The 72,089-nt window shown below is 40.9% G+C and overlaps 1 protein-coding gene across 2 annotated transcripts; it reads left to right on the top strand.

Moving 5' to 3' along the window:
* The first annotated feature begins 25,745 nt into the window (after positions 1-25,745).
* Positions 25,746-61,123, top strand: LOC145878600 (neuronal acetylcholine receptor subunit alpha-3-like). Of its 2 annotated transcripts, XM_082974080.1 has the most exons (11): positions 25,746-25,934; positions 26,530-26,624; positions 41,128-41,267; positions 44,258-44,302; positions 52,267-52,376; positions 53,014-53,221; positions 53,532-53,762; positions 55,102-55,328; positions 56,600-56,747; positions 57,992-58,255; positions 59,874-61,123. In XM_082974080.1, exons 2-11 carry the CDS (start codon positions 26,567-26,569, stop codon positions 59,997-59,999), a joined length of 1,557 nt encoding a protein of 518 aa, XP_082830206.1. In that variant the 5' UTR covers positions 25,746-25,934; positions 26,530-26,566; the 3' UTR covers positions 60,000-61,123. The 2 variants fall into 2 exon arrangements, with proteins under 2 accessions (XP_082830206.1, XP_082830205.1); XM_082974079.1 differs by lacking the exon at positions 25,746-25,934 and having other exon boundaries at positions 26,345-26,624.
* The last annotated feature ends 10,966 nt before the right edge of the window (positions 61,124-72,089 follow it).

Raw genomic sequence — 72,089 nt, 5'->3', positions numbered from 1 at the left:
CAGACTGTATGGTTATATTATATCACTACCTATAACAGACTGTATGGTTATATTATATCACTACCTATAACAGACTGTATGGTTATATTATATCACTACCTATAACAGACTGTATGGTTATATTATATCTCTACCTATAACAGACTGTATGGTTATATTATATCTCTACCTATAACAGACTGTATGGTTATATTATATCACTACCTATAACAGACTGTATGGTTATATTATATCACTACCTATAACAGACTGTATGGTTATATTATATCACTACCTATAACAGACTGTATGGTTATATTATATCACTACCTATAACAGTCAGACTGTATGGTTATATTATATCACTACCTATAACAGTCAGACTGTATGGTTATATTATATCACTACCTATAACAGTCAGACTGTATGGTTATATTATATCACTACCTATAACAGACTGTATGGTTATATTATATCTCTACCTATAACAGTCAGACTGTATGGTTATATTGTATCACTACCTATAACAGACTGTATGGTTATATTATATCACTACCTATAACAGACTGTATGGTTATATTATATCACTACCTATAACAGACTGTATGGTTATATTATATCACTACCTATAACAGACTGTATGGTTATATTATATCTCTACCTATAACAGACTGTATGGTTATATTATATCACTACCTATAACAGTCAGACTGTATGGTTATATTATATCACTACCTATAACAGACTGTATGGTTATATTATATCTCTACCTATAACAGACTGTATGGTTATATTATATCACTACCTATAACAGACTGTATGGTTATATTATATCACTACCTGTAACAGACTGTATGGTTATATTATATCACTACCTATAACAGACTGTATGGTTATATTATATCACTACCTATAACAGTCAGACTGTATGGTTATATTATATCTCTACCTATAACAGTCAGACTGTATGGTTATATTATATCACTACCTATAACAGACTGTATGGTTATATTATATCACTACCTATAACAGACTGTATGGTTATATTATATCACTACCTATAACAGACTGTTTGGTTATATTATATCTCTACCTATAACAGACTGTATGGTTATATTATATCACTACCTATAACAGACTGTATGGTTATATTATATCACTACCTATAACAGTCAGACTGTATGGTTATATTATATCTCTACCTATAACAGTCAGACTGTATGGTTATATTATATCTCTACCTATAACAGTCAGACTGTATGGTTATATTATATCTCTACCTATAACAGTCAGACTGTATGGTTATATTATATCACTACCTATAACAGACTGTATGGTTATATTATATCACTACCTATAACAGACTGTATGGTTATATTATATCACTACCTATAACAGACTGTATGGTTATATTATATCTCTACCTATAACAGACTGTATGGTTATATTATATCACTACCTATAACAGACTGTATGGTTATATTATATCTCTACCTATAACAGTCAGACTGTATGGTTATATTGTATCACTACCTATAACAGACTGTATGGTTATATTATATCACTACCTATAACAGACTGTATGGTTATATTATATCACTACCTATAACAGACTGTATGGTTATATTATATCACTACCTATAACAGACTGTATGGTTATATTATATCTCTACCTATAACAGACTGTATGGTTATATTATATCACTACCTATAACAGTCAGACTGTATGGTTATATTATATCACTACCTATAACAGACTGTATGGTTATATTATATCTCTACCTATAACAGTCAGACTGTATGGTTATATTGTATCACTACCTATAACAGTCAGACTGTATGGTTATATTATATCACTACCTATAACAGACTGTATGGTTATATTATATCACTACCTATAACAGACTGTATGGTTATATTATATCACTACCTATAACAGACTGTATGGTTATATTATATCACTACCTATAACAGACTGTATGGTTATATTATATCACTACCTATAACAGACTGTATGGTTATATTATATCACTACCTATAACAGACTGTATGGTTATATTATATCTCTACCTATAACAGACTGTATGGTTATATTATATCACTACCTATAACAGACTGTATGGTTATATTATATCACTACCTATAACAGACTGTATGGTTATATTATATCTCTACCTATAACAGACTGTATGGTTATATTATATCACTACCTATAACAGACTGTATGGTTATATTATATCACTACCTATAACAGTCAGACTGTATGGTTATATTATATCACTACCTATAACAGACTGTATGGTTATATTATATCTCTACCTATAACAGACTGTATGGTTATATTATATCACTACCTATAACAGACTGTATGGTTATATTATATCACTACCTGTAACAGACTGTATGGTTATATTATATCACTACCTATAACAGACTGTATGGTTATATTATATCACTACCTATAACAGTCAGACTGTATGGTTATATTATATCTCTACCTATAACAGTCAGACTGTATGGTTATATTATATCACTACCTATAACAGACTGTATGGTTATATTATATCACTACCTATAACAGACTGTATGGTTATATTATATCTCTACCTACAACAGTCAGACTGTATGGTTATATTATATCACTACCTATAACAGTCAGACTGTATGGTTATATTATATCACTACCTATAACAGACTGTATGGTTATATTATATCACTACCTATAACAGACTGTATGGTTATATTATATCACTACCTATAACAGACTGTATGGTTATATTATATCACTACCTATAACAGACTGTATGGTTATATTATATCACTACCTATAACAGACTGTTTGGTTATATTATATCTCTACCTATAACAGACTGTATGGTTATATTATATCACTACCTATAACAGACTGTATGGTTATATTATATCACTACCTATAACAGACTGTATGGTTATATTATATCACTACCTATAACAGACTGTATGGTTATATTATATCACTACCTATAACAGACTGTATGGTTATATTATATCTCTACCTATAACAGACTGTATGGTTATATTATATAACTACCTATAACAGACTGTATGGTTATATTATATCACTACCTATAACAGACTGTATGGTTATATTATATCACTACCTGTAACAGACTGTATGGTTATATTATATCACTACCTATAACAGACTGTATGGTTATATTATATCACTACCTATAACAGTCAGACTGTATGGTTATATTATATCTCTACCTATAACAGTCAGACTGTATGGTTATATTATATCACTACCTATAACAGACTGTATGGTTATATTATATCACTACCTATAACAGACTGTATGGTTATATTATATCTCTACCTACAACAGTCAGACTGTATGGTTATATTATATCACTACCTATAACAGTCAGACTGTATGGTTATATTATATCACTACCTATAACAGACTGTATGGTTATATTATATCACTACCTATAACAGACTGTATGGTTATATTATATCACTACCTATAACAGACTGTATGGTTATATTATATCACTACCTATAACAGACTGTATGGTTATATTATATCACTACCTATAACAGACTGTTTGGTTATATTATATCTCTACCTATAACAGACTGTATGGTTATATTATATCACTACCTATAACAGACTGTATGGTTATATTATATCACTACCTATAACAGACTGTATGGTTATATTATATCACTACCTATAACAGACTGTATGGTTATATTATATCACTACCTATAACAGACTGTATGGTTATATTATATCTCTACCTATAACAGACTGTATGGTTATATTATATAACTACCTATAACAGACTGTATGGTTATATTATATCACTACATATAACCGACTGTATGGTTATATTATATCACTACATATAACAGACTGTATGGTTATATTATATCACTACCTATAACAGACTGTATGGTTATATTATATCACTACCTATAACAGACTGTATGGTTATATTATATCACTACCTATAACAGACTGTATGGTTATATTATATCACTACATATAACAGACTGTATGGTTATATTATATCACTACCTATAACAGACTGTATGGTTATATTATATCACTACCTATAACAGACTGTATGGTTATATTATATCACTACCTATAACAGACTGTATGGTTATATTATATCACTACCTATAACAGACTGTATGGTTATATTATATCTCTACCTATAACAGACTGTATGGTTATATTATATCACTACCTATAACAGACTGTATGGTTATATTATATCACTACCTATAACAGACTGTATGGTTATATTATATCACTACCTATAACAGACTGTATGGTTATATTATATCACTACCTATAACAGACTGTATGGTTATATTATATCACTACCTATAACAGACTGTATGGTTATATTATATCACTACCTATAACAGACTGTATGGTTATATTATATCACTACCTATAACAGACTGTATGGTTATATTATATCACTACCTATAACAGACTGTATGGTTATATTATATCTCTACCTATAACAGTCAGACTGTATGGTTATATTATATCACTACCTATAACAGACTGTATGGTTATATTATATCACTACCTATAACAGACTGTATGGTTATATTATATCACTACCTATAACAGACTGTATGGTTATATTATATCTCTACCTATAACAGTCACACTGTATGGTTATATTATATCACTACCTATAACAGACTGTATGGTTATATTATATCACTACCTATAACAGACTGTATGGTTATATTATATCACTACCTATAACAGACTGTATGGTTATATTATATCTCTACCTATAACAGACTGTATGGTTATATTATATCACTACCTATAACAGACTGTATGGTTATATTATATCACTACCTATAACAGACTGTATGGTTATATTATATCACTACCTATAACAGACTGTATGGTTATATTATATCACTACCTATAACAGTCAGACTGTATGGTTATATTATATCACTACCTATAACAGTCAGACTGTATGGTTATATTATATCACTACCTATAACAGTCAGACTGTATGGTTATATTATATCACTACCTATAACAGACTGTATGGTTATATTATATCTCTACCTATAACAGTCAGACTGTATGGTTATATTGTATCACTACCTATAACAGACTGTATGGTTATATTATATCACTACCTATAACAGACTGTATGGTTATATTATATCACTACCTATAACAGTCAGACTGTATGGTTATATTATATCACTACCTATAACAGACTGTATGGTTATATTATATCTCTACCTATAACAGACTGTATGGTTATATTATATCACTACCTATAACAGACTGTATGGTTATATTATATCACTACCTATAACAGTCAGACTGTATGGTTATATTATATCACTACCTATAACAGTCAGACTGTATGGTTATATTATATCACTACCTATAACAGTCAGACTGTATGGTTATATTATATCTCTACCTATAACAGTCAGACTGTATGGTTATATTATATCACTACCTATAACAGACTGTATGGTTATATTATATCTCTACCTACAACAGTCAGACTGTATGGTTATATTATATCACTACCTATAACAGTCAGACTGTATGGTTATATTATATCACTACCTATAACAGACTGTATGGTTATATTATATCACTACCTATAACAGACTGTATGGTTATATTATATCACTACCTATAACAGACTGTATGGTTATATTATATCACTACCTATAACAGACTGTATGGTTATATTATATCACTACCTATAACAGACTGTATGGTTATATTATATCTCTACCTATAACAGACTGTATGGTTATATTATATCACTACCTATAACAGACTGTATGGTTATATTATATCACTACCTATAACAGACTGTATGGTTATATTATATCACTACCTATAACAGACTGTATGGTTATATTATATCACTACCTATAACAGACTGTATGGTTATATTATATCTCTACCTATAACAGACTGTATGGTTATATTATATAACTACCTATAACAGACTGTATGGTTATATTATATCACTACCTATAACAGACTGTATGGTTATATTATATCACTACATATAACAGACTGTATGGTTATATTATATCACTACCTATAACAGACTGTATGGTTATATTATATCACTACCTATAACAGACTGTATGGTTATATTATATCACTACCTATAACAGACTGTATGGTTATATTATATCACTACATATAACAGACTGTATGGTTATATTATATCACTACCTATAACAGACTGTATGGTTATATTATATCACTACCTATAACAGACTGTATGGTTATATTATATCACTACCTATAACAGACTGTATGGTTATATTATATCACTACCTATAACAGACTGTATGGTTATATTATATCACTACCTATAACAGACTGTATGGTTATATTATATCTCTACCTATAACAGACTGTATGGTTATATTATATCACTACCTATAACAGACTGTATGGTTATATTATATCACTACCTATAACAGACTGTATGGTTATATTATATCACTACCTATAACAGACTGTATGGTTATATTATATCACTACCTATAACAGACTGTATGGTTATATTATATCACTACCTATAACAGTCAGACTGTATGGTTATATTATATCACTACCTATAACAGTCAGACTGTATGGTTATATTATATCACTACCTATAACAGACTGTATGGTTATATTATATCTCTACCTATAACAGTCAGACTGTATGGTTATATTGTATCACTACCTATAACAGACTGTATGGTTATATTATATCACTACCTATAACAGACTGTATGGTTATATTATATCACTACCTATAACAGACTGTATGGTTATATTATATCACTACCTATAACAGACTGTATGGTTATATTATATCTCTACCTATAACAGACTGTATGGTTATATTATATCACTACCTATAACAGTCAGACTGTATGGTTATATTATATCACTACCTATAACAGACTGTATGGTTATATTATATCTCTACCTATAACAGACTGTATGGTTATATTATATCACTACCTATAACAGACTGTATGGTTATATTATATCACTACCTGTAACAGACTGTATGGTTATATTATATCACTACCTATAACAGTCAGACTGTATGGTTATATTATATCACTACCTATAACAGTCAGACTGTATGGTTATATTATATCTCTACCTATAACAGTCAGACTGTATGGTTATATTATATCACTACCTATAACAGACTGTATGGTTATATTATATCACTACCTATAACAGACTGTATGGTTATATTATATCACTACCTATAACAGACTGTTTGGTTATATTATATCTCTACCTATAACAGACTGTATGGTTATATTATATCACTACCTATAACAGACTGTATGGTTATATTATATCACTACCTATAACAGTCAGACTGTATGGTTATATTATATCTCTACCTATAACAGTCAGACTGTATGGTTATATTATATCTCTACCTATAACAGTCAGACTGTATGGTTATATTATATCTCTACCTATAACAGTCAGACTGTATGGTTATATTATATCACTACCTATAACAGACTGTATGGTTATATTATATCACTACCTATAACAGACTGTATGGTTATATTATATCACTACCTATAACAGACTGTATGGTTATATTATATCTCTACCTATAACAGACTGTATGGTTATATTATATCACTACCTATAACAGACTGTATGGTTATATTATATCTCTACCTATAACAGTCAGACTGTATGGTTATATTGTATCACTACCTATAACAGACTGTATGGTTATATTATATCACTACCTATAACAGACTGTATGGTTATATTATATCACTACCTATAACAGACTGTATGGTTATATTATATCACTACCTATAACAGACTGTATGGTTATATTATATCTCTACCTATAACAGACTGTATGGTTATATTATATCACTACCTATAACAGTCAGACTGTATGGTTATATTATATCACTACCTATAACAGACTGTATGGTTATATTATATCTCTACCTATAACAGTCAGACTGTATGGTTATATTGTATCACTACCTATAACAGTCAGACTGTATGGTTATATTATATCACTACCTATAACAGACTGTATGGTTATATTATATCACTACCTATAACAGACTGTATGGTTATATTATATCACTACCTATAACAGACTGTATGGTTATATTATATCACTACCTATAACAGACTGTATGGTTATATTATATCACTACCTATAACAGACTGTATGGTTATATTATATCACTACCTATAACAGACTGTATGGTTATATTATATCTCTACCTATAACAGACTGTATGGTTATATTATATCACTACCTATAACAGACTGTATGGTTATATTATATCACTACCTATAACAGACTGTATGGTTATATTATATCTCTACCTATAACAGACTGTATGGTTATATTATATCACTACCTATAACAGACTGTATGGTTATATTATATCACTACCTATAACAGTCAGACTGTATGGTTATATTATATCACTACCTATAACAGACTGTATGGTTATATTATATCACTACCTATAACAGACTGTATGGTTATATTATATCACTACCTGTAACAGACTGTATGGTTATATTATATCACTACCTGTAACAGACTGTATGGTTATATTATATCACTACCTATAACAGACTGTATGGTTATATTATATCACTACCTATAACAGTCAGACTGTATGGTTATATTATATCTCTACCTATAACAGTCAGACTGTATGGTTATATTATATCACTACCTATAACAGACTGTATGGTTATATTATATCACTACCTATAACAGACTGTATGGTTATATTATATCTCTACCTACAACAGTCAGACTGTATGGTTATATTATATCACTACCTATAACAGTCAGACTGTATGGTTATATTATATCACTACCTATAACAGACTGTATGGTTATATTATATCACTACCTATAACAGACTGTATGGTTATATTATATCACTACCTATAACAGACTGTATGGTTATATTATATCACTACCTATAACAGACTGTATGGTTATATTATATCACTACCTATAACAGACTGTTTGGTTATATTATATCTCTACCTATAACAGACTGTATGGTTATATTATATCACTACCTATAACAGACTGTATGGTTATATTATATCACTACCTATAACAGACTGTATGGTTATATTATATCACTACCTATAACAGACTGTATGGTTATATTATATCACTACCTATAACAGACTGTATGGTTATATTATATCTCTACCTATAACAGACTGTATGGTTATATTATATAACTACCTATAACAGACTGTATGGTTATATTATATCACTACATATAACCGACTGTATGGTTATATTATATCACTACATATAACAGACTGTATGGTTATATTATATCACTACCTATAACAGACTGTATGGTTATATTATATCACTACCTATAACAGACTGTATGGTTATATTATATCACTACCTATAACAGACTGTATGGTTATATTATATCACTACATATAACAGACTGTATGGTTATATTATATCACTACCTATAACAGACTGTATGGTTATATTATATCACTACCTATAACAGACTGTATGGTTATATTATATCACTACCTATAACAGACTGTATGGTTATATTATATCACTACCTATAACAGACTGTATGGTTATATTATATCTCTACCTATAACAGACTGTATGGTTATATTATATCACTACCTATAACAGACTGTATGGTTATATTATATCACTACCTATAACAGACTGTATGGTTATATTATATCACTACCTATAACAGACTGTATGGTTATATTATATCACTACCTATAACAGACTGTATGGTTATATTATATCACTACATATAACAGACTGTATGGTTATATTATATCACTACCTATAACAGACTGTATGGTTATATTATATCACTAACTATAACAGACTGTATGGTTATATTATATCACTACCTATAACAGACTGTATGGTTATATTATATCTCTACCTATAACAGTCAGACTGTATGGTTATATTATATCACTACCTATAACAGACTGTATGGTTATATTATATCACTACCTATAACAGACTGTATGGTTATATTATATCACTACCTATAACAGACTGTATGGTTATATTATATCTCTACCTATAACAGTCACACTGTATGGTTATATTATATCACTACCTATAACAGACTGTATGGTTATATTATATCACTACCTATAACAGACTGTATGGTTATATTATATCACTACCTATAACAGACTGTATGGTTATATTATATCTCTACCTATAACAGACTGTATGGTTATATTATATCACTACCTATAACAGACTGTATGGTTATATTATATCACTACCTATAACAGACTGTATGGTTATATTATATCACTACCTATAACAGACTGTATGGTTATGTTATATCACTACCTATAACAGACTGTATGGTTATATTATATCACTACCTATAACAGTCAGACTGTATGGTTATATTATATCACTACCTATAACAGTCAGACTGTATGGTTATATTATATCACTACCTATAACAGACTGTATGGTTATATTATATCTCTACCTATAACAGTCAGACTGTATGGTTATATTGTATCACTACCTATAACAGACTGTATGGTTATATTATATCACTACCTATAACAGACTGTATGGTTATATTATATCACTACCTATAACAGACTGTATGGTTATATTATATCTCTACCTATAACAGTCACACTGTATGGTTATATTATATCACTACCTATAACAGACTGTATGGTTATATTATATCACTACCTATAACAGACTGTATGGTTATATTATATCACTACCTATAACAGACTGTATGGTTATATTATATCTCTACCTATAACAGACTGTATGGTTATATTATATCACTACCTATAACAGACTGTATGGTTATATTATATCACTACCTATAACAGACTGTATGGTTATATTATATCACTACCTATAACAGACTGTATGGTTATATTATATCACTACCTATAACAGACTGTATGGTTATATTATATCACTACCTATAACAGTCAGACTGTATGGTTATATTATATCACTACCTATAACAGTCAGACTGTATGGTTATATTATATCACTACCTATAACAGTCAGACTGTATGGTTATATTATATCACTACCTATAACAGACTGTATGGTTATATTATATCTCTACCTATAACAGTCAGACTGTATGGTTATATTGTATCACTACCTATAACAGACTGTATGGTTATATTATATCACTACCTATAACAGACTGTATGGTTATATTATATCACTACCTATAACAGACTGTATGGTTATATTATATCTCTACCTATAACAGTCACACTGTATGGTTATATTATATCACTACCTATAACAGACTGTATGGTTATATTATATCACTACCTATAACAGACTGTATGGTTATATTATATCACTACCTATAACAGACTGTATGGTTATATTATATCTCTACCTATAACAGACTGTATGGTTATATTATATCACTACCTATAACAGACTGTATGGTTATATTATATCACTACCTATAACAGACTGTATGGTTATATTATATCACTACCTATAACAGACTGTATGGTTATATTATATCACTACCTATAACAGTCAGACTGTATGGTTATATTATATCACTACCTATAACAGTCAGACTGTATGGTTATATTATATCACTACCTATAACAGACTGTATGGTTATATTATATCTCTACCTATAACAGTCAGACTGTATGGTTATATTGTATCACTACCTATAACAGACTGTATGGTTATATTATATCACTACCTATAACAGACTGTATGGTTATATTATATCACTACCTATAACAGACTGTATGGTTATATTATATCACTACCTATAACAGACTGTATGGTTATATTATATCTCTACCTATAACAGACTGTATGGTTATATTATATCACTACCTATAACAGTCAGACTGTATGGTTATATTATATCACTACCTATAACAGACTGTATGGTTATATTATATCTCTACCTATAACAGACTGTATGGTTATATTATATCACTACCTATAACAGACTGTATGGTTATATTATATCACTACCTGTAACAGACTGTATGGTTATATTATATCACTACCTATAACAGACTGTATGGTTATATTATATCACTACCTATAACAGTCAGACTGTATGGTTATATTATATCTCTACCTATAACAGTCAGACTGTATGGTTATATTATATCACTACCTATAACAGACTGTATGGTTATATTATATCACTACCTATAACAGACTGTATGGTTATATTATATCACTACCTATAACAGACTGTTTGGTTATATTATATCTCTACCTATAACAGACTGTATGGTTATATTATATCACTACCTATAACAGACTGTATGGTTATATTATATCACTACCTATAACAGACTGTATGGTTATATTATATCTCTACCTATAACAGTCAGACTGTATGGTTATATTATATCTCTACCTATAACAGTCAGACTGTATGGTTATATTATATCACTACCTATAACAGACTGTATGGTTATATTATATCACTACCTATAACAGACTGTATGGTTATATTATATCACTACCTATAACAGACTGTATGGTTATATTATATCTCTACCTATAACAGACTGTATGGTTATATTATATCACTACCTATAACAGACTGTATGGTTATATTATATCTCTACCTATAACAATCAGACTGTATGGTTATATTGTATCACTACCTATAACAGACTGTATGGTTATATTATATCACTACCTATAACAGACTGTATGGTTATATTATATCACTACCTATAACAGACTGTATGGTTATATTATATCACTACCTATAACAGACTGTATGGTTATATTATATCTCTACCTATAACAGACTGTATGGTTATATTATATCACTACCTATAACAGACTGTATGGTTATATTATATCACTACCTATAACAGACTGTATGGTTATATTATATCACTACCTATAACAGACTGTATGGTTATATTATATCACTACCTATAACAGACTGTATGGTTATATTATATCACTACATATAACAGACTGTATGGTTATATTATATCACTACCTATAACAGACTGTATGGTTATATTATATCACTACCTATAACAGACTGTATGGTTATATTATATCTCTACCTATAACAGTCACACTGTATGGTTATATTATATCACTACCTATAACAGACTGTATGGTTATATTATATCACTACCTATAACAGACTGTATGGTTATATTATATCACTACCTATAACAGACTGTATGGTTATATTATATCTCTACCTATAACAGACTGTATGGTTATATTATATCACTACCTATAACAGACTGTATGGTTATATTATATCACTACCTATAACAGACTGTATGGTTATATTATATCACTACCTATAACAGACTGTATGGTTATATTATATCACTACCTATAACAGACTGTATGGTTATATTATATCACTACCTATAACAGTCAGACTGTATGGTTATATTATATCACTACCTATAACAGTCAGACTGTATGGTTATATTATATCACTACCTATAACAGACTGTATGGTTATATTATATCTCTACCTATAACAGTCAGACTGTATGGTTATATTGTATCACTACCTATAACAGACTGTATGGTTATATTATATCACTACCTATAACAGACTGTATGGTTATATTATATCACTACCTATAACAGACTGTATGGTTATATTATATCACTACCTATAACAGACTGTATGGTTATATTATATCTCTACCTATAACAGACTGTATGGTTATATTATATCACTACCTATAACAGTCAGACTGTATGGTTATATTATATCACTACCTATAACAGACTGTATGGTTATATTATATCTCTACCTATAACAGACTGTATGGTTATATTATATCACTACCTATAACAGACTGTATGGTTATATTATATCACTACCTGTAACAGACTGTATGGTTATATTATATCACTACCTATAACAGACTGTATGGTTATATTATATCACTACCTATAACAGTCAGACTGTATGGTTATATTATATCACTACCTGTAACAGACTGTATGGTTATATTATATCACTACCTATAACAGACTGTATGGTTATATTATATCACTACCTATAACAGTCAGACTGTATGGTTATATTATATCACTACCTATAACAGACTGTATGGTTATATTATATCACTACCTATAACAGACTGTATGGTTATATTATATCACTACCTATAACAGACTGTTTGGTTATATTATATCTCTACCTATAACAGACTGTATGGTTATATTATATCACTACCTATAACAGACTGTATGGTTATATTATATCACTACCTATAACAGACTGTATGGTTATATTATATCTCTACCTATAACAGTCAGACTGTATGGTTATATTATATCTCTACCTATAACAGTCAGACTGTATGGTTATATTATATCACTACCTATAACAGACTGTATGGTTATATTATATCACTACCTATAACAGACTGTATGGTTATATTATATCACTACCTATAACAGACTGTATGGTTATATTATATCTCTACCTATAACAGACTGTATGGTTATATTATATCACTACCTATAACAGACTGTATGGTTATATTATATCTCTACCTATAACAGTCAGACTGTATGGTTATATTGTATCACTACCTATAACAGACTGTATGGTTATATTATATCACTACCTATAACAGACTGTATTGTTATATTATATCACTACCTATAACAGACTGTATGGTTATATTATATCACTACCTATAACAGACTGTATGGTTATATTATATCACTACCTATAACAGACTGTATGGTTATATTATATCACTACCTATAACAGACTGTATGGTTATATTATATCTCTACCTATAACAGTCAGACTGTATGGTTATATTATATCACTACCTATAACAGTCAGACTGTATGGTTATATTATATCACTACCTATAACAGACTGTATGGTTATATTATATCACTACCTATAACAGACTGTATGGTTATATTATATCTCTACCTATAACAGACTGTATGGTTATATTATATCTCTACCTATAACAGTCAGACTGTATGGTTATATTATATCTCTACCTATAACAGTCAGACTGTATGGTTATATTATATCACTACCTATAACAGACTGTATGGTTATATTATATCACTACCTGTAACAGACTGTATGGTTATATTATATCACTACCTATAACAGACTGTATGGTTATATTATATCACTACCTATAACAGACTGTATGGTTATATTATATCACTACCTATAACAGTCAGACTGTATGGATATATTATATCACTACCTATAACAGACTGTATGGTTATATTATATCTCTACCTATAACAGACTGTATGGTTATATTATATCACTACCTATAACAGTCAGACTGTATGGTTATATTATATCACTACCTATAACAGACAGACTGTATGGTTATATTATATCACTACCTATAACAGACTGTATGGTTATATTATATCACTACATATAACAGACTGTATGGTTATATTATATCACTACCTATAACAGACTGTATGGTTATATTATATCACTACCTATAACAGACTGTATGGTTATATTATATCACTACCTATAACAGACTGTATGGTTATATTATATCACTACCTATAACAGACTGTATGGTTATATTATATCTCTACCTATAACAGACTGTATGGTTATATTATATCACTACCTATAACAGACTGTATGGTTATATTATATCACTACCTATAACAGACTGTATGGTTATATTATATCTCTACCTATAACAGACTGTATGGTTATATTATATCACTACCTATAACAGACTGTTTGGTTATATTATATCACTACCTATAACAGACTGTATGGTTATATTCAATTCATGACCTGTCTTTGTTAGAGTGGGTTCAATTGGCTTGTGAATGGAGTAATGTGTGAATGTATGTTATGATAAGGGGATATTTGTCCCATAAGCTTTAAAAGTTTTTTTTTATGACTCCTGAGTGTTGACATGCCCCTGTGTGTGTGTTTGTGTGTCGTTGGCTCGGGGTTTGTGTGTGTGTGTGTGTGTGTGTGTGTGTGTGTGTGTGGTGTGTGTGTGTATGTGTGTGTGTCCTTCAGCGTCATACACTGTGTGTTTACTCTGTGTAAACAGAGTCTCCGAAAAGTTTGAAAGTAAGACAAGTGTGTAAGATGATTATCCCTAGCCTTAGGGACAGATATGCTCCACTTCACTTAAATACCTACATACTTATATATACACAGTTAGACTCTGCTTTTTTGGATACAGTTGTGATAAAGTCTACAGTAAAATGTGTTGGATTCTTCTGTCTGTGTTCGTTGTATTTTTGTCCTTCTAGTCCTTTCCAGCCATTATCCTCCTGTCTTCAAAATGGCTGCCATTTTCTTCTTCTTTTCTTTTTCCATTCTTTATAGAGAACATTATATCATTCTCATGTCTTCTAGAATCCATCCCCAAGGTTCCGAACCCCGAAGCTCCAGTTACTCAATGTTTTCTAATAAAAAGCAGAAAAGCATTTTCTCAGGGTCGTGTGCGAATGGCTGAGAAGCTGGGGATGAATAATTCAGGGAGGTCTAAAAGTTCCAGCGGAGAAGGTATTCTTATCGTCTGTTTTGGAAGAGACAGAGAGACGGCCCTCCTGGCCTGAGCATGAAAAAGCTTTAGAGGAGTGGAGTGGGTGAGAACGCATTTGATAGATAGAGAGGTGAAGCGAGAGAGGGGGATAAGGAGGATGGATGAGTTGAGGGTGGAGGAGGGACGGGGGTGAAGAGAGAAGAGAGAAGGGAGGGGTAATAAAAAGGAAGGTTGACGAGAGGTAAAGGGAGATGAGAAGATGATGGAGGAGAGGTGAAGAAAGGACAATAGGTGAGAGGAGAAGAGGCAGAAAAAGAAAGAGAAGAAGAAGATGGAGATGGAGGAGAAGAAGAAGATGAAGAAGAAGAAGATGATGATGAAGATGAGCGAAAAGAGGGAGGAAAGGGTGGACAGTAATGGGCATCATGACTCGTTGCCCCGGGATTTATGGAAAACATGAATAAAAGATGTGTGCAGACACACATGGACACAGACACAGAGACCCAGCATTAGCTAACCAGGATGTGCTCTGGCACGTCACACTAATCAGTCCTGACGGAAACACTAATTCCCATCCAGTTCTCCCCCCACACCATCCGCACTAATAGAAGGGGTAGGAACAGGTATATTGTGACTACTCTCTGTGAGGCCACGACAGGAAAAATACATTACCCAGCCTTTTTAGGACATTTCTTTTAACACAGCATGTTTAAGGCATTCGGGCTTAGTCCTTTTAGCATCTGAAGATAGGGGAGAGAGGAGGAAATGTACATTTGGTGTGATGGGTCCTTTTGTCCAGACGGGGGGGACAAGTATTAGCGCGACACGGCCTGTCAGATGGAGGTGCCTGGATGTGGAAGCTTATTGTATTTGTCCTGGGTGAAATAGCCCAGGGGAAGGACTTTGTGCTCGCACCAGGGCACTCTGATTTTGAAAACAACATCCTGTCAGAACTTGGAAATAGACACTCTTAACCAGGATTTGAAACATAAATAAGTTGAACATAAAAGGACCAAATGAAATGTCTATATGTATCTCGTTTATAGAGAATTTAAAAATACATCGTTTTTGTTTTAGTCTAAAGACTGACATATACATTTTCATATAGAATATGGTTGCCGATAGGATACGGATAAATAAAGATAACAATTGGAAAAAGCTTATATTTCCCAGATTTCTGCTTATCATTGATTGACTTATGAAATGTACAAAAAAATATTACCCATGGCAGTGTTTCCTTTAACTCAAATTGTCTTGCAATGTATTCGTTTGTAAGTTAATTGAGGCTCAATCATTTATATTCAGTTGGTGTATTGTTTTGCAGTAGTAAATTGTGAAGTGAACATCCAGGTGGAGATTGAAATCATAACGTTGCAAAATGAACTCCACCTCAAAGCCTACCAGGCTGCACCAAACTTTTGGTGCCTTGTTGACGCAGAGAAGTACAGTGGAGTATGCACAGCAGCTATGAAGGTTGCTAGCCTGTTTGGTTCAACCTATCTCTGTGAATCAGCGTTTTCTGACATGAACTTCATCAAGAACAAACACAGAACACGCCTCACTGATGCACATCTGAAAGACTCACTCACAATTGCAGTGTCAAGTTACACACCAGATTACAATACACTGGTGAACAGCATGCAATGCCAGTCTTCCCACTAACAAAGAAACAGATACCAGATGTTGTCAGTGGCAAGATGGCAGTGCCATGGCGAAGTTGAATTAAAATATTGAAGAATTGTGTTCAATTTAAAAGTCTGTTAAAAAATGCAGCAGATTTGGTCATTAGTTCAAAATGTGACAAGATTTATTTAAAAATAAGTAGATTTTTCTAACATTACATAATTGATAACTTTTTGAGACATAGTGCAACATAGTTCATGATTTGTTAAAAGGGTTTGTCAGTGGCTAGTGAAAATGGGACATTTCTCCTATGAAATGTAGTGATGTAAGTGATCATCTGAAAATGTAACAATTACTGAGATTAAAGTGCTGAATATTGATCTGTTTCCCACCTTATTGGTATTGTTGATAATTATTGTGAGAAATTATTAACATGATCAGTGTCTTCACATAGATGAGTATCATTAATCATTATAATAACGTATAACTAAAGGCAAACTGAGCAAATGTGTTATTTCAGAAGAGCGTATCAAACTGGTAGCCCTTCGTATGACTCGGCACCCATGAAGTAGCTCTCAGTTTCAAAAAGGTTGGTGACCCCTGCTATAGAATCTACATATGCATTGCTTTCTGTTTGGGGTTATAGGCTGGGTTTCTGTATAAGCACTTTGTGACATCTGCTGATGTAAAAAGGGCTTTGTAAATACATTTGATTTGATAGGCCCTGGTCAAAAGTAGTCCACTAAATAGAAAATCAGATGCCATTTGGGATGTAGCATCCAAGTTGAACGTTGCACTTAGTTGCTCAGCAAAGAATGTTGTGTCCACATTCATGAAAGGATTGGAAATGAATGACACACATGGCTCAAGCTGATGAAGGTCACAAAACCTATTCTCAAACTCTTGCCCAAGTCTGTTTATGACTTCACAGTACTTTTCTGAAACTTTGTCAAATGTCTCAGATGCAGAAGCATTGTCTTTCAGCACCGACTGCACAGAGGGAAAGTGCAGCACCTTTCTTTTCTGTAAATCCACAGAGAAAATGTTCATCTTGGCTTTTAATGAATTTAAAGCACTTATCTGATCAACAACAGTCTTACCTTTGCCTTGCAGCTTGCAGTTCAAGTCATTTAGTTTCCCAGTAATGTCTGTCAAAAATGCAAGGTCAAATGTCCACTCTGTGTCCTCTAGTAGTGAGACGTCTTCGCCTTTGGACTGCTTGAACTCTTTGATTTCACCCAAAAGTGACAAAAAACGAAGTAAAACTCGTCCTCTGCTGAGCCATCGGATTTCTGTGTGTAGCAGCAGGTCACCATATTCAGCTGAAATCTCCTCCAATAGCACCTTGAAAATCCTGTACTGTTTTGCTTTGGAGCGGATGTTGTTTATGATTTTTACAACGGGAATCATCACCTGCTCAAAGCCGATCACTTTTGTTTTCTTCGCTGCGCCCGCTAGCTTACTCTCCACGAGCACTGGTTTTTTCACGTGCACAATACTGACCTTTGAACTAGAGTAGGTCAGAGTTCACCTAAACTTATCTAAACTCATGTATAATGAAAATATTTTTAAGATATTGTCATTTTTAAATATATATATAAATGCAAGTGTGATTAAAAAGAATACCAACAGAATACAATTACATTTCAGACGCAGCTCACTAGTGAGTTGTGCTATTTTTAGACCAGGCCTGCTGGCGACTCATGTGGTCCCTGGGGGCGACCTGGTGCCCACGGGCACCGTGTTGGTGACTCCTGTTCTATAGATTATATGAGCATAGAACAGTGATCACCAACCCTGGTCCTGGACATCTAGAGGTTCTGGACACCTGACTCAGTTCTTCAATATTCACGATCTTGGTGGTTGTTAGTTGATTATTTTAACCAACTGTGATTTTAGAAGAGCTTCAACACCACCTCTAGTCTACAGGACCAAGGTTTGTGACTGACTACTTCAACAACACCTCTAGTCGACAGGACCAAGGTTTGTGACTGACTACTTCAACAACACCTCTAGTCTACAGGACCAAGGTTTGTGACTGACTACTTCAACAACACCTCTAGTCTACAGGACCAAGGTTTGTGACTGACTACTTCAACAACACCTCTAGTCTACAGGACCAAGGTTTGTGACTGACTACTTCAACAACACCTCTAGTCTACAGGACCAAGGTTTGTGACTGACTACTTCAACAACACCTCTAGTCTACAGGACCACGGTTTGTGACTGACTACTTCAACAACACCTCTAGTCTACAGGACCAAGGTTTGTGACTGACTACTTCAACAACACCTCTAGTCTACAGGACCAAGGTTTGTGACTGACTACTTCAACAACACCTCTAGTCTACAGGACCACGGTTTGTGACTGACTACTTCAACAACACCTCTAGTCTACAGGACCAAGGTTTGTGACTGACTACTTCAACAACACCTCTAGTCTACAGGACCACGGTTTGTGACTGACTACTTCAACAACACCTCTAGTCTACAGGACCAAGGTTTGTGACTGACTACTTCAACAACACCTCTAGTCTACAGGACCACGGTTTGTGACTGACTACTTCAACAACACCTCTAGTCTACAGGACCAAGGTTTGTGACTGACTACTTCAACACCTCTAGTCTACAGGACCACGGTTTGTGACTGACTACTTCAACAACACCTCTAGTCGACAGGACCACGGTTTGTGACTGACTACTTCAACAACACCTCTATTCTACAGGACCAAGGTTTGTGACTGACCAATTCAACAGCAATTCGCAAATCCACACCTAGTGTCATGGCTGTTAGAAGGAGCGGACCAAGATGCAGCGTTTTCGGAGTTCCACATATTTATATGACCAGTGAAACCGAATGCAACAATTAAACACTTCAAAATATACACAAAACAACGAACCGTGACGCAGGAGGATTAAATACACTCACAACGAATAATCACCCACAAACACATGTGAAGCAAACATCAACTTAATTAGGACTTCCAATTAGAGACAATGACAACCTGCTGCCTCTAATTGGAGGTCATGCCAAACAACACCAACATAGAAATGCAAAACTAGAAACTGAACATAGACATACAAAAACAGACACACACCCCCTGTCACGCCCTGACCTACTCCACCATAGAAAATAACCACTCACTATGGTCAGGATGTGACACCTAGGTTAAGTCTGAAATGGCAGCCTATTCCCTATAGCCCATGGGCTCTGGTCCAAAGTCGTGCACTATGTAGTGAATAGAGTGTCATTTGGGATTCACATAGTGTGAGGATGAGATGTCTCTTTCTAATATGTTAATTTGTAAATGATTTGCCTGACAGTGTGTGTCATTATAACTATAGATGTCCTAGCCCTGGACAGAGATGTAGTCAATCATATGTTTGGGAAGCCTGGTGGAATGTTTGCTGGGATTCTAGACCTGCAGTTTGGAATTTGGAATTGTCATGGTGCAGAGAGGTAGGAAACGCATTGTACTACTGATGAATTCATGGATTGTACTATCACAGATTACAAAGGGAAACCCAATAACGCGAGCTTACCAGATGGACTAAATGCCTTCTATGCTCGCTTCGAGGCAAGCAACACTGAACCATGCAATGAGCACCAGCTGTTCTGGACAACTGTGTGATCTCACTCTCCATAGCCGATGTGAATAAGATCTTAATTTATTTCTATTTTTTATTTAACCTTTATTTAACTAGGCAAGTCAGCTAAGAACAAATTCTTATTTACAATGACGGCCTAGGAATAGTGGGTTAACTGCCTTGTTCAGGGGCAGACCAACAGAGTTTTACCTTGTCAGCTCGGGGATTGGATTTAGCAACCTTTCGGTTACTGGCCCAACGCTCTAACCACTAGGCTACCTGCCGCCCCCTTTAAACAGGTTAACATTCACAGATTACCAGGATGCATAAGCAACACTAAACCATGCATAAGAGCACCAGCTGTTCTGGATGACTGTGTGATCACACTCTCAGTAGCCAAGCATGCGCTGACCAGCTGAGAAATATCTTCACTGACCCAGTCTGTAATACCTATATGTTTAAAGCAGACTACCATAGTCCCTGTGCTCAAGAACTCCAAGACAACCTGTCTAAATGACTTTCACCCCGTAGCACTCACATCTGTAGCCATGAAATGCTTTGAAAGGCTGGTCATGGCTCATATCAACATCATCATCCCAGACACATTGGAGACACTCCAATTTTCATACTGCCCAAACAGATCACACAGATGACACAATTTCTATTGCACTCCACACTGCCCTCTCCCACCTGGACAAGAGGAACACCTACGTGAGAATGCGGTTCATTGACTACAGCTCAGTGTTCAACACTGTAGTGCCCTCCAAGCTCATCACTAAGCTAAGGACCCTGGGACTAAACACTTCCCTCTGCAACTGGATCCTGGACTTCCTGACGGGCCACCCCCAGGTGGTGAGGGTAGGCAACAATCATCCGCCACGCTGACCCTCAACACAGGGACCCCTCAGGGATGCGTGCTCAGTCCCCTCCTGTACTACCCCTTGTTCACCCATGACTGTGCACGACTCCAACACCATCATTAAGTTTGCTGACAACACAATGGTGGTAGGCCTGATCACAGACGACAATGAGACAGCCTATAGGGAGGAGGTCAGAGACTTGGCAGTGTGGTGCCAGGACAACAACCTCTTCCTCAACATCCCCAAGACAAAATTGCTGATCGTGGACTACAGGAAACATACGGCCGAGCACGTCCCCATTCACATCGACGGGGCTGTAGTGGGTCAAGAGCTTCAAGTTCTTCGGTGTCCACATCACTAAGGATCTATCATGGTCCACACACACCAGCACAGTCGTGAAGAGGGTACGACAGCACCTCTTCCCCGTCAGGAGGCTGAAAAGATGTGGCATGGGCCCTCACATCCTCAATAAGTTCTACAGCTGCATCATCCAGAGTATCTTGATTGGCTAGTGGGCGGTTTTGACTGCATCTCCCGACGTCCTGCAAAAAATGTCACTTCAGATTCAATTTTGAGTTGAATCTGTAGTCATCTCTCTAGTGTTGGTGCGCTGGTCGTGCAAGTCTTTCTCTCTCTCTCTATGTGTGTGTGTGTGGGGGGCGGGGGGGGGGGGCTGCTGTCTCCTTCAGAGTGTGTGATTGACAAGAGTCTCTCCGGGACCAATTCCTGCCAGTCCACACCTGCTCACTGCTTGCCCACACACATACACAGACACACACACATGCACACAGAGAGAGAAAGACTTGAAATGAAATTAGCCCACATGGTTTCAATGTGTTTGTGCGTGTGTGTATTCCAGTGTATGTGTATATGTGTGTGTGTGTGTGTGTGTGTTGTGTGTGTGTGTGTGTGCGTGTGTGTGTGTGTGTGTGTGTGTCTGTCTGTGCATTCCTGAGTGAATGTGTGTGTGTGTGTTTATTTGTGCATGTCTGTGCATGTGGCTTGTGCGGATTCTTGTGTTTGTGTCTGTTTGTAAATGTACTGTCTGAACAACCTCATTAGGACATATCAATATCATGCATGCAAACCAGTAACGGTAACATACTGGACCTCACAGAAATACCATATTCATCATATATACAAGATACAGTATAAGTGAAGCTATATACAGAGGTCTATACTCTTCTATCATACAGATTGAGGATACAGGTTTGACCCCTGAGGTTACCAGACTGAGGATCCAGGTCTCTCTCTTTCTCTCTGTCTCTCTCTCTCTCTCTCTCTCTCTCTCTCTCTCTCTCTCTCTCTCTCTCACTCACTCACTCAATTGAATTTTCAATTTCAATTCAAGGGCTTTATTGGCTTAGGAAACACATGCTTACATTGCCAGAGCAAGTGAAATAGATAATAAACAAAATCGAAATAAACAATACACAAATGTTTACAGCAAACATTACACCCACAAAGGTTCCAAAAGAGTAAAGACATTTCAAATGTCATATTATGTGCAAATAGTTCAAGTCCAAAAGGGAGAATAAATAAACATAAATATGGGTTGTATTTACAATGGTGTTTGTTCTTCACTGGTTGCCTTTTTCCTTGTGGCAACAGGTCACACATCTTGCTGCTGTGATGGAACACTGTGGTATTTCAATAGATATGCGAGTTTATCAAAATTGGGTTTGATTTTGAATTCTTCGTGGGTCTGTGTAATCTGAGGAAAATATGTGTCTCTAATATGGTCATATATTTGGCAGGAGGTTAGGAAGTCCACCTCATTTTGTGGGCAGTGTGCACATAGCCTGTCTTCTCTTGAGAGCCAGGTCTGCCTACGGTGGCCTTTCTCAATTGCAAGGCTATGCTCACTGAGTCTGTACATACAGTAGTCAAATATTTCCTTACATTTGGGTCAGTCACAGTGGTCAGGTATTCTGCCACTGTGTACTCTCTGTTTAGGGCCAAATAGCATTCTAGTTTGCTCTGTTTTTTTGTTAATTCTTTCCAATGTATCAAGTAATTATCTTTTTGTTTTCTCATGATTTGGTGGGTCTTATTGTGTTGCTGTCCTGGGGCCCTGTTGGGTGTGTTTGTGTTTGTGAACAGAGCCCCAGGACCAGCTTGCTTAGTGGACTCTTCTCCAGGTTCATCTCTCTGTAGGTGATGGCTTTGTTATGGAAGGTTTGGGAATTACTTCCTTTTATGTGGTTGTAGAATTAAATGGCTCTTTTCTGGATTTTGATAACTTGCGGTTATCGGCCTAATTCTGCTCTGCATGCATTATTTGGTGTTGTACATTGTACATGGACGATGCTTTTGCAGAATTCTGCATGCAAGTCTCAATTTGGTGTTTGTCCCATTTCGTGAATTATCTCTCTCTCTCTTTTTTAATTGATCATGTATATGTTTTTGCTGTTTTATAGAGCCAAAAAGATTGGTCAAATGGTTTATCCATACATCTCTGTTCTCTCTCTCTCTCCCTCTTTCGCGCTCCCTTTCTCTCTCACACACACACACCCAGGGGGCCTCACATAGCGGCACAGATGTTGTTTGCTCCATAATTCATTGTCTCATTAAACTATTGAGTTAACTGTCTCATATTAGAGCTGTGTGATTAAGTATGTGCACACATACACACACACTTTCGAACTCACTCACACACACACTCTCTCTCTTTATCTCTCTCTCTCTCTCTCTCTCTCTCTCCACACACACACACACACACACACACACACACACACACACACACACACACACACTTTCTCACTCACACACACACTCTCTCTCTTTATCTCTCTTTATCTCTCTCTCTCTCTCTCTCTCTCTCTCTCTCTCTCTCTCTCTCTCACACACACACACACACACACACACACACACTCTTATAGTGGCATGTATGTTTAATCCGTTACCCATAGTTGAATTACACCGTACGCTACGACCGACAAAATGAAACCTCTCCCGTGATCCTGGTCACGCTGTCCCTTTGATGAAAGATTTGTGTTGACTCGTCCGCCTCGCGCTACACTAGGTACCATATTCCTAATGACACTTTTTGATGACGTCAAGCCAAGCGTTACAAATGGAGGCGAAAATGAATCAGCGTCTCACGGGGAGCCCGTGGTGGCGTGACGTTTACACCTAAAAGCAATCTCAATCTTCTCCAGGGTGGAAAGTTGTTTTGGAGAGAGGCAATAACTTTTATTTCCAAACCATGGGAGTTCAGATAAGTTAACTCAACTGCCTAGTCAACAAATTGATTGAGTACTATATTTGAACTGAGAGGTAAACTTTCAACGCGACAATTTGAGCGATATCATTGTTATGTCGAAGCCTACGCATAGGCTATAGGTAATGTTGGTTAAATCCTCTCCAAATGTGTTATTATTAACTTCCTCGATATAAAATGAATATTTCACCCGGCCAACCGTTTGTAACATAGTCTGTCAAGTTCTTATCCAACGCCAGCAGCGCGAATTGAATAGATAGATTTCAACAGTTTGAGGCTAGGCTACAAACGGTTTATGATGCGCTGTCCATGGTGCTAAAATCGTTTCCTCCGGTTCAGGACTTCAGTCGGAAACTGAGAATACATAAATCCAGTTAAAATGTCTTCTTCGGCTTATTAAACTCGTCTATTACACCGACTTCTTTGATGTGTTTGTGCAATTACCTATCTTCCTGTGTTGGGTTTGGAGTGGTGCGCGTGAGGTAGCGCCCAAAGGGGTGGAACGAAGCGAAGTTCCGTATCTCTCTCGTGAGCCAAGCTGCGTACGGGCAGTCTCACAACGCAATACGCTTACCGGAGAGAGCCATACATTTCGTGTTGTTTGTAGCCTGCTGTTTTCTGTTAACGGACTAAATCGCCGTTGTTTCACAGGGTAGGGACAGTTCCCCAGTAGACTACCGGACGAGAGATGAATCAAGCTGCGCGAGGGACTTTGCTGCTCCTGGTCTTGGTGTTGATAATGCAAGGTAAGCTACTTTAATAACTAAACGACAATGTTGTGGAATTCAATTGTTTGTTGTATTTTGGTTTGTTTTTATAATTAGCAATATGCATTTCAAACGTTCCTTGTTTTTGAAGAGGAACTGTTAGAGGCATAAGGCAATACATGCTGTTATGTTTGCGTCGCAGAGTCGGCTGTACTTCACTTGGAAACTGTGAACTGTCATAGTGACATACAGTATCTAAAGGCGAATTTCGTTATGAATTATAGTCCTGTCTTACAACATTGTGTGAAACTGTGTGAAAATTGCATGTTTTGACGAATGTATACTTATTTAGACGACTGAGTGATACTGGGTGTGTCTATGGACACATTGAAGAGGAATAGAGAAAGTGACGTGCAATATTTAGGATTCACTTTTGCGGACACATTCTATTAGCCAAAACAGATTGACATCATATATAGGTTCTCTGTTTACAAGGTACGTACAGAAAGTTAGACTACACATCATCATAACGCCTATAGGCCCATCATTTAACATGTTGAACGTTCTTCTTCGGGACATCATCCATGGGAAAATGAAGCGTTGTCGTGCGAAGTAAACCAACATGATTGAATATCGGGAAACACTGTCATCATAGCCTATCCAGGCTCGTTTAAGCGGGGGAGTTTGATGTAGGCCTGTATGCAAAATGTGTTTTGAGTCGAAATAATTTATAACCGGAATTTGTGATGCTGTTTAAGTTATTGTTAACAAATAGAGAGAGACAGAGAGAGGGAGCGAGAGAGAGTAAACAAAAACAGAATCTGATTATGGAACTGCAGGGCTAATAAACATTTCTAACATAATTTACTCTCTCCCTCCATATATCTCTCGCTCTCCATATCATTATCTCTCTATCTATCTCCCACACTCTCTCTCTCCATCTCTCTCTATTGTGCAACGCACATATTTTACATTGACGGCACAGATTTTACATTGACAGTATGCATTTTTTATATGTAAAATATTTTCCCAACAGGTCATGCTCAGTTTGGCCTAGGTTTTGTGGATGTTTCTAAGTGATGATCTATGAATTGATGTTAAGGGGAGAAAACCAGACTTCCACATTTTTAAATTGATATTAATCGTCTTGGACTTCAAAATGTCTTCCTACTGTCCTCTCATTCCCCGTAGACAGGAAGCAACAGGTTTTCACCACCTATTGTTTTAGTGCAGAAGAAGGAAAGGAGATAAGGAAACAAAGGAATCCACATTAGACTATAACGATGCACCCATTTTCTTATAATTGGCGAGGAAGGAATCAACTTTAGACCTCTGTATGGAGATGCACCCATCGCCTAAGACAAGTAGAGGGAGGATGCCTCTTTAGACTATCAAGATGCACCCATTTTCTTAAAAGCGGACAGTAAAGGAGACCTCTTTTTTTGGCCATTGAGATGCACCATTTGAACTACACAAGGTGAGGAAGGACTCCACTTTTACGAAAATTGCTATTTTTTTACTATTGAGACGTACCCATTGAACTTGACAAGGTCTATGAAGGAATCCACTGTAGATTATTGAGATGCAGCCAGCTGATTTAGCTGACCACTTATAGAGAGCCAGTGGCCAAAAACTACTCAGAGAAAACTCTGCCTGACATTATCCAGAACAACTTACAGTAGTGAATGCATACATTTCATGCATTTTAAATTTCTTTATGTACTAACCCCCCGTGGGAATCGAACCCACAACCCTGGCGGAGCACACATCATGCTGGCGTTGCAAACACCATGCTCTACCAACTGAGCCACAGGGAAGACCCACGTCTCATTAGGAGAATAACTGGCAACACACTATGTCCTCATCATGCCTTTTACCACACTAACGTAAACATTGATAAATACTTGCTTGATAAAAAGGGAAGTGTGTGTGTACCACTGTGTCTGATGGATTGGAGGTGTTAGGTTTTGACAGGCTTTTAGCTATTCTTTTTGTCTCTCTGTCTTCACCTTCTCTCTCTTTCTGTGTCTTGGTCAAACATGGACTAACAAACAAACACATTCATGTATGCACATTCGTAAACAGGCACACACCCACACGCATGCTTCCAAACATACACACGCACACACAAACTTTTATGCACACTCCTCCTGTTCTCTCTCTCTCTCTCTCTCTCTCTCTCTCTCTCTCTCTCTCTCTCTCTCTCTCTCTCTCTCTCTCTCTCTCTCTCTCTCTCTCTCTCTCTCTCTCCCTCTCTCTCTCTCTCTCAATTAAAAGGGCTATATTGGCTGGGAAACACACTATATATGCTGGAAGCCCCATCAAATGGAAGCCCCTATAAATGGAAGCCCCTTCAAATTAGTGGATTCAGCTATTTCAGCCACACCTGTTGCTGACAGGTGTATAAAATCCAGCACACAGCCATGCAATCTCCATACCGAGTTCCAAACTGCCTCTGGAAGCAACGTCATCCACAATAACTGTTAATTGGGAGCTTCATGAAATGGATTTCCATGGGCGAGCAGCCACACAAAAGCCTAAGATCACCTTGCGCAATGCCAAGCGTCGTCTGGAGTGGTGTAAATCTCGCCGCCATTGGACTCTGGAGAAGTGGAAACGCGTTGTCTGGAGTGACGAATCACGCTTCACCATCTGGCAATCTGACGGACGAATCTGGGTTTGATGGAAGCTAGGAGAATGCTACCTTCCCCAATGCATAGTGCAAACTGTAAAGTTTGGTGGAGGAAGAATAATGGTCTGGGGCAGTTTTTCATGGTTCAGTCTAGGCCACTTAGTTCCAGTGAAGGGACATCTTAAACCTGCAGCATACAATGACATTCAGATCAAATCAAATCAAATTGTATTACTCACATGCGCAGAATAAAACAGGTGCAGACCTTACAGTGAAATGCTGACTTACAAGCCCTTAATAACCTCTTTGGGCTAGGGGGCAGTATTTTCACGTCCGGATGAAAAGCGTGCCCAAAGTAAACTGCCTGTTACTCAGGCCCAGAAGCTAGGATATGCATATGCATGGTAGTATTGGATAGAAAATACTCTAACGTTTCTAAAACTGTTAAAATAATGTCTGTGAGTATAAAATAAATGATTTGGCAGGCGAAACCCCGAGCACAATCCATCCAGGGGTAATTTTTTGTTGTTGAGGTCATTGTGTTATCCAATTATTTCCATGGGAAACCTGATTTATTAGGGCCCAGATTGCAGTTCCTATGGCTTCCACTAGACGTCAACAATCTTTAAAAATTGTTCGATGTTTTTCTTTTGAGAAATGAAGAAGTAGTCCAATTATTTCCATGTATCACTCAGATGGACTTTCAGGAGCGCGCTCCTCGTTATTTTTCTCCGGTATTGGAAACAGTTTATTCCGTATTAAATTTTATCGATTATTTACATTTTAGCGTACCTGAGGTTGGATTAGAAACGTTGTTTGAAATGTTTGGACCAAGTTTACAGGTAACTTATTAGATACTTTGTAGTCATGTTGGGCGAGTTGGAACCGGTGTATTTCTGAATCAAACGCGCCAAATAAATGGACATTTTGGGGATATAAACAAGGAATTTATCGAACAAAACGACCATTCATTGTGTCACTGAGACAGTTGGGATTGCAGAAAGATTAAGATCTTCAAAGGTAAGGCATTTATTATATCGCTATTTCTGACTTTCGTGTCGCACCTGCCTGGTTGAAAAATGGTTTTCATGTTTTTGTATGCGGGGCGCTGTCCTCAGATAATCGCATGGTGTGTGACACAGCGGCTAGATTAACAAGAAGTTAAGCTTCATTTTGATGTATTACACTTGTATTTATATGAATGTTAAAGATTTATATTTCTGTAGTTTGAATTTGGCGCGCTGCAATTTCACCGGATGTTGTCAAATCTATCCCGCTAACGAGATTCGAGCATTAAGGGATCCCTAATGCAGTTTAAAAAATAAATAATTAAGAGCAGCAGTAAATAACAATAGCAGGGCTATATACAGGGGGTACCAGTACAGAGTCAATGTGTCAAGGTGCGGGGGCACCGGTGTCGAGGTAATTGAGGTAATTATGTACATGCAGGTAAGGTTATTAAAGTGGCTATGCATAGATAATAACAGAGAGTAGCAGCAGCATAATGGGGGGGTAGCTATTTGTCTGGGTAGCTATTTGTCTGGGTAGCTATTGTCTGGGTAGCTATTTGATTAGCTGTTCAGGAGTCTTATTGCTAGGGGGTAGCAGCTCTTTAGAAGCCTCTTGGACCTAGACTTGGCGCTCCGGTACCGCTTACCGTGCGGTAGCAGAGAGAACAGTCTATGACTAGGGTGGCTGAAGTCTTTGACAATTCTTAGGGCCTTCCTCTGACACCGCCTGGTACAGAGGTCCTGGATGGCAGGAAGCTTGGCCCCAGTGATGTACTGGGCCGTACGCACTACTCTGTAGTGCTTTGCGGTCAGAGGCCGAGCAATTGCCATACCAGGCTGTGATGCAACCCGTCAGGATGCTCTCGATGGTGCAGCAGTAAAACCTTTTGAAGATTTGAGGACCCATGCCAAATCTTTTCAGTCTCCTGAGGGGGAATAGGTTTTTTTGGGCCCTCTTCAGGACTGTCTTGGTGTGCTTGGACCATGTTAGTTTGTTGGTGATGTGGACGCTAAGGAACTTGAAGCTCTCAACCTGCTTCACTACAGCCCCGTCAATGAGACATTCTATACGATTCTGTGATTCCAACTTTGTGGCAACGGTTTGGGGAAGGCCCTTTCCTGTTTCAGCATGACAATGCACCTGTTTACAGAGAGAGGTTCATGTAGAAATGCTTTGTTGAGATCGGTGTGGAAGAACTTGACTGGCCTGCACAGAGCCCTGACCTCAACCCCATCAAACAACTTTGGGATTAATTGTTACGCCGACTGCAAGCCAGGCCTAATCACCCAACATCAGTGCCCAACCTCACTAATGCTATTTGTGGCTGAATGGAAGCAAGTCCCCGCAGCAATGTTACAATATCTAATGGAAAGCCTTCCCAGAAGAGTGGAGGCTGTTATAGCAGCAAAGGGGGGACCAAATCCATATTAATGCACATGATTTTGAAATGAGATGTTTAACAAGCATGTGCCTACGTACTTTTGGTCATGAAGTGTATGTTTACATTGCCAAAGCAAATGGAATATACAATAAACAAAAGGGAAATAAACAATCAGTAAACATTAGACTCACAAAAGTTTTAAAAGAATATAGACATTTCAAATGTTGTATTATGTATTATGACTATATACAGTGTTGTAACAATGTCAAATAGTTGAAGTGTGAAAGGGAAGATAAATAAACAGATAAATATAGGTTGTATTTACAATGTTGGTTGTTCTCCACTGCTCTCTCTCTCTCTCTCTCTCTCTCTCTCTCTCTCTCTCTCTCTCTCACACCCTCTCTCTCTCTCTCTCACACACCCTCTCACTCTCTCTCTCTCTCTCTCTCTCACACACCCTCTCACTCTCTCTCTCTCTCTCTCTCTCACACACCCTCTCACTCTCTCTCTCTTTCTCTCTCTCTCTCTCTCTCTCTCTCTCTCTCTCTCTCTCCCTCTCTCACACCCTCTTTCTCTCTCTTTCTCTCTCTCACACCCTCTTTCTCTCTCTTTCTCTCTCTTTCTCTCTCTCTCTTTCTTTCTCTCTCTTTCTCTCACTCTCTCTTTCTTTCTCTCTCTCTCTCTCACACCCTCTTTCTCTCTCTCTCTCTCTCACACACCCTCTTTCTCTCTCTTTCTCTCTCTCTCTCACACCCTCTTTCTTTCTCTCTCTCTCTCTCTCACACCCTCTTTCTGTCTCTCTCTCTCGCTCTGTGTCTCTCCCTGTCTTTCTCTCTCTCGCTGTCTCTCTCTCTCTCGCACCCTCTCTCTCTCTCTCTCTCTCTCTCTCTCTCTCTCTCTCTCTCTCTCGCACCCTCTTCCTTTCTCTCTCTCTCTCTCTGTCTCTCTCTCTCGCTCTGTGTCTCTCCCTGTCTTTCTCTCTCTCGCTGTCTCTCTCTCTCTCTCTCTCTCTCTGGGTCTTCCGCAGCTGTCTGCTACACATCACTTCCATTAAACATGTATCATAACTCCAGTACTGTGGCTGCTCCCTTACAAGACCTTGTAGCCTGTGGCTATAACGGCTTCTCTCTCTCTCTCTCTCTCTGTGTGTGTGTGTGTGTAGTTACATTAATTTGACTGTCACATGGTTTACATACTCCTCCTCTCTCTCTGTGTCTGAATGAATGATTGATGATCAGGTCACTGAACTGAGCTGCTGCATGTATCATGTATGTCCCCTTATGTTGATGAGGGACAGGGTCACTATAACATGCAGGGCTATAGAGGGATGGTTGTGTGTGTGTGTGTGTGTGTGTCACGGCTCCATGTTCCCATGTTGATGAGGTCATGACCACATACAGAGGACTGATAAAGGTGGTTGGAGACAGCTGATGTCTGTCTGTGTTTATCCTGTGGAGTTATTAGCCACGTTCCTAATCAAAGCCTGATGGGAAGAGAGTCGGTGTATAACAGAATCCTCAGGGTAGGCGCCTGCGTGTCGTCTGTGAATGTCACTCTGTCTCTCTTCACCATCTCATTTAAATGACATTCTATTGGAGGTTAAAGGTCATGTGAGGGTCTGTGACTGGCTCTTTCATTGGTTCTGAAATGAGTCTATCCCATGTGGCACCCTACTCCCTATGTTGTGCACTACTCTATACGCCTTGGTCAAAAGTAGTGCACTACCCTATAGACCCTGGTCAAAAGTAGCGCGCTACATAGGGAGTTATTTTGGACGTAGCCTCCCACGTAGCACCCATTGAATGGTTGAATAAATCACCATTTATTTCAAGGTGTGGTGATATAAATCACCATTTATTTCAAGGTGTGGTGATATACATCCTGACAGTATCATAATGTCATTCAAAATATCACTTCATTCAGTTTATTATACACATACAAACACAGAAGGTCTATGTCATAACACACACACACACATTGTGCCTGGGGAGGTTGGGCATGTGTAGCCATGCTGGAAGAGAGCAGTCCCACTGGCACCAACACCTCTACTGTCTCTTCCCATTACTGGACACACACCCTGCGCCATCTCACATTGAAGCTCCTCTTCTCTCTTTCTACCACTCTCTCCTCTCCCTTCCCCTCTCTTTCTCTCTCCTCTCTCTCTCCCCCCTCTCTCTTCCTCTTTCTCCCCCCTCTCTCTTCCTCTTTCTCTCCCCTCTCTTTCTCTCTCCTCTCTCCCTCCTCCTCTAAAAGCTACATGATAATGGGACTGTCATGACTATTACATGACTGAGACCTCTTCCATAACTCAATCTCTGTATTAGCCACACACACACACACACCACACACACACACTCACACACACACACACACACACACACACACACACACACACACACACACACACACACATACACACACACACACACACACACACACACACACACACACACACATCTCTGTATTAGCTCAGGCAGATGGTGAGAGAGACTCATCTCCATGCATCTCTTAAACAGCCTACAGGTTTGTTCTCCTCTTCTGGAATTGAATTCAACCGTTTCCTTCATCCAACATCAACATCTCTGTCCCCAGATTTGATATTCTATACTTGGATCAGTTGGGGAAATCATTGAGGAAAGACTGATTGCTCACTTTCATTGAATCATTTCTACAGATAAGTGCATGACTGATATACGGACAGAATCTGTGGTAGGATGTTATATTTTACATATACCTGTACTGTATATTGTTGGGAATAGGTAGCTGTGTGCATTCTCCTCCTTTCCTCTCCTCTCTTCTCCTCTTCCCTCGCCCCTCCCTCTTTACTAGTAGTAAGTGCTGATGATAAATAGGAAACACATTTCAACCCCACGACAGTCACTGTATGAATCCATTTCAACCCCACGGCAGTCACTGTGTGAATCCATTTCAACCCTCAGACAGTCACTGTATGAATCCATTTCAACCCCACGGCAGTCACTGTGTGAATCCATATCAACCCTCAGACAGTCACTGTGTGAATCCATTTCAACCCCACGGCAGTCACTGTGTGAATCCATATCAACCCTCAGACAGTCACTGTGTGAATCCATATCAACCCTCAGACAGTCACTGTGTGAATCCAGATATCCATACAGTATACAGCTAGTGTGGTAGGATGAAGGCAGTATACAGCTAGTGTGGTAGGATGAAGGCAGTATACAGCTAGTGTGGTAGGAGGAAGGCAGTATACAGCTAGTGTGGTAGGATGAAGGCAGTATACAGCTAGTGTGGTAGGATGAAGGCAGTATACTGCTAGTGTGGTAGGATGAAGGCTGTATACTGCTAGTGTGGTAGGATGAAGGCAGTATACAGCTAGTGTGGTAGGATGAAGGCAGTATACAGCTAGTGTGGTAGGATGAAGGCAGTATACAGCTAGTGTGGTAGGATGAAGGCAGTATACAGCTAGTGTGGTAGGATGAAGGCAGACACAACCCATATCTGAAGAGTATGAAGTCTGCTTTAAGAAGTAATCTGCAGGATGACTGTAAGGGGTGCGTAACTGGTGGCAGAGAAGTCAGACGCAGGAGAGCAGAACTGGGTAATAACCGGAGCAGTTTAATACACAAAACCACCGGCATCCAGAATAACAACGTATGGGTACGAAACCCGTCGCGCACCAGACAACAACGTGCACAAGCACTTACAACAAACAATTCCGCACAAAGACATGGGGGGAACAGAGGGTTAAATACACAACACGTAATGAGGGAATGAAAACCAGGTGTGTGGGAAAACAAGACAAAACAAATGGAAAATGAAAAATGGATCGGCGATGGCTAGAAGACCGGTGACGTCGACCGCCGAACACCGCCCGAACAAGGAGAGGAGCCGACTTCGGTAGAAGTCGTGTCAATGACATTTTAACAAGACTCTTCCTTCCTCTATTGCAGGGCAACATCCAGCCCGTTCAATCTGGCCTGCAGAGGTTGGAGTGTTTTGGTTGAAATGTTTTGGATTTTGGCTTACAAAACACTCCAGGCCGCCCTTGAACATCCACAATGTGAAAGTATATAGAAATTGTAATGAATCTAAACTGTTTCATGTATCTGCCCCTTTTTTCTGATGAGCAAATCGTTCAGGAAAAAACCTCTCCGGCCCACCGCTGAATTCTGAAATCCGATGTGGCCCCCGAGCCACAATTATTGCCCAGCGCTGATCTGTTGAGGAAGAGAGAGAATAAGAGAGGGGGAAATAGAGAGAAAGAGAGGACTAGTCATATTCGGACGGGTAGGGAGTTGGAAAGGGATAAAATAGCTGAAACAGCGATGGAAGCTGCTGGAAATGTTCAGACATAATTACCTCTTTTATGAAGCTCCATGTGAAATCTATCTGACCACATCAAAGGTGCCTGTGTGTGTGTGTGTGTGTGTGTGTGTGTCTGTGTGTGTGTGTGTGTGTGTGTGTGTGTGTGTGTGTGTGTGTGTGTGTGTGTGTGTGTGTGTGTGTGTGTGTGTGTGTGTGTGTGTGTGTGTGCGCGCGTGCGTTTGAGTGTTCATGTTTGTCTGTTCGTGTTTGTGTGTGTGTTCAAACTGCAGCCAGAGAGAGTCTATTTTGATCAAAGCAGTGGTTTAGTCACCGTTCTGTGAGTCGCACAGAGCAGAACGCTCACAGTAATCAAGCTAACGAGGATATGGAGCGTTTAAGTGTGTGTGTGTGTCTCCTAAGTGACATATACAGCTAGTGTGGTAGGATGAAGGCACACGCAACTCAGCCCAACTCTGAAGAGTATGACGTTGGTGCTTTAAAACTTCATCTGCAGGATTACATTTTAACAAGACTGCCGCCAGTCTCTAGCGTTCCTCTCAAGGGCTGTCTCAACACACACACACACACACACACACACACAAATTCAGCATCACCCGCTGTGTTTCATGTCTCATTGTCATTTTAAGGATTATTGTCAGGCTTTAAGAGAAATATCCTTCTTAGGGCCATAATGTATATATTATATCATCACACATCTTCTGTAAAAGTTCATTACTGTGTTGTAACTGTTATTATTCATCATTTCATAAGTTCTCCCATCTCCGCCTATTAAACCCAATTTACAGTGTCCTCATTAAACACCAGATAAAATGATACAATGGAAAACTAGTATCTAGGGTGCATAGTAATACGGTATCTTTATGTTCAAAGGAGGGTAGTTAAGACAAAGGACTTGGTTTGAGCCCTAAAAGAGAGAAGAGAGAAGAGAGAAGAGAGGAGAGAGGAGGGAGAGAGACGGGAGAGAAATAAATGATAACAAATGAACAGTAAATATTACACTTACAAAGGTTCCAAAAAGAATAAAGACATTTCAAATGTCATAATATGTAGATATACAGTGTTGTAGTGATGGGCAAATAGTTAAAGTACAAGTTTCTTCTCTCTCTCTCTATCTCTGCCAACCCTCTATCCCCCTCTCTCTCTCTGCCCCTCTGTCTCTGCCAACCCTCTATCCCCCTCTCTCTCTGCCCCCTCTATCTCTGCCAACCCTCTATCCCCCTCTCTCTCTCTCTGCCCCTCTGTCTCTGCCAACCCTCTATCCCCCTCTCTCTCTGCCCCCTCTATCTCTGCCAACCCGCTATCCCCCTATCTCTCTGTCCCCTCTATCTCTGCCAACCCTCTATCCCCCTCTCTCTCTGTCCCCTCTATCTCTGCCAACCCTCTATCCCCCTCTCTCTCTCTGCCCCTATCTCTGCCAACCCTCTATCCCCCTCTCTCTCTCTGCCCCCTCTATCTCTGCCAACCCTCTATCCCCCTCTCTCTCTCTGCCCCCTCTATCTCTGCCAACCCTCTATCCCCCTCTCTCTCTCTGTACAGTAGATATATATTATAGATATTATTGATATATATATTTAAGGACAGCAGTGTGAGTGAAGCAAAGTGTGGATGAAATAAATGACTGATTTACTGATTTGAAATCCAAGATCCCACATTTTCTTTAGTAAAAACTAAAATCTTTTTGTATAACGTTTACAACATCCATTTATTTTATTAATGCTCGCATTTGAAAATACAAACATTTGAATTGCTTCTATGTAAAACGTGCAACTAATTTTCAGTATTGCTAGGGCATTGTGGACGGCGATGGTGGATGGTTGTAAGCATTTGCCTCTGAATCCAAAAGTTCAAAGTTCAAATCCAACGATCTAAAGTTGTTTTTGATAGTTTAGTCTCAACCTTTATCTTAACCACTCAGAGTATATACCTAACCCTTAATAATTTAGAGTTAATTCCTGAACATAACCCTAAACACTTTGAAATTTGAACTTTGGAGCAACTATACTGTATTTCCTGTTCCTGTGAGTAAGGCTGGTAGAGAATGACCAGACTGTTACTGAGGGATAGAGGACAGGACAGGACACACACACACACAGAGACACACACACACACAGAGAGAGAGAGTGACACACACACACACACACACACACACAAACACACAGAGAGAGTGAGACACACACACACACACACACACACACACACACACACACACACACACACACACACACACACACACACACACACAGAGTTAGAGGCTTGAGAAGAGGACAGAACATGCTGTACTGTCTAGGAGTGTTTCCACTTCCATCTCTCTCAACCCTACTGATCCCCATGAGACGTGTGTGTGTGTGTGTGTGTGTGTGTGTGTGTGTGTGTGTGTGTGTGTGTGTGTGTGTGTGTGTGTGTGTGTGTGTGTGTGTGTGTGTGTGTGTGTGTGTGTGTGCAGCCCTGCAGAGGAACGCTAGAGGCTGGCGGCCATCTTGTTAAAAATGTGTGTGTCTTTCTGTGCTTGTGTGTGTGGCCCAGTCCATTTTCCGTCTGGCTGGATATGTGGAGCTCCCGTGACGATGGTAGGGAGAGAGAGGGGTTATTATCAATGACCTTTGAACTGGCCCCGTCCATGTTTGGAACTCTTAAAATGTCTGCCGCAACCCATGTTACATTGGCGCTGGGATCCAGAGGAACATGCTAAAAGCTTTAGCGACCTCTCTCTCGATCTCTCTCTCTCTTTCCCTCCCCCCCCTCTCTCGATCTCTCTCTCTTTCCCTCCCCCCCTCTCTCTCGATCTCTCTCTCTTTCCGTCTCTACCCCCCTCTCTCTCTGTCTCTCTCTCTTTCCGTCTCTACCCCCCTCTCTCTCTGTCTCTCTCTCTGTCTATCTCCCTGTCTCTCTCTCGATCTCTCTCTCTTTCCCTCCCCCCCTCTCTCTCAATCTCTCTCTCTTTCCGTCTCTACCCCCCTCTCTCTCTCTGTCTATCTCCCTGTCTCTCTCTCGATCTCTGTCTATCTCTCTCTCGATCTCTCTGTCTCTCTCTCTGTCTATATCTCTGTCTATCTCTCTCTCGATCTCTCTTTCCCTCTCTCCTTCCCTCTCTTTCTCTCTCTCTGTCTATCTCTCTCTCTGTCTCTCTGTCCGTCTCTCTGTCCATCTCTCTTTTTCTCTCTCTGTCTCTCTCTCTAAATCCGTCTCGCCCTCTGTCTCTGTCACAGACCCACGTCATAGATTGGTGTAGGATGGCTCTGCATTGGATGGCTGCTGTTTTATGGACTATTTTGTGTGGGGGGTTTCTGAAGAACTGTAGTATCACATGTTTCTCTGAGTCGTGGCTGAACAAGGACATGGATAATATACAATGCATTCAGAAAAAACTCAGACCCCTTTAGTGTTTCCACGTTTTGTTACGTTATTCCTCATCAATCTACACACAATACCACATAATGACAAAGCAAAAAAATCTATTAAAAGTACAAAACAGAAATACCTTAGTTACGTAAGTATTCAGATCCTGTATACCACCACAAATCGATGCTGTCACCAAGACCGTACTCAACCAGCTGGATATGGCCATAAGCAAACAAGAAAATGGGAAATTGAAATCTGTTTTACCTCATTTTTACTAGCATGTCACCTGTGCAACTAAAGGAGACAAAACTCTAGATCACCTTTACTCCACACAGTGATGCTTACAAAACTCTAGATCACCTTTACTCTACACACAGTGATGCTTACAAAACTCTAGATCACCTTTACTCTACACACAGTGATGCTTACAAAACTCTAGATCACCTTTACTCTACACACAGTGATGCTTACAAAACTCTAGATCACCTTTACTCTACACACAGTGATGCTTACAAAACTCTAGATCACCTTTACTCTACACACAGTGATGCTTACAAAACTCTAGATCACCTTTACTCTACACACAGTGATGCTTACAAAACTCTAGATCACCTTTACTCCACACAGTGATGCTTACAAAACTCTCACTCACTCTCCATTTGGCAAATCTGACCATAAGTCCAACCTCCTGATTCCTGCTTATAAGCAAAAACTCAAACAGGATGTACCAGTGATGTGCTCAATATGGAAGTGGTCCTATGAAGCGGATGCTAAGCTACAGGACTGTTTCGCTAGCACAGACTGGAATATGTTCCGGGATTCATCTGATGACATTGAGGAGTTTACCACATCAGTCATCAAATGCATTAATACATTTAATAAGTGCATTGATGATGTCATCCCCACAGTGACCGTACATACATATCCCATCCAGAAGCCATGGATTACAGGCAACATCCGCACTGAGCTAAAGGCTTGAGCTGCCGCTTCCAAGGACCTTGACACTAATCCATACGCTTATAAGAAATCATGCTACGACCTCAGCAGAGCCATCAAACAGAGAAAACATCAATACAGGACTAAGATCGAATCCTACTAGTATGCCAGCTCTGATGCTCGTCGGATGTGGCAGGGCTTGCAACTATCATGGATTACAAAAGAGAAACCAAGCCGTGAACTGCCCTGTCGCAAGAGCCTACCAAATGCCTTCTATGCTCGCTTCGAGGTGAGCAACACTGAACCATGCATGAGAACACCAGCTGTTCTGGATGACTGTGTGATCACGCTCTCTGTAGCCGATGTGAGTAAGATCTTTAAACAGGTAAACATTCACATTGCTCTCTCTGTGTCTCAGTGACACAGTCTGATTCTGGGTTCAGCTGCTATGTTGGTAAACTTCACCTTGACCAAATACAATCAAAGGAACAACAATGAGTGATGTGAATTGTAATATTTCAGTTTGCTAACAGCAGGTGACACCAAGACATAGAAATAAGAAAAGGGTCTGTATACTGATTCTGTTTATCTTCCTTCTCACTCTTCAACCCCTCCCCTTCTCCCCTCCCCCTTTCCTTCTCCATTCCTTTCCAACCCCCCTCCCCCTCTCCCCTCCCCCTCCTCCCCCTCTCCCCTCCCCCTCCTCCTTTCCCCCTCTCCTCCATTTCTTTCCAACCCCCTCCCCCCTCCCCCTCCTCCTCTCCCCCTCTCCTCCATTTCTTTCCAACCCCCCTCCCCCTCTCCCCTCCCCCTCCTCCTCTCCCCCTCTCCTCCATTTCTTTCCAACCCCCCTCCCCCTCTCCCCTCCAACTTTCCCCTCCTCCTCTCCCCCTCTACTCCGTTTCTTTCCTACCCCTCCTCTCTCCTCCCTCCAGACTGCTTCTCCTCTAAGGGGGAGGACAGGTTGTTCAGGAGGCTGTTCCGGAGGTACAACCAGTTTATCAGGCCGGTGGAGAACGTCTCAGACCCCGTCACCGTGGAGTTTGAGGTTTCCATGTCACAGCTCGTAAAAGTGGTAAGTCACACACACACAGATGTACACACACAGGCACACATGCACACACAAATACACACAAACAAGCGTGAATGCACACACACGTACCTGAGCATACACACAGAAACACACCATGTACCATGCACAGATACACACAAACACACACACACACACACACATTCCATTAGCTTTTCTCTGATGAACGAGAGTAATGTGGTCAGAATCTAATCTCACTAAAAGTGCCCACTCAGCTGAGTGTGTGTGTGTGTGTGTGTGTGTGTGTGTGTGTGTGTGTGTGTGTGTGTGTGTGTGTGTGTGTGTGTGTGTGTGTGTACGTGCACTCATCCGCTCTGTGAATAATGCCCCTGCTTTAGTCAGATTAGATTTCTCTCACGTAAAGAACAGAATAGAGGAAAAATTCCACCTTGGAAAGATAACAAAGGCATTGTTCAAAGTGAATGAAACAATCAGGTTATAAACCTATTGTCAGGGTAAAGCTTGGATTTAGACAAATATGCAGGCGGGTAGTTTACTACTATGACGATTAGGAATGAGTGACACATCAGCACTGTCAGCAGGTGATCTTAGGTGTGTGTGTGTGTGTGTGTGTGTGTGTGTGTGTGTGTGTGTGTGTGTGTGTGTGTGTGTGTGTGTCAGGTCAGATGAGTCAGTGTATTAAGGGTTGAGGGAAACAGGGTGATTGACTTCCACCTGAATACTACTACTGCATCTGTCAATCATTCATGCCTGTGAGTCAATTTTTTACATTTTTTTAATTGAACCTTTATTTAACAAGGCAAGTCAGTTCAGAACAAATTGTTCTTTACAACGACGGCCTACACCGACCAAACCTGGACAACGCTGGGCCAATTGTGCGCTGCTGTATGGGACTCCCAATCACGGCCGGTTGTGATACAGCCTGGCAGTCATTCAGGCATGTCAGTCAAAGCAAGCCTGTCAGTCATTCAGGCCTATCAGTCAAACCAAGCCTTAAGAATGGGAGGGAAAGGATAAGAGATAGGGGTTCACTTCCATTCCAATTCTCAGTCACTTTAATTCCAATTCTATGCCTTTTCCATTTCTAATCTACCCCAGTTATAATTCTAATTCTACCCCAGTTACAATTCTACCCAAGTTACATTTGAATCTACCCCAGTAATAATTTGAAAATCTACTCCAGTTATAATTCTAATTCTACCCCAGTTACAATTCTAATTCTACGCCAGTTACAATTCTAATTCTACCCCAGTTATAATTCTAATTCTACCCCAGTTATAATTCTAATTCTACCCCAGTTATAATTCTAATTCTACCCCAGTTATAATTCTAATTCTACCCCAGTTATAATTCTAATTCTACCCCAGTTATAATTCTAATTCTACCCCAGTTATAATTCTAATTCTACCCCGGTTATAATTTTAATTCTACCCCGGTTACAATTCTAATTCTACCCCAGTTACAATTGTAATTCTACCCCAGTTACAATTCTAATTCTACCCCAGTTACAATTGAAATTCTACCCCAGTTATAATTCTAATTCTACCCCAGTTATAATTCTAATTCTACCCCAGTTACAATTGAAATTCTACCCCAGTTATAATTCTAAATCTACCCCAGTTATAATTCTAATTCTACCCCAGTTCTAATTCTACCCCAGTTACAATTTAAATTCTACCCCAGTTCTAATTCTACCCCAGTTACAATTTAAATTCTACCCCAGTGTCAGGTGTGTCGTAAAAGGTGGACCAAAACACAGCGGGTATATGAACACTCATCTTCTTTTATTAGAAGAAAAAAACAAAACAAAACACTTATACAAAAACAATGACAAAAAACAGTCCTGTAAGGTACTCTGACTATACATGGAACAACTACCCACAAAACCCATGGAAAAACACCCCTACTAAATAGGACCTTCAATTAGAGGCAATGAGGAACAGCTGCCTCCAATTGAAGGTCAGCCCAATAAACTAAACATAGAAATATAAGAACTAGAACAAACATAGAAAAATATTAACATAGAACATAACCCAAAAATCCCGAAACACACAAAACAAACACCCCTGCCACGTCCTGACCAACTACAATAACAAAATTACCCCTTTCCTGGTCAGGACGTGACACCCAGTTACAATTCTAATTCTACCCCAGTTATAATTCTAATTCTACTCCAGTTAGAATTCTAATTCTACTCCAGTTAGAATTCTAATTCTACCCCAGTTAGAATTCAAATTCTACCCCAGTTAGAATTCAAATTCTACCCCAGTTAGAATTCAAATTCTACCCCAGTTCCATTTCTAATTCTACCCCAGATATAATTCTAATTCTTCCCCAGATATAATTCTAATTCTACCCCAGTTACAATTGAAATTCTACCCCAGTTACAATTCTAATTCTACCCTTATTTAGGGAATAGGTAGTTAAGTACTGCAATATTTACATTTACATTTTAGTCATTTAGCAGGCGCTCTTATCCAGAGCAACTTACAAAAGTGAATGCATACATTTCATTTCACGCATTTTTTATTTTTTTTATTTATTTTTTTATTTTATTTATTTATTTATTTTTTGTACTGGCCCCCTGTGGGAATCTAACCCACAACCTTGGCGTTGCACACACCATGCTGGCGTTGCAAACACCATGCTCTACCAACTAAGCCACAGGGAAGGCTACAATATATATGGAACAGTTAGCTAAGTAGTGCACTATATAGGGAATAGGAAGTTAAGTAGTGCACTATATAGGGAATAGGAAGTTAAGTAGTGCACTATGTAGGGAATAGGGACGCAGCTGAGTTTTTCAGTTATTAGTGGTGACATTTAATAAGGATACTCACGTTGTTTTGACTGGTTATCTGACTGCGGCGGCTGTGTACGGCAAATAGGATTAATACACACACAGTCATTGCACACACACACGCACACACACACACACACACACACACACACACACACACACACACACTCACACAAAGCTGTAGGCTAACCTATGATCTGTTTCTTGTCTGTAGGATGAAGTGAATCAGATCATGGAGACAAATCTGTGGCTGAGACACGTAAGTACACACACACACACACACACACACACACACACACACCACACACACACACACACACACACACACACACACACACAATGATCTTATTGATGACTAATATGTTCCCCCAGAGGCCTACTAGGGGATGGGGTGAGGCAGGGAGGGGAGGAAGGGAGGGGATGGGGTGAGGCAGGGAGGGGAGGAAGGGAGGGGATGGGGTGAGGCAGGGAGGGGAGGAAGGGAGGGGGCGGGGTTAGGCAGGGAGGGGAGGGGAGGGGAGGGAGGGAGGGGACGGGGTGAGGCAGGGAGGGGAGGGAGGGAGGGGACGGGGTGAGGCAGGGAGGGGAGGAAGGGAGGGGACGGGGTGAGGCAGGGAGGGGAGGAAGGGAGGGGGCGGGGTTAGGCAGGGAGGGGAGGGAGGGAGGGGACGGGGTGAGGCAGGGAGGGGAGGAAGGGAGGGGACGGGGTGAGGCAGGGAGGGGAGGAAGGGAGGGGGCGGGGTTAGGCAGGGAGGGGAGGGAGGGAGGGGACGGGGTGAGGCAGGGAGGGGAGGAAGGGAGGGGACGGGGTGAGGCAGGGAGGGGAGGAAGGGAGGGGGCGGGGTTAGGTAGGAAGGGGAGGGAGGGAGGGAGTGGAGGGAGCCATCTGATTTTGTTCATGTCAAACATCAATATGAATGTAGGACCCTTGCTTTCACTGTGTGTGTGCGTGCCTGCGTTCATGCATGTGTGTGTGTGTGTGTGTGTGTGTGTTTATGTGTGTCCCTCTGTGTTTGTGTGTCCCTCTGTGTAGAGACATTCATCCAGTCCTTAATCAATATGCTTCACTGTGGCCATGCTACACTGAACAGAGCCTCTGGAGGATCTATGGCCTGCTGTCATGAACTACTGACCTCTAGATAGCTAGGTGGCTTCTCTGGAACGACATGAACGATTGATCTCTAGATAGCTAGGTGGCTTCTCTGGAACGACATGAACGATTGATCTCTAGATAGCTAGGTGGCTTCTCTGGAACGACATGAACGATTGACCTCTAGATAGCTAGGTGGCTTCTCTGGAACTACATGAACTACTGATCTCTAGATAGCTAGGTGGCTTCTCTGGAACGACATGAACTACTGACCTCTAGATAGCTAGGTGGCTTCTCTGGAACGACATGAACTACTGACCTCTAGATAGCTAGGTGGCTTCTCTGGAACGACATGAACTACTGACCTCTAGATAGCTAGGTGGCTTCTCTGGAACGACATGAACTACTGACCTCTAGATAGCTAGGTGGCTTCTCTGGAACTACATGAACTACTGACCTCTAGATAGCTAGGTGGCTTCTCTGGAACGACATGAACTACTGACCTCTAGATAGCTAGGTGGCTTCTCTGGAACAACATGAACTACTGACCTCTAGATAGCAAGGTGGCTTCTCTGGAACTACATGAACTACTGACCTCTAGATAGCTAGGTGGCTTCTCTGGAACGACATGAACTACTGACCTCTAGATAGCTAGGTGGCTTCTCTGGAACGACATGAACGATTGATCTCTAGATAGCTAGGTGGCTTCTCTGGAACTACATGAACTACTGACCTCTAGATAGCTAGGTGGCTTCTCTGGAACTACATGAACTACTGACCTCTAGATAGCTAGGTGGCTTCTCTGGAACGACATGAACTACTGACCCCTAGATAGCTAGGTGGCTTCTCTGGAACGACATGAACTACTGACCTCTAAATAGCTAGATAGCTAGGTGGCTTCTCTGGAACGACATGAACTACTGACCTCTAGATAGCTAGGTGGCTTCTCTGGAACTACTGCATACTGGACTAAGCAGTGAATTAGTCTTCTCTCTCACGCTCTCTCTCTGTTTCTTCCTTCCTTTCTTTCTTTCTCAGTCTCTGTTTATTACTCTCGCTCTCTCTCCCTCTTTATTTCCCTCCATCTCTCTCCTTTTCCTTCACTCCCTTCTCTAGCTCTTTCTACCTCTTTCCATCTGTAGAACAGGAGGGTGATATTGTAACGGCTGTCGTGAGAGAGAGTAGACCAAGGTGCAGCGGAGTTAGTGTTCATCATTGAATATTTAATCAAGAAAGAACACTATACAAATAAAACAAGAAAACCGACAGCCAAACAGTCCTGTCAGGTGCAAAACACTAACAGAAACAATTACCCACAAAACCCAAAGGAAAAACATGCTCCTTATGTGTGACTCCCAATCAGCAACAACGAGCTTCAGCTGTTAGAGAAAGGAACATAGAACGCCCACCCAATGTAACATCCTGGCCTAACCAAAATAAAGAACAAAAAACCCCTCTCTATGGCCAGGGCGTTACAGTACCCCCCCCCCCCCCCCCCCCCAAGGTGCGGACTCCGGCCGCAAAACCTGACACTGAAGGGGAGGGTCCGGGTGGGCCTTCTTACGGCGGCGGCTCAGGTGCGGGACGTGGCCTCTGCTCCACCCTTGGCGTCGCCCTCTTAGGTGGCGCACCTGGCCGCGCCGAAGGTCCGGTGGGCGACCCTGACTGCGCCCGGCTGGCGGGCGGCGATGACTGCGCCCGGCTGGCGGCCGGCGATGGCTGCGCCCGGCTGGCGGGCGACCCTGGTTGCGCCTGGCTGGCGGGCGTCCCTGGCTGCGCCCAGCTGGCGGGCGGCCCTGGCGGCTCCAGTGGCACTGACCCAGGATTCACCAGGCTGAGGAGACATGTAAGAGGCCTAGCCCTAGGCGTAGCCACAGGACTCACCGGGCTGGCGGGTGGCTCTGACTGCTCTGGACAGTACATGGCTGACAAACGTTAGTGCTCTCATAGGAACCAAATGGGAAAGCTAGCCTAGCATGAAGCTGCATGGCTGACAAACGTTAGTGCTCTCATAGGAACCAAATGGGAAAGCTAGCCTAGCATGAAGCTACATGGCTGACAAACGTTAGTGCTCTCATAGGTAACAAATGGGAAAGCTAGCCTAGCATGAAGCTACATGGCTGACAAACGTACCGCCTGACTCCGCCAATCTTCCCGTGTGCCCCCCCCAAACATTTTTTTTGGGGGGGCTGCCTCTCATGTCTGCTGCGCTCCCTTTCCTCATACCAGCGCCGCTCAGCTCTCGTCGCCTCGATCTCCCACTGCGGGCGGCGATAATCCCCAGCTTGAGCCCATGGTCCTTTCCCGTCCAGGATTTCCTCCCAAGACCACGAATCCTGAACGCTCCTCTCCTGGCGCTTCTCCTTCCTCCGCTGCTTGGTCCGTTGTTGGTGGGTAATTCTGTAACGGCTGTCGTGAGAGAGAGTAGACCAAGGTGCAGCGGAGTTAGTGTTCATCATTGAATATTTAATAAAGAAAGAACACTATACAAACAAAACAAGAAAACCGACAGCCAAACAGTCCTGTCAGGTGCAAAACACTAACAGAAACAATTACCCACAAAACCCAAAGGAAAAACATGCTCCTTATGTGTGACTCCCAATCAGCAACGACGAGCTTCAGCTGTGCCTGATTGGGAGCCACACACGGCCCAAAACAAAGAAATACAAAAACATAGAGAAAGGAACATAGAACGCCCACCCAATGTAACACCCTGGCCTAACCAAAATAAAGAACAAAAAACCCCTCTCTATGGCCAGGGCGTTACAGTACCCCCCCCTGGCGGGCGTCCCTGGCTGCGCCCGGCTGGCGGGCGGCCCTGGCGGCTCCAGTGGCACTGACCCAGGATTCACCAGGCTGAGGAGACATGTAAGAGGCCTAGCCCTAGGCGTAGCCACAGGACTCACCGGGCTGGCGGGTGGCTCTGACTGCTCTGGACAGGCGGGCGGCTCCGGACAGGCGGGCGGCTCTGGCGGCTCCGGACAGGCGGGCGGCTCTGGCGGCTCCGGACAGGCGGGCGGCTCTGTCGGCTCCGGACAGGCGGGCGGCTCTGGCGGCTCCTGACTGGCGGGCGGCTCCGGACTGGCGGGCGGCTCTGGCGGCTCCGGACTGGCGGGCGGCTCTGGCGGCTCCGGACTGGCGGGCGGCTCTGGCGGCTCCGGACTGGCGGGCGGATCTGGCGGCTCCGGACTGGCGAGACCCACTGGAGGCCTAGTCCTAGGAGGCGGCACAGGACGGACCAGGATGGGGAGACCTACTGGAGACCTGGTCCGTGGAGCAGGCACAGGACTGACCAGGATGGGGAGACCCACTGGAGGCCTGGTCCGAGGAGGAGGAGGCACAGGATAAACCGGGCTGTGGGGGAGCACTGGAGTTCTGGTACGGACACTCTTTACCCACACTCCAGGCTGAATGCCCACTTTGGCCCGGTACGGGCGGAGAGCAGGCATTGGGCGAACTGGACCCTCCCAGCGCTCTGGAGACACAGTGCGCAACGCCGGCGCAGTATAACCTGGACCGAGGAGGCGCACTGGAGACCAGACGCGCTAAGCTGGCACCATCCACCCTGGCTCGATGCCTGCACTCGCATGGCACTTGCAGGGGGCTGGTATGTAGCGCACCGGGCTTTGAACGCGCACTGGGGACACCGTGCGCTCCACAGCATAACACGGTGTCTTACCAGTACCACGCTGCTTCCGGTAAGCATGGGGAGTTGGCTCAGGTCTACCGCCTGACTCCGCCAATCTTCCCGTGTGCCCCCCCCAAAAAATGTTTTGGGGGGGGCTGCCTCTCATGTCTGCTGCGCTCCCTTTCCTCATACCAGCGCCTCTCAGCTCTCGTCGCCTCGATCTCCCACTGCGGGCGGCGATAATCCCCAGCTTGAGCCCATGGTCCTTTCCCGTCCAGGATTTCCTCCCAAGACCACGAATCCTGAACGCTCCTCTCCTGGCGCTTCTCCTTCCTCCGCTGCTTGGTCCGTTATTGGTGGGTAATTCTGTAACGGCTGTCGTGAGAGAGAGTAGACCAAGGTGCAGCGGAGTTAGTGTTCATCATTGAATATTTAATAAAGAAAGAACACTATACAAACAAAACAAGAAAACCGACAGCCAAACAGTCCTGTCAGGTGCAAAACACTAACAGAAACAATTACCCACAAAACCCAAAGGAAAAACATGCTCCTTATGTGTGACTCCCAATCCGCAACGACGAGCTTCAGCTGTGCCTGATTGGGAGCCACACACGGCCCAAAACAAAGAAATACAAAAACATAGAGAAAGGAACATAGAACGCCCACCCAATGTAACACCCTGGCCTAACCAAAATAAAGAACAAAAAAACCCTCTCTATGGCCAGGGCGTTACAGATATACACATCCGAACCATGAGCATACCAGTACTGGCCGAAATAATATAATATAAAGATCTCTCTCTCTCTCTCTCTCTCTCTCTCTCTCTCTCTCTCTCTCTCTCTCTCTCTCTCTCTCTCTCTCTCTCTCTCTCTCTCTCTCATCAATCAATCAATGTGATCAGTCAAGCATGCATGTTGGAGTTAACATGTTAAAGCTCTTACAGAGAGTAACATACACTCCCAGTACTTCAGTACACACATGTCAACACTTTAAACTGTGTTTACCTGTCCAAAATCTTTAATTTTGTACGTTTGCAATTCAGGCATCATTTCAATATTTAGCTCTCTGTCATACATACACTGAGGGTATAAACATTAGGAACACTTGCTCTTTCCATGACATAGACTGACCAGGTGAATCCAGGTGAAAACTATGATCCCTTATTGATGTCACTTGTTAAATCCACTTCAGTCAGTGTAGATGAAGGGGAGGAGACATGTTAAAGAAAGATTTTTAAACCTTGAGACAATTGAGCCATGGATTGTGTGTGTGTGCCATTCAGAGGGTGAATTGGCAAGACAAAAGATTGAAGTGCCTTTGAACGGGGTATGGTAGTAGGTACCAGGCACACCAGTTTGTGTCAAGAACTACAACGCTGCTGGGTTTTTCACACTCAACAGTTCCCCGTGTGTATCAAGAATGGTCCACCACCCAAAGGACATCCAGCCAACTTGACACAACTGTGGGAAGCATTGGAGTCACCATGGGCCAGCATCCCTGTGGAACACTTTCAACATTTTGTAGAGTCCATGCCCAGATGAATTGAGGCTGTTCTGAGGGCAACTCAGTATTAGGAAGGTGTTCTTAATATTTTGTACACTCAGTGTATAAGTTCATTATTAATGAAATAACACAATTATTTACTCACAGAACTCATTTGATATAAATATAAAATGTAGAAATGTGAAATGAGTTCTGTCTCTTTCATGATAATATTATGAGTTGAAAGAGAAAGGCAAACTAACAGAGTGCCTAACAACTAAAGATTTTAATAAACATTGTTTCACACATCATTTGTGACTTATCTTTGCAATAGCAGCTGTGAATTTAGTAGCTTAGAAGCTTAGAAGCTTGTTTAGTATTCAAAGATCCATCATATCAACACAATCCCTTTTCAGATCACGACCTTACTAACAAACCTCAGGGCTCTCATAGGAACCAAATGGGAAAGCTAACCTAGCATGAAGCTACATGGCTGACAAACGTTAGTGCTCTCATAGGAACCAAATGGGAAAGCTAGCCTAGCATGAAGCTACATGGCTGACAAACGTTAGTGCTCTCATAGGAACCAAATGGGAAAGCTAGCCTAGCATGAAGCTGCATGGCTGACAAACATTAGTGCTCTCATAGGAACCAAATGGGAAAGCTAGCCTAGCATGAAGCTACATGGCTGACAAACGTTAGTGCTCTCATAGGTAACAAATGGGAAAGCTAGCCTAGCATGAAGCTACATGGCTGACAAACGTTAGTGCTCTCATAGGTAACAAATGGGAAAGCAAGCATAGCATGAAACAGGAAATTAAATATGCCCCTCATTACTACAGCTGCTTACTTCCACATATTAATAAGATAATCAATCGTGTGTGTGTGTTTGCTTGTGTGTGTGTGTGTGTTCCCAGGCAAGCTGCTTTAAAGCAATTTTTTTACCTTAAAACCTGTAGTTATTTGATTGAAGCGCCAATCAAAGGCATTCGTGGTGATTTAATAATATTCAGTAGGCTACACTTTATTTTAATTCTTAAAAGTCTAAGCCGTTGGGGGGGGGGGGGGGGGGGGATCTAAGCTGACATATGGAATTGTTTTAAGACAGTCATACTATGGATCATTAGGTTTTTGATTTGGAATTTTTGGTATAAAAATATATATTTGATAAAGTATTGAATTTGGCTTTTATTACTAAAGCCTATAGAAACATTGAATAACACATTCAGAAAAGGCAAAAAAAGACAGTCAGCAAATGTATCCTTAAAAAACAAGGTTTTGAAGTGTCTGTCCTAAATCTAGGAGATATAAGAATGCTCAGGAAATATTTATGTTTATATATTATTTTGCACACATAATTTACCCCTTTTTTGGGTACAGGTTACCTTCAGATGAGTCCCGTGACATTAGACCAAAACGGAGAACACCATTGTGGTTAATGAGTCTATTTCCATGGAGGGGTCGTAATAGTTTATAGGTCAAACCGTTCGGATGCTACAGACGTCTTCGTGAGAAGACTGATTTTCGGGATGTCTCATGGTCTGACAAACCGCTCTAGCTCTGCCACCTTTCACCACAGATGGGATGTCTCATGGTCTGACAAACCGCTCTAGCTCTGCCACCTTTCACCACAGATGGGATGTCTCATGGTCTGACAAACCGCTCTAGCTCTGCCACCTTTCACCACAGATGCGGAAGTGCAGCATCGGCGGATCCAATGCAAAAAGAAGGATATCTCTAGCTTAAACTGACAGATTTTGATGAAGACTTTTTAATATATATTACTTAGATTGATGCACCGGTGCATCAATAGACTCTAGGGGGTTAAAGGAAGAAATTAATACAAATATGGTTAAGTTTCAGTTCAAAATCATTCGGACAAATCCATGAGGGGTGTGTTTGATAAAGTAATCAAGGCTGTGTGCATATTTGTGCGTGTGTATCTTGCTATCTTCCTTTCTTCTTCAGGTGATTCCCTAACACACACACACATACACTCATTCATGCTGTGTTTGTGTTTCAGATCTGGAATGACTACAAACTGAGCTGGGCCCCAGTGGAGTTTGATGGGATTGAGTTCATCAGAGTTCCATCCAACAAGATCTGGAGACCTGACATAGTGCTTTATAACAAGTGAGTCCAGACATAGTGCTCTATAACAACCTGACATAGTACTCTATAACAACATGACATAGTACTCTATAACAACCTGACATAGTGCTCTATAACAACCTGACATAGTGCTCTGTAACGACCTGGCATAGTGCTGTATAACAAGTGAGTCATGACTTAGTGTTTTATAACAAGTGATTTTGCCATGTCACTTAGCAGATCTTTTTTTCTGTGAGAGCAGTCATTTTTAGTGTGTGTATGAGATCAATGTGGATATTGAACCGACAAACTTGATGTTGCTCTTACCAACTGAGACACACAGGACCAAGTACTAAAGTAGGTGCTGAACTGAAGTTTGTGAAGAGAGATTTTAAAGACATTTATAAGAACGACTTCCATTTTCTACGGATAAAATTTTTGATTAATTTCATATCCTTTAAATTTTATTTTGCTTTTATTCCAATATACAATGCAAAACAATAACATTAAAATGCCCTTATCACAAAGGACAGCTCTTCTCATAGTGTAATGACAATATCCTCCTCACATCCCTTGTTTCTTTCTATCTTATCCTCTCACCTTCCCCATACCTCCTTCTTCCTCTCTCCAACACGATCTCTTTCCTCTCTAACCCCCCCCCCCCCCCCCCCGACTTCAGTGCGGTGGGAGACTTCCTGGTTGAAGATAAGACCAAAGCTCTGTTGAAGTTTGACGGTACAGTCACCTGGGTTCCCCCCGCCATCTTTAAGTCCTCCTGCCCCATGGACATCACCTATTTCCCCTTTGACTACCAGAACTGCTCCATGAAGTTTGGCTCCTGGACCTACGACAAGGCCAAGATCGACCTGGTGCTCATTGGGTCAAAGGTTAGAACAATATTTGCACATCCATTTTCTGATACACCATTTTGTGGTATAGAGCTATTAAGGAATTATGGGTAGTGTTCAAATCTCTATCTTTTTTTTTTACCCCTTTTTCTCCCCAATTTCGTGGTATCCAATTGATAGTTACAGACTTGTCCAGTGTTCAATTCTTGACTATTGTACATTTTTTAATCTAAGTCTCAGATACTGAATCGGTAGTCCATAATTGTGTAATCCAACCAAGATTAATGCATGTTTATGAAATAACTACTCAGAATCAAGCCCTCAATAAACCTGATGTCACCTACCTCAGGTCAACCTCAAAGACTTCTGGGAGAGCGGCGAGTGGGAGATCATCGATGCTCCGGGCTACAAGCACGACATCAAGTACAACTGTTGCGAGGAGATCTACCCAGACATCACCTACTCCTTCTACATCAGACGCCTGCCTCTCTTTTACACCATCAACCTCATCATCCCCTGTCTCCTCATCTCTTTTTTAACAGTCCTGGTCTTCTACCTGCCCTCCGACTGCGGAGAGAAGGTACGGTGCCTGCAGGAAGTGTCCACACCCCTTGGACTTTACCACATCTTGTTGTGTTGACTGTGTTGAACATCTTTGTGGTCATGTATGTTGTCATGTTGTTGTGTTACAATCTATTATCCATTATCTCCAGCAACTACAATATATACAGTAGTATGTGAAAACTGCCATTTTATATTTTATACATTCTGCAGTCAAAGAAATGAAACAAATTATGAATTGCTACAAATTCTAACATTAAGATGTTCTAGAAATTGTCCTTAAAAAATTATGTAATTTTCCAAAATTACACGTACTTATTTGAATACTTAGCAGTTTTACATTTTTCATTAATCATTAAAATATGTCGAATTCTCTTTTGACTTTGACAATAAAAAATCACTTCCTGTCAAAGTCAGTGACAAGGAAATGCCAATGAAAAGCATTTGAGTTCCAGGTTGAAACACAACAAAATGTGGAAAAAGTCCAAGGGGGGTGAATACTTCCTATAGGCACTGTAATAATGTTATAGCATGTTGCTATAGTAATGAAGTAGGGTCCACCCACTCAAATCCACCAACACACGGTCATGTGTCGGAGAAACTGAGTGTGCAGACCCTACTTCATGTGAACTACTGTAAGTTGCTATCCATAAAAGTGTCTGCTACATGAGATATGTTATATATTACATTATTATATAAAACTACTCATTTTATTACATTATATTTAATCAATAAGGCACGAGGGGGTGTGGTATACGGCCAATATACCACGGCTAAGGGCCGTGGTATATTGTCCATATACCACAAACCCCCAAGGTGCCTTATTGCTATTATGAACTGGTTATCAACGTAATTAGAGCAGTAAAAATAAATGTTTTGACATAACCGTGGTATACGGTGTGATATACCACGGCTGTCAGCCAATCAGAATTCAGGGCTCGAACCACCCAGTTTATAATTGTTATTATAATACATTATATATTTTTAAATCTGCCTAGCACCCAGTAAATAAGGGATGTGTTCTGTAATCGGGCACTGCAGTCAATTTGTTGTGTGCTCAGAATGAGCCACCACGTGAAATGTTGGACAATGTCAGCTACAGTGTGATTGGTGTGAATGCTCGGACTAAATCAACCAACGTTCGTTCTGGGTGATGATGGTGTTGTTGGAATTGTGTGTGTAGTGTACATGCAATGGAAGGAAATAATAATTGCTTCCTCCTAGGTCAATAAACAACCCATGCTGGGCCTCTTACAGCATTCATCTCTCTATCTCTCTCTCTCTTTTTCTCTCTCTCTCTCTTTTTCTCTCTCTCTCTCTCTCTCTCTCTCTCTCTCTCTCCCTCCCTCACCCAACAGGTGACCCTCTGTATCTCTGTCCTCCTCTCCCTCACTGTGTTCCTCCTGGTGATTACTGAGACCATCCCGTCCACTTCCCTGGTCATCCCCCTCATCGGGGAGTACCTCCTCTTCACTATGATCTTCGTCACTCTCTCCATCGTCATCACCGTGTTCGTCTTGAACGTCCACTACCGTACACCAATGACCCACACCATGCCGGGCTGGGTCAGGTCCGTCTTCCTCAGGTAAAGAGAGAGAATGGGCCAAATCTCAGCCCATCTATCAGCCCAACTCTTAGACCAACTCTTAGCTCAACTCTTAGCTCAACTCTTAGCTCAACTCTTAGCCCAACTCTTAGCCAACTCTTAGCTCAACTCTTAGCACAACTCTTAGCCCAACTCTTAGCCCAACTCTTAGCCCATCTCTTAGCCCAACTCTTTGCCCAATTCTTAGCTCAACTCTTAGTTCAACTCTTAGCTCAACTCTCAGCCCAACTCTTAGCCCAACTCTTAGCCCAACTCTTAGACTAACTGTTAGCTCAACTCCCAACTCTTAGACCAACTCTTAGGCCAACTCTTAGGCCAACTCTTAGACCAACTCTTAGACCAACTCTATATTAGGAAGGTGTTCTTAGTGTTTTGTATCAGTGTAGATTCTATTACAATATACTTAAGATCTTATTTATTTTGTTTTCTGTGTTTGTTGTTCTTCAGTGTACTACCTATACATTATAATACTATACAATACAATACCTACACAATACAATACTATACAATACAATAGAATACAATACCAATACTATACAATGCATTACTGTAGAATACAATACCTATACAATACTGTAGAATACAATACCAACACCAATACCAATATAATACAATACAATACACTACTATGCAATGCAATACAATGCAATGCAATACTATACAATACAATACCAATACAATACTATACAATACCTATACTACTTTATTATATTTACAATACACTGAAGTATTGTTAATTGTTCTGTGTCCATCAGGGTGCTACCCAGAGTCATGCTGATGACATATTGTTAATTGTTCTGTGTCCATCAGGGTGCTACCCAGAGTCATGCTGATGACATATTGTTAATTGTTCTGTGTCCATCAGGGTGCTACCCAGAGTCATGCTGATGACATATTGTTAATTGTTCTGTGTCCATCAGGGTGCTACCCAGAGTCATGCTGATGACATATTGTTAATTGTTCTGTGTCCATCAGGGTGCTACCCAGAGTCATGCTGATGACATATTGTTAATTGTTCTGTGTCCATCAGGGTGCTACCCAGAGTCATGCTGATGACATATTGTTAATTGTTCTGTGTCCATCAGGGTGCTACCCAGAGTCATGCTGATGACATATTGTTAATTGTTCTGTGTCCATCAGGGTGCTACCCAGAGTCATGCTGATGACATATTGTTAATTGTTCTGTGTCCATCAGGGTGCTACCCAGAGTCATGCTGATGACATATTGTTAATTGTTCTGTGTCCATCAGGGTGCTACCCAGAGTCATGCTGATGAGACGGCCAATAGACCAGGACGGCAAGGCCCTCTGTTCAGACAGCGGGGAGGAGAGAGGAGCAGGAGGAGGAGGAGGAGGTAGAGGAGGGAAAGGAGGAAAGAAGAGGAAGAATAGTCTGACGGTGGGTTGGTGGGTGGTTGGTGGGTTGGTTGGTTGGTGGTTGGTTGGTTTTTGGGTGGGTTGGCTGGTTGGCTGACTGGTTGGCTGGTGGGTTAGTTGGTTGGTGGGTTGGTTGGTGGGTGGGTGGGTGGGTTGGCTGGTTGGCTGACTGGTTGGCTGGTGGGTTAGTTGGTTGGTTGGTTGGTTGGTGGGTTGGTTGGTGGGTGGGTGGTTGGTTGGTTTTTGGGTGGGTTGGCTGGTTGGCTGACTGGTTGGCTGGTGGGTTAGTTGGTTGGTTGGTTGGTGGGTTGGTTGGTGGGTGGGTGGTTGGTTGGTTTTTGGGTGGGTTGGCTGGTTGGCTGACTGGTTGGCTGGTGGGTAAGTTGGTTGGTTGGTTGGTGGGTTGGTTGGTGGGTGGGTGGTTGGTTGGTTTTTGGGTGGGTTGGCTGGTTGGCTGACTGGTTGGCTGGTGGGTTAGTTGGTTGGTTGGTTGGTTGGTTGGTTGGTTGGTTGTTTGGTTGGTTGGTTACCTGGCTGGTTGGCATATTGGGTGATTGGTGGGTGGCTGGTTGGTTGGCTGGCGGGTGGGTGGGTGGGTGGGTTGGTTGGGTGTTGGGAGGGAGGGATTGACGAACTGATCAATAGATGACTGAATGGGTTAATTCCTTCAAGTATCAATGTTCCTTTCTGTTGCTCCACCTAGTCCCTGATGTATTCCCATAATGCTAGCAGATAAGATGCATTCCCATAATGGTAGAGGTTAACATGTGGGGTAGATTAATACACTGAGTAAATCTTTGGACTCTGGATTAGGGTTGCAAAAATCTGGTGACTTTCCTGGAGTCAGGATCAAATAAGCAGAACATCCAGGAATCCTTCAACTGGGATTTCTAGAAACCTTATGAATTTTAGGAAAGTTACCAGAATTCTGCAACCCTATTCTGGATAAGACTGTTTGGAGCTGAATGTTTATCATCCTCATGCAATTCTATTTTATTCTACTCTATTCCATTGTATTCTATTCTATTCTTCTTCCATTCCATTCCATTCTACTCTATTCATTCCATTACATTCTACTCTATTCCATTCGATTATATTATATTCTACTCTATTCCATTCTATTCCATTCTATTCTATTCTATTATACTCTACTCTACTCTACTCTACTCTACTCTACTCTACTCTACTCTACTCTACTCTACTCTACTCTACTCCATTGCATTCTATTCTATTCCATTCCATTCCATTCTCTTCAATTCCCAGCAGGGAGGGAACTGCCTGGAGTTCGGAGACAACAAACTGACTGAGGGAGGATGTGGAGAAAGAGGGGGAAAGAAGTGCCCTTGCCCCTGCCAACATGGGAAGGAGACCCCAGAGACAACAGATCCGGGGAAACTGAGCCGCCAGCTGAGTCCTCAGAGCATCAACACGGTGGTGGCCTTCTCCGTCCTGTCCCCGGAGATTAAACAGGCCATCGAGAGCGTCAAGTACATCGCCGAGAACATGAGGAGCCGCAACAAGGCCAAAGAGGTGATTGGCAAGCAAGTGTTAGCATGCAATGGAGAAATACATTAGGTTTAGCTTAATTAACACCAACTAGCTTTACCTTCAACAAGGCCAAAGAGGTGAGTGGGTGGGCCTGCAAGTTAGCTTTGTTTGAGTTCAATGGAGAAATACAGTAGGTTTAACGAGTGGGTGGGCCTGCAAGTTAGCTTTGTTTGAGTTCAATGGAGAAATACAGTAGGTTTAACGAGTGGGTGGGCCTGCAAGTTAGCTTTGTTGGAGTTCAATGGAGAAATACAGTAGTTTTAACGAGTGGGTGGGCCTGCAAGTTAGCTTTGTTGGAGTTCAATGGAGAAATACAGTAGGTTTAACTTTGGGTAAACACCAACTAACTTTAGCTTTATCAGGCCAAAGAGGTGAGCGGCATTTTGTCTGTCATTTAGCAGATGCGTTTATTCAGAGTGACTTACAATACAGCTAAAGACCAAGGCCAAATAGGTTATAGGGTGGGCTAGAATTGGTGTATATCTTAGCTTTGTTAGCGCACAATGGGGAAATAGGTACAGCTTTGACAAAACACAAATCGCCTTAGCTTAAAAAATGCCAAAGAGGTGAGTGTGTGGGCTAGCATTAGCTGCTACCATTAGCTTTATTAGCGTATAATGGAGAAATAGGTTTAACTTCGGCTAACAACAAATATCTTCCACTAACGACAAGGTCAACAATGTGACTGGGTGGGCAAGCATTAGTGTACAGTATATGTTAGCTTCATTAGCGCACAATATAGAAATAGATTTAACTTAGGCAAACAACAAATAGCTTCAGCTTCGGCTAACAATAAATAGCTTTAACTTTTAACCAAGGCCAAGAAGGTGTGTACAGTTAGCCCATACAAAGCTCTGTTAGTGTACATTGAAGGAATAGTTTTCTCTCGCACTGGGTCTTCATAACAAAGACCATATTCGCTACTCTGCTTTTCGGGAAACTCACCCATTGTTTGTTGATATTCCCTTGTTTATAATATCAACCAAGTGGAGCATTGTTGGATGGAACACTGTTTCATATCCCTAATGAGTTTAAAAAGTTATCTCTCTGTACAATACAAGTGATAATAGTTACAAGACTTTAGTGAAAAATAAGTCCCTTGTTCTTTGTGTTGTCTTCTGAGGTTGAACTCTCCCCTTGGGGGGAAAGCTGTCTTTGATATGTAAAGTACTTCTCTTCTCAATCAGCTTTGTCAGGCTGCCTGTCTGCTTCAGACACTTTGGTGTGTGTGTGTGTGTGTGTGTGTGTGTGTGTGTGTGTGTGTGTGTGTGTGTGTGTGTGTGTGTGTGTGTGTGTGTGTGTGTGTGTGTGTGTGTGTGTGTGTGTGTGTTTGATTCTGACACTGATGAATACCATTAACATAGTAATGTTATATCTGTCAGTTATAGTAGGGGGATGCTTCCACAAGTAGTCAACTCTGTTTTAACTTTCTTTCTTTCTTCTCATCCTCACTTTTTACCCAACCCTCCTCCTTCCTTCATGGTCCAAAATCATGTCCTTTTCTCCTTTTCATCGCTGTATCGTTCCCCCTCCCTCCCTCCCTCCCTCCCTCCCTCCATCCATCCATCCATCCATCCATCCATCCATCCATCCCTCTCAGGTGGAGGATGATTGGAAGTACGTTGCCATGGTGATAGACAGAATCTTCCTGTGGGTGTTTGTGACAGTGTGCATCCTCGGAACCCTTGGCCTCTTCCTGCAGCCTGTCATTGGCTTCCTGTCATAACCCAGAACCAATAAGGGCTCACTGACACCGCCGGCTGCCTCGACGTCTCGACCAGTCACCAATCAGTGTTGTCAGTCCATCGCCACCAAATGGACTTGTTGGCTTTGTGTTGAAAATTCTAAATAAATAAATGACACAATCATACTGTATATATTGTAGACACCAAGAACCAATCAACAGTCACCAATCGGAGTCGCCTGGTATGAGTCAGAACCAAGAACCAATCAGAGTCACTGGATGTGAGTCATAACCAATTACCAATCACATAAATCAGGTTTCTGTCGTGAACCAATCCCGGTTATTGTGCTATTGTGTCTCAACCCATCAGATTGACATGACACAGCGCATTCTTGGAAAAAAACTACAACCAACCAATCAGAGATCCCGTTCTTGCCTGGTCAGGCGATTAGAATCCATCCATGTGATTTAGAACATGACAACGTTGTTCTTATCAATGTTCTAGAAGGTATAATTGGCAAGGCCTCTGTAAATACATGCTGGATTAAATTATCCTGAACGGTTTCCATCCAGAAATAGCAGCTTCCTCTTCTATACAGATATTAATTAATCTAAAGGATTTCTATCATCCGATTCCATGGTTATTCATTTGTGTTTTTTATTCATCCTTTTTAATTAAGTTTCTCGATTCAACGATCTTCTGAAATACAATACGTAGATCATGCATGATGGATTTAGAATGGCTTCTTCCCAATTGGCCATCTATACCTCACATAGTGCATTGCTTTTGACAGAGCCCTGTGGGCAGCACTATGTGCCCTGGTCACAAATAGTGCACTACATAGGGAATAGGGTGCCATTTGGCATGCAGTCAATGGTTGACCAGGGCCTCTGCATCTATATATAATTACTAAAAGACAATTCTATAATCATTATAATTGTATTACTATACAGTACTGTCAGATTTTAGGATAACAGTTTTTTTTTTTGTATGGTTATTGTCATTAATCCAAAGGCTTTTCGTTGTTTGTTTAATTAGCAATGCACACCTCGCACTCAAGTGACTGTCACTTTTGTACCGATGTTTCCTGCTTTCTGTATAGTATGGATGCACTACTTTATGGATTTGGAATAAATGCAATATTTCTCCAAAAATATGAAAAGCATCTCACTGATCTGTACTGTTTATAGACTGTAGCTAGACTGTAGCAGCATGGTGTCTGTTTATAGACTGTAGCTAGACTGTAGCAGTATGGTGTCTGTTTATAGACTGTAGCTAGACTGTAGCACTATGGTGTCTGTTTACAGACTGTAGTCAGACTGTAGTAGTATGGTGTCTGTTTATAGACTGTAGCTAGACTGTAGCACTATGGTGTCTGTTTATAGACTGTAGCTAGACTGTAGCAGTATGGTGTCTGTTTATAGACTGTAGCTAGACTGTAGCACTATGGTGTCTGTTTATAGACTGTAGCTAGACTGTAGCAGTATGGTGTCTGTTTATAGACTGTAGCTAGACTGTAGCACTATGGTGTCTGTTTATAGACTGTAGCTAGACTGTAGCAGTATGGTGTCTGTTTATAGACTGTAGCTAGAATGTAGCAGTATGGTGTCTGTTTATAGACTGTAGCTAGACTGTAGCACTATGGTGTCTGTTTATAGACTGTAGCTAGACTGTAGCAGTATGGTGTCTGTTTATAGACTGTAGCTAGACTGTAGCACTATGGTGTCTGTTTATAGACTGTAGCTAGACTGTAGCAGCATGGTGTCTGTTTATAGACTGTAGCTAGACTGTAGCACTATGGTGTCTGTTTATAGACTGTAGCTAGACTGTAGCAGTATGGTGTCTGTTTATAGACTGTAGCTAGACTGTAGCACTATGGTGTCTGTTTATAGACTGTAGCTAGACTGTAGCAGTATGGTGTCTGTTTATAGACTGTAGCTAGAATGTAGCAGTATGGTGTCTGTTTATAGACTGTAGCTAGACTGTAGCAGTATGGTGTCTGTTTATAGACTGTAGCTAGACTGTAGCACTATGGTGTCTGTTTATAGACTGTAGCTAGACTGTAGCAGTATGGTGTCTGTTTATAGACTGTAGCTAGACTGTAGCAGCATGGTGTCTGTTTATAGACTGTAGCTAGACTGTAGCAGTATGGTGTCTGTTTATAGACTGTAGCTAGACTGTAGCAGTATGGTGTCTGTTTATAGACTGTAGCTAGACTGTAGCAGTATGGTGTCTGTTTATAGACTGTAACTAGACTGTAGCAGTATGGTGTCTGTTTATAGACTGTAGCAGTATGGTGTCTGTTTATAGACTGTAGCAGTAGGGTGTCTGTTTATAGACTGTAGCAGTATGGTGTCTGTTTATAGACTGTAGAAGTATGGTGTCTGTTTATAGACTGTAGCAGTAGGGTGTCTGTTATAGACTGTAGCTAGAATGTAGCAGTAGGGTGTCTGTTTATAGACTGTAGCAGTAGGGTGTCTGTTTATAGACTGTAGCTAGAATGTAGCAGTAGGGTGTCTGTTTATAGACTGTAGCTAGACTGTAGCAGTATGGTGTCTGTTTATAGACTGTAGCAGTATGGTGTCTGTTTATAGACTGTAGCAGTATGGTGTCTGTTTATAGACTGTAGCTAGAATGTAGCAGTAGGGTGTCTGTTTATAGACTGTAGCTAGACTGTAGCAGTATGGTGTCTGTTTATAGACTGTAGCAGTAGGGTGTCTGTTTATAGACTGTAGCTAGAATGTAGCAGTAGGGTGTCTGTTTATAGACTGTAGCAGTATGGTGTCTGTTTATAGACTGTAGCAGTATGGTGTCTGTTTATAGACTGTAGCAGTATGGTGTCTGTTTATAGACTGTAGCAGTAGGGTGTCTGTTTATAGACTGTAGCAGTAGGGTGTTACTGGGTAGGTAGAGGTTCTGAGATGTCTCTTACACATATATTTTAAATTTTGCACATAAGAAAAAGGCAAAAACAATACGATGATGAGAATGAAAAGACCAAATAAATCTCCATGTTCAGGTGAGGTAAAACTACCTACATGGCTGTCCCCCCTTTGAAATATGAATATACAAATAAAGAGTAGTCATTGTAAATTCAATTAAACAATAGTTAGCAGTATTTTGAATCAATGCACTATTTCTCCCCAAATAAGACAGGATCTGCAGTGTTTGATTGTTGTCATGGTTACCAAGGCCACATAATGGAAACAGAACCCACACCAGTGATCCCAGGCCACATAATGGAATCAGAACCCACACCAGTGATCCCAGGCCACATAATGGAAACAGAACCCACACCAGTGATCCCAGGCCACATAATGGAAACAGAACCCACACCAGTGATCCCAGGCCACATAACGGAAACAGAACCCACACCAGTGATCCCAGGCCACATAACGGAATCAGAACCCACACCAGTGATCCCAGGCCACATAACGGAAAGAAAACCCACACCAGTGATCCCAGGCCACATAACGGAAACAGAACCCACACCAGTGATCCCAGGCCACATAACGGAAACAGAACCCACACCAGTGATCCCAGGCCACATAACGGAAACAGAACCCACACCAGTGATCCCAGGCCACATAACGGAAACAAAACCCACACCAGTGATCCCAGGCCACATAACGGAAACAGAACCCACACCAGTGATCCCAGGCCACATAACGGAATCAGAACTCACACCAGTGATCCCAGGCCACATAACGGAAACAGAACCCACACCAGTGATCCCAGGCCACATAACGGAATCAGAACCCACACCAGTGATCCCAGGCCACATAACGGAAACAGAACCCACACCAGTGATCCCAGGCCACATAATGGAAACAGAACCCACACCAGTGATCCCAGGCCACATAACGGAATCAGAACCCACACCAGTGATCCCAGGCCACATAACGGAAACAGAACCCACACCAGTGATCCCAGGCCACATAACGGAATCAGAACCCACACCAGTGATCCCCTAACTCTGCTTTAAACATCCACCTTTGAAAACAGCCTGTAGGAGTAAACAAAGCGTATCAAGTTAAAGCGTTGGCCAACCATGTACTACACCAGAACCTTAAGGGGTAGTTGTCACCAACGCACTCCTACACACACAAATAATAAATGAATCATCTTCTTCTGATTGATTTTCTTGAAGACGGATGGTCAATCTCTGAATCAACCCCTACCCTGACCCCTGACCCCTACACTCTCTCTGATAGCCTCTCACTGTTGATCTGTATTGATTAAGCCAATAGGGCGTCTTTGGCAGAGGTCCTCACATTCATTCATAGCCTGGTTCCATATCTGTTTGTGTTGGCCAAAAGATGTTGGACCAGGCTACTAACGTATTGCTTACACTCATGTCTTTCAGATCAAGCTCTATGCATCCACCATGCACACGTCAGGGGGTCAAAGGGACACGGTTGATTTGAGATCCGTGCCTCGTGGGGACGGCTGCTGAGAAACTATGTGGACTAGTCCTCTATTTCATCCCTTTTCTTCCTCTCCACCTTTCCTTCCTTCCCTCCGTTGGAGCTGTCAGAGCTCATCACTCCGTCTTCCCCATGTCCCTGTATGGTGAAGGCCTGTTGGGGACACGGAAGTACACACAAACACACACACCGTGAGACCCAGAAGATCACAGTCAGTTTGACTCACTTGGTAATGTAATCTTCTAGGCCAGGTCATTGTGCCATGAAGGTTTTAGCCCAGAGGACAGAGACACTGGGGAGGACAGGGAAGTGTGTGTGTGTGTGTGTGTTTGTGTGTGTGTGTGTGTGTGTGTGTGTGTGTGTGTGTGTGTGTGTATGTGTGTGTGTGTGTGTGTGCGTGCGTGTGTGTGTGTGGCCTAGTGCTACATGGACACAGTTAATAAGGGCCTAATAAAAGGCAAGTGGAGACGCATGGCCTGACTGGGTGAACAGAACTGTTATGGTCACGGTCGGCTGAGCGGACACACACACACACACACACACACACACACACATAGAGCTGTTATGGAAGTAGTCTTTGGTTTAAGGGTTTCTGAAGTATCACTGGAGTTATTTCTGCTATGGATAGAGGGAGGAATGGAGGGGTGAAGAGAGGAAGTGATGAAGAGAGAGAGAGAGAGAGAGGTTAGGTAGTGCAGTATATATGTGGCCCAAGTGGGTATGCTATACAGCAGGTGGGGAGAGTGAGAGAGGGTGGAGGAAGAGGCTTGGCCATCTTGTTGTTAAGACATGAATAATCTGAGTTAGGCTCACAGAAGTATACCTTCGGAGGAGCGGCTTCTATGAAGGAACTGTGAATGTCTTTGAACTTCAGAGAGTTGGCTTAACGTTGGACAAGAGCCAGCTAGCTAACAAGTTTGTGTGTGCAGAGAGGCACCAGAATTACAATTAAAACCCGTCTTACCTTTTTGTAGTTAATGAATGCAATGTGAAACATGAACCTTGTAAACCTTGTAATACAGGAGATTATGCTTCGGAGAGGGGAGGGGCTACAGTAGACTATGTTTCAGGGGGGAGGGGCTACAGTAGAATATGCTTCGGAGAGGGGAGGGGCTACAGTAGACTATGTTTCGGAGGGGGGAGGGGCTACAGTAGACTATGTTTCGGAGGGGGGAGGGGCTACAGTAGACTATGTTTCGGAGGGGGGAGGGGCTACAGTAGACTATGTTTCGGAGGGGGGAGGGGCTACAGTAGACTATGTTTCGGAGGGGGGAGGGGCTACAGTAGACTATGTTTCGGAGGGGGGAGGGGCTACAGTAGACTATGTTTCGGAGGGGGGAGGGGCTACAGTAGACTATGTTTCAGAGGGGGGAGGGGCTACAGTAGACTATGCTTCGGAGGGAGGAGGGGCTACAGTAGACTATGCTTTGGAGGGGGAGGAGCTACAGTAGACTGTTTCAGAGGGGGGAGGGGCTACAGTAGACTATGTTTCGGAGGGGGGAGGGGCTACAGTAGACTATGTTTCGGAGGGGGGAGGGGCTACAGTAGACTATGTTTCGGAGGGGGGAGGGGCTACAGTAGACTATGTTTCGGCGGGAGGGGCTACAGTGAATATGCTTCGGGGGGGAGGGGCTACAGTAGACTATGCATCGGGGGGGAGGGGCTACAGTAGAATATGCTTCGGAGAGGGGAGGGGCTACAGTAGACTATGCTTCAGAGTGGGGAGGGACTACAGTAGACTATGCTTCAGAGGGGGGAGGGGCTACAGTAGACTATGCTTCGGAGAGGGGAGGGGCTACAGTAGACTATGCTTCGGATAGGGGAGGGGCTACAGTAGACTATGCTTCAGAGGGGGGAGGGGCTACAGTAGACTATGCTTCAGAGGGGGGAGGGGCTACAGTAGACTATGCTTCGGAGAGGGGAGGGGCTACAGTAGACTATGCTTCGGAGAGGGGCTACAGTAGACTATGTGTTGGAAAGGGGAGGGGCTACAATAGACTATGCTTCGGATAGGGGAGGGGCTACAGTAGACTATGCTTCGGAGGTAGGAGGGGCTACGGTAGACTATGCTTCGGAAGAGGAGGGGCTACAGTAGACTATGCTTTGGAGGGGGGAGGGGCTACAGTAGACTATGCTTTGGAGGTAGGAGGGGCTACAGTAGACTATGCTTTGGAGGTAGGAGGGGCTACAGTAGACTATGCTTTGGAGGGGGAGGGGCTACAGTAAACTATGCTTCAGAGAAGGAGGGGCATGTAGCCAACACACTCACACACACACTGGCAAATATTTTCAGCTGCACACTAGAATCTGAGTGAAAGAGTAAGGGCTTTGCAGTGGTGCTTTGTTGCATTTTTTGTGTGACAAAAAAAAATCACTTAACATAAAGGAAATTGGAGAAGTAAAGGGAGGAAAAAGAAATTATATTAGAGAAGTAAAGGTAGGACGTAATAGAAAGGGTATAGAAGGAAAGGGGATAGGTAGTAGAAAGGGTATAGAAGAAAAGGGATAGGTAGTAGAAAGGGTATAGAAGGAAAGGGAGGAGGTAGTAGAAAGTATATAGAAGGAAAGGGGATAGGTAATAGAAAGGGTATAGAAGGAAAGGGGATAGGTAGTAGAAAGGGTATAGAAGGAAAGGGGATAGGTAGTAGAAAGGGTATAGAAGGAAAGGGAGGAGGTAGTAGAAAGTATATAGAAGGAAAGGGGATAGGTAGTAGAAAGGGTATAGAAGGAAAGGGGATAGGTAATAGAAAGGATATAGAAGGAAAGGGGATAGGTAGTAGAAAGGGTATAGAAGGAAAGGGGATAGGTAGTAGAAAGGGTATAGAAGGAAAGGGGATAGGTAGTAGAAAGGGTATTGAAGGAAAGGGAGGAGGTAGTAGAAAGGGTATAGAAGGAAAGGGGATAGGTAGTAGAAAGGGTATAGAAGGAAAGGGAGGAGGTAGTAGAAAGTATATAGAAGGAAAGGGGATAGGTAATAGAAAGGGTATAGAAGGAAAGGGGATAGGTAGTAGAAAGGGTATAGAAGGAAAGGGAGGAGATAATAGAAAGGGTATAGAAGGAAAGGGGAAAGGTAGTATAAAGGGTATAGAAGTAAATGGAGGAGGTAGTAGAAAGGGTATAGAAGGAAAGGGAGGAGGTAGTATAAAGGGTATAGAAGGAAAGGGGAGGAGGTAATAGGAAGGGTATAGAAGGAAAGGGGAGGAGGTAGTAGAAAGGGTATAGAAGGAAAGGGAGGAGGTAGTAGAAAGGGTATAGAAGGAAATGGAGGAGGTAGTAGAAAGGGTATAGAAGGAAATGGAGGAGGTAGTAGAAAGGGTATAGAAGGAAATGGAGGAGGTAGTATAAAGGGTATAGAAGGAAAGGGCGGAGGTAGTAGAAAGGGTATAGAAGGAAAGGGAGGAGGTAGTAGAAAGGGTATAGAAGGAAAGGGAGGAGGTAGTAGAAAGGGTATAGAAGGAAAGGGAGGAGGTAGTAGAAAGGGTATAGAAGGAAATGGAGGAGCTAGTATAAAGGTGTATAGAAGGAAAGGGAGGAGGTAGTAGAAAGGGTATAGAAAGAAAGGGAGGAGGTAGTAGAAAGGGTATAGAAGGAAAGGGGAGGAGGTAATAGGAAGGGTATAGAAGGAAAGGGGAGGAGGTAGTAGAAAGGGTATTGAAGGAAAGGGAGGAGGTAGTAGAAAGGGTATAGAAGGAAATGGAGGAGGTAGTAGAAAGGGTATTGAAGGAAAGGGAGGAGGTAGTAGAAAGGGTATAGAAGGAAAGGGAGGAGGTAGTAGAAAGGGTATAGAAGGAAATATAGGAGGTAGTAGAAAGGGTATAGAAGGAAAGGGAGGAGGTAGTAGAAAGGGTATTGAAGGAAAGGGAGGAGGTAGTATAAAGGGTATAGAAGGAAATGGAGGAGGTAGTATAAAGGGTATAGAAGGAAAGGGAGGAGGTAGTAGAAAGGGTATTGAAGGAAAGGGAGGAGGTAGTAGAAAGGGTATTGAAGGAAAGGGAGGAGGTAGTAGAAAGGGTATTGAAGGAAAGGGCGGAGGTAGTAGAAAGGGTATAGAAGGAAAGGGAGGAGGTAGTAGAAAGGGTATAGAAGGAAATGGAGGAGGTAGTAGAAAGGGTATAGAAGGAAAGGGAGGAGGTAGTAGAAAGGGTATTGAAGGAAATGGAGGAGGTAGTAGAAAGGGTATTGAAGGAAATGGAGGAGGTAGTATAAAGGGTATAGAAGGAAAGGGAGGAGGTAGTAGAAAGGGTATAGAAGGAAAGGGAGGAGGTAGTAGAAAGGGTATAGAAGGAAAGGGCGGAGGTAGTAGAAAGGGTATAGAAGGAAATGGAGGAGGTAGTAGAAAGGGTATAGAAGGAAAGGGAGGAGGTAGTAGAAAGGGTATTGAAGGAAATGGAGGAGGTAGTAGAAAGGGTATAGAAGGAAAGGGAGGAGGTAGTAGAAAGGGTATTGAAGGAAATGGAGGAGGTAGTAGAAAGGGTATTGAAGGAAAGGGAGGAGGTAGTAGAAAGGGTATAGAAGGAAAGGGAGGAGGTAGTAGAAAGGGTATAGAAGGAAAGGGAGGAGGTAGTAGAAAGGGTATTGAAGGAAAGGGCGGAGGTAGTAGAAAGGGTATAGAAGGAAATGGAGGAGGTAGTAGAAAGGGTATAGAAGGAAAGGGAGGAGGTAGTAGAAAGGGTATTGAAGGAAATGGAGGAGGTAGTAGAAAGGGTATAGAAGGAAAGGGAGGAGGTAGTAGAAAGGGTATTGAAGGAAATGGAGGAGGTAGTAGAAAGGGTATTGAAGGAAAGGGAGGAGGTAGTAGAAAGGGTATAGAAGGAAAGGGAGGAGGTAGTAGAAAGGGTATAGAAGGAAAGGGAGGAGGTAGTAGAAAGGGTATTGAAGGAAAGGGCGTACAATATAAGAAGAGTTAGGGGGGAGGACAGCTTTGACTCTGTCTTCTTTCTTTTTCACTGTGTGTGTGTGTGTGTGTGTGTGTGTGTGTGTGTGTGTGTGTGTGTGTGTGTGTGTGTGTGTGTGCTTTTGCGTGTGTATGTGTGTGTGCCTTTGTTTTCATAAGTACCCCTAGTAAATGTACGATGCAGTGACTGTGACAAAACAAGATAATCACATTGCACAGGACTTAATAAAAAGCCAGGGAATGAAGCAACCTGAACAACAACAACAAGGGTTCAGTGTAGCCTGTGTAATTATCCCACTTATAGTCATAGCGGTAGAAGTCGGTGCCATTTCAGATGAGGGAGGATGATTCTTTTTATTAATGAGCATGGCCTTATTTCTATTACAACATAATGGATGACTGTCATTCATATTCCATTCACCCAGTTCAATGTAACAGTGATAGGTTCAGGCTACTACATGATGCTCTAATGTTCCCTATAGCCATCATGAGGTTGCTACAACCTAGCCTATGAATGAAAGTTTACAGCGTACAGTACTGTAGGTGCAAAGGTCAAGAGAATTTTGAGTAGTCGAGGTGACAGACAGTGACACATTCAATACCACCTTGCACACTCTCACCTGCATCCAGCTGATCTAGGGTGTAATTTATTATTCATTTTATTTAACCTTTATTTAACTTGGCAAGTCAGTTAAGAACAAATTCTTATTTACAATGACAGCCTAGGAACAGTGGGTTAACTGCCTTGTTCAGGGGCAGAACAACAGATTTTTACCTTGTCAGCTCGGGGATTTGATCTAGCAACCTTTCAGTTACTGGCCTAACACTCTAACCACTAGGCTACCTGTCGTAATCATTAGTCCAACAGTTGCAAACTACAGATTCTATTAGACAAATGCAGGTTTGATTCTCCACGTTTCGTTCCATTTGCTTCCTCTTAAGAAACATTTTTCAACAGAATCGGCTCAATGAATACACCCCTGATCACATACAAACAGAGTTTTCTTTCATAGTAGCCACATACAAACAGTTTTCTTTCACAGCAGCCACATACAAACAGAGTTTTCTTTCATAGCAGCCACATACAAACAGTTTTCTTTCACAGCAGCCACATACAAACAGTTTTCTTTCACAGCAGCCACATACAGAGTTTTCTTTCATAGCAGCCACATACAAACAGAGTTTTCTTTCATAGCAGCCACATACAAACAGTTTTCTTTCATAGCAGCTACATACAAACATAGTTTTCTTTCACAGCAGCCACATACAGAGTTTTCTTTCACAGCAGCCACATACAAACAGAGTTTTCTTTCATAGCAGCCACATACAAACAGTTTTCTTTCATAGCAGCTACATACAAACAGAGTTTTCTTTCATAGCAGCTACATACAAACAGAGTTTTCTTTCATAGCAGCTACATACAAACAGAGTTTTCTTTCACAGCAGCCACATACAAACAGAGTTTTCTTTCATAGCAGCCACATACAAACAGAGTTTTCTTTCATAGCAGCTACATACAAACAGAGTTTTCTTTCATAGCAGCTACATACAAACAGAGTTTTCTTTCACAGCAGCTACATACAAACAGTTTTCTTTCACAGCAGCCACATACAAACAGAGTTTTCTTTCACAGCAGCCACATACAAACAGCTCATTGTATATATAACTCCTTTTCGCATCTACTGTATCTACGCCCTCTCCTCATTTCACCTTTTCCCTTCTCTTGTGGACTTCCGTGCACAATACATTAGCTGTCTGTGACCAGGCGAAAAAACCTTTTCAAGCCAAACCTTCATATCATGACCGCTAACCGCTACACACAGCCTACATCGTTGTCACGTCATAGTCAACATAACTACTAGAACTAACATGTTAGTAAACCCGCAACAATCGTGCAGTACAGTGTACAGTCAGCAAGCAGTTGCACTTGTGGGCCCCGGTGGCTATATAATTAATAAAACCAAAAGCTTAACTTGACTTGGAAGAGTTCCAGTGTTGGATAGCCATAGCCAGCTAGCTAACATAGCATCCCTCTCTGTTTTAGCCGGGTGTTTGAGTAGACTAAACTAGCTTGCTAAGAAAGTGAAAGTGAAAAAAAGATATACCCCAAAATATAGCTCTTTCTCTCTCTCCTCTCTCTCTCTCTCTCTCTTTCTCTCTACTTGTCCTTAATTTTGGAAATACATTGTTCAAAACTGTTCAACTATTGTCTTTCTCTGAGTCAACTACTCACCACATGTTATGCATTGCAGTGCTATCTATCTGTAGCTTATACTTTCAGTACTAGATTCATTCTCTGATCCTTTGATTGGGTGGACAACATATCAGTTCATGCTGCAAGAACTCTGATAAGTTGGAGGATGTCCTCCGGAAGTTGTCATAATTACTGTGTAAGTCTAAGGAAGGGGGTCAGAACCATGAGCCTCCTAGGTTTTGTATTGAAGTCAATGTACACAGAGGAGGACGGAAGCTAGCTGTCCTCTGGCTATACCATGGTGCTACTCTACAGAGTCCTGTTGAGGCTACTATAGACCTTCATTGCAAAATAGTGTGTTTTAATCAATTATTTGGTGAAGTGAATATATTTACTATTGTTTTATCTAAAAATTATAACTTTTTTAATGTTTCACTATTTACATTTTTATGAAATTCACTGAGGTGGGTGGTCCCTCACTTCCTCCTCTGAGGAGCCCCCACTGATTTTTGCTGTGGAACATTTGTTGGCAAGCTGCTGAAGTGAAGATAATGTAGTGGGATAATAATTTATTTTGTGGTAAATAGATGGGAGGAGTATGAATGCAATGAATAAA

Source organism: Salmo salar, chromosome 04 (genome assembly GCF_965601325.2).
Source record: "Salmo salar chromosome 04, fSalSal1, whole genome shotgun sequence".
NCBI classification, from domain to species: domain Eukaryota; kingdom Metazoa; phylum Chordata; class Actinopteri; order Salmoniformes; family Salmonidae; genus Salmo; species Salmo salar.
This window is presented reverse-complemented; position numbering and strand designations above follow the sequence as displayed.

Coding starts and splice junctions, on each gene's coding strand:
- LOC145878600 (XM_082974080.1), top strand. CDS start 26,567: ATGAATCAAGCTGCGCGAGGGACTTTGCTGCTCCTGGTCTTGGTGTTG. Junction 41,268..44,257: donor TGTCACAGCTCGTAAAAGTG/GTAAGTCACACA, acceptor TCTTGTCTGTAG/GATGAAGTGAATCAGATCAT. Junction 44,303..52,266: donor CAAATCTGTGGCTGAGACAC/GTAAGTACACAC, acceptor TTTGTGTTTCAG/ATCTGGAATGACTACAAACT.